Source organism: Lacerta agilis, chromosome 3 (assembly GCF_009819535.1).
Source record: "Lacerta agilis isolate rLacAgi1 chromosome 3, rLacAgi1.pri, whole genome shotgun sequence".
Classification (NCBI taxonomy): domain Eukaryota; kingdom Metazoa; phylum Chordata; class Lepidosauria; order Squamata; family Lacertidae; genus Lacerta; species Lacerta agilis.
In genome coordinates, this window is record NC_046314.1 from 85,909,714 (window position 1) to 85,969,112 (window position 59,399).

The window sequence follows — 59,399 nt, forward strand, 5'->3', positions numbered from 1 at the left end:
AAATAATGAAACAAGCGCCATTAAATGACTATTATCTAAGGGGTCAGTGTATGCATCCTCTTGCCGGTTGGATGGACAAATATTAGACTAGTGGAAATGATTGATGTGGGTTGATGTGCACTGTTAGTGCCCTGTACCATTACAAACCTTTTCTATAAGATTCAGGCTCTTCTCAGATAGCTGTTGCTCTAATCTTGTGTGGTTGCTGTTTTAGAAGCTTCTGTTGAAATGAAATCCTGAGAAATATGTTATTGTGAAAAAGATGCATTATAGAAAATTACAAAACATATCCCTCTGTCTCTTTATGAGACGGGTAGGAGAGGGAGAGAGAGAGAGAAAGAAAAGTATTTCTGCAATGGTGGCAGGAACTCCTGGGCACAAAAAAGGAGGCAATTGTCCTGCAGTAATACCAATCGATACATGTCGCTTTGTCCCACAGTAGCCTAGCAAAATGGACTTTAAATAAGCAATGCATGCAGAACTAACAATGTGATGGGTTTTTATTTATTTTTTAATCTGAAAAGTGGGTGACTCGAGCAGGCAAGTAGGAAGCTGCGCGTGCGTGTTGTTAAAATTATTAAAATTCCAACTTTCTTTTCTGAAAAGGGTCTTTACTCCTTTCCTTCTGGTAGATATCCTGAGTAATTTAATAATTGTGTAAGGGACAGAATGTGCAAACATGCTGGAAAAGCTGTACTTGTTGAGTTTCAGCTTGTGATTAGGATGTTGAATGCCAGAAGAAAGAGGTGGCAATCCTAATGTAGAAAAGCAGTTTTCTTAAGTAAAGTAAATATTTTCGTCCCTTCAGGAAGATAGACACAAAACCATACATTTCAAGTACACACAGCTCTTATGTACCACCGTCCTTTTCTGACCTGGGTGGCAGTGGTTTGGTAACAGTGTTCCTAGGCAGCTCACACAAATTGCAGTAATAAAATCACAAGCCAAAAACTAACTGCAAGATATCAAAATACAACAAAACATTAAAGCAGAAATACTGAACGTTTGATCAGAAAATTAAGAGCTTGGCAGAACAACCAAGCTTTCATGAGGTTTAGTGCCACCACAGATAAGACCTGCTTTTGTGATATCAGGAGGTGATAATCTGCCACCTGCTGTGTGGCCATCAAGGCCTCCTCTGAAGATCATTGGCACTTCTCTGTTGGTAGGATCTGAGGTCTGAGTCAGTGATAGGGAGGTATATATACATATACATATATACATACACACACACACACACACACACACACATATATATATAGTAGGTTTTGTATGAAAATGTTTATAATTTATATGATTCCCGCTCCCCGTTGTATAATGGATTTATGCTGATGTTTTTTAAATGTAAGTCACTTGAATACCTTTCAGGTAACAAGTTACTAATAAATCCATATAACAATGTATCCAGTGGTCCACACTCTTTAGCATTTTCAGGAACTGATGCTTCCTGGAAATCCGATAATGTCCTTGACTGGGGTTTCCTGTAAATGCAGAAGGCAGGAATGCTCCCTACTGTGTGCATGGCCTTGTTAAATTATTGTTAAATTATTTTTATTTTTAAAGAAATCAATACAATTTTTGTAAGGTAAAAAGCAAGGCTTCCCTCAAAAACAAAATCAGCAAGCACACCATTATCAGGCAATCAGTAGCTACCTTCCCTGGCTTCCTACACTTAAATTAAAACCTTGGGGAAGGTATCACGATGTAGCTCCTGCCATGGGACTTTTTAAGATCAGAAAGTGCAAGCAGCTCCAGAGGTTGCAGAGCAATGAAGAAATGACTTTTAAGGGGGGGGGGGGTATGAAAATGTCCCCTCGCAGTGATAAAGAAAGCTCAGACTCGTACCTACTGAAATTCTAAAGCATCTTGCAAAACAACAACAACAACAACAAAGAAACTTTTGAGAAATTGGAGGGCAGGTTTCTACACAGCACTACTCCGAACTGTTCTTGGTTCTGAGTGTCTATCAATAGCTATCTCAACTGCACTTGAGTTGCCCCTAATAACAAAAAACAAGCTTAACATGAAGCTTGCTGTATTATGATCAGCGGTACCAAATACATAGTGAAGCTAAAATTGGCATAGTTAAGGTACTCTAGTAATAACAGAAATCCAAGCATATGTTAAGTGGGCTCTGAGACACAATTAAATGAAGAATCAACAGATGAAATGAACAAGCTCTAAGCTATCAGATAAGAATGCAAGCCTAATCAGAAAAAGAATGTTGGTTCTACAATGGTGACTTAGTGAGAAAGCAGTGACACAAGAAGTTTTTGGGCAGCAGGGGAGGGGGAGTTGAGTGGTGTTAGTAGCCTGCATTTCCTTATTTGGAACTGAGGGTCCTAAGAATGATGATCCTCCCCAACTCTGTGGGATAAGAAGCATCATATAACCAACATGCTTAAATCTAATTAATGCATGAAGGGGTTAATGCCATAGAGTAAGCTGTCTTGCCAGGCTTAGCTAAGTCACTCCTTGTCACTTGGGTGGAAGGGTTATCAAGCCTTAGTTCTCCTATTCCACCATGTGAACCCTATCAGTAAGGAGGTGTGAGCTGGATGCTCCAAGCCATCTTTGTTTGTATACTAATAATTTAGAATCATTTACCACTTTGGAACCTAGGTTTTACTGCTTGCGTTTTCTTACCGCTGTGTGGAAAAGCACATGAATTTGACCTTTGAAGAGTTTGTAAGTAAACAATTTTAACTTCCCAAACATAAATTCTCTTTCTGTGCTAAGGAAGGAGGGGAACTTTGGAAGCAACTGAGAATGGAATGTTTTAAATGGCTAACAGCCTGTATTTCCATGCTTTACTTTGCTGCATATTTTGTTATTTTAAATCTCTGCTGAAGCTCTCTAATCAAAGAGTACTTGCCCCAAACCTAGATCTTGCCATCCAGAGCATTCTCTTTTTATCACATACCAGTGTATTTTTTTCCTTTAACCAAAAATACAAAAACCAACAACCTCCACTTCTTAACATTTTATCCCCAGCATCATATTAAAATGTTTTAGGCACAAGCAGATGCAAGGAAGAAAAAGCTGATTATTATTATTATTATTATTATTATTATTACTATTAGCATTTGAAATATGCTCTGTTTTGTGTGCAGTAGAAAAGAAAGGCATTATCCCTGTAATCCCCTGCTTCTCTTTGTCTTCACTAAAATCTAGGCTTTGCATGAAGCTCTGCCCTAGGAAAGCCATGAGCAAGCATGGAACAATTTGTGTTTCTTTGTTAGCTTTTCAATAACCCATTTCCATTTAGTGCCTGCCTGCCTCTCTCGCTCTCTCTGATACAAAACCATTCTAAATAACATAATGAAACCCATCAGCCCACTGCCAAAGGCTTTCCTAGGGAGATTAACAGTAATATTATAATTGTTCTTAATTGTATTATTTATAAAACTATTACAACAGCAAGAGCACAGTCTGTATCTCCTTTTCTTTAAAAAAAAATAAGTGACAAAGCTTATTTAAATTTTACTGGATTCTTTTTACACTATTGATAACAAACTGTAGGGTTTTTCTTTAATTGTAATACATAAATTATGACTCTGGGTTGTATGACAAAGTTAAGTACTTTGTGTTCCACTCAATGAAATTCATAAACAAGATATACCTTTGAGTTCAGTAGGATTTAATCCCAGAAAAGTGCAGCCTTAGAACAGCACCATAAATAAATCCCACCAGTTTCAATGATAAGATTAAACTCGCATTTGAACAGCTCACACTGAAATCACAGGGACTTAAAGGGGTTTAACTTTAGCCAGGTTATATTTAAAATTATTTGGCCCAGGACAGACAGAACAAAACAAATGACATTCTAAACACAGGCAACTGTTTCACACCACATCAGGCAACTGGAGAATCTAGCTCTGTGTTTCCAGCACCTGCTGCTACCTGATCCTTTTAACTGGAGATACCAGGGACTGGATGTGGGGGTGGAGCTAGCTTATACAGCCCTCTCACAATTGTACCTTATTTCAAAGTATGGGGGTGTAGATCATCTGAACCCCCATCCCTCCAAAGTAACTGTCTCGCCAGAGCAGTGCATGCTCTGGTTATGTCTCGTTTGGATTATTGCAATGCGCTCCATGTGGGGCTACCTTTGAAGGTGACCCAGAAACTACAACTAATCTAGAATGCGGCAGCTAGACTGGTGACTGGGTGTGGGCGCCGAGACCACATAACACCGGTCTTGAAAGACCTACATTGGCTCCCAGTAGGTTTCCGAGCACAATTCAAAGTGTTGGTGCTGACCTTTAAAGCCCTTAATGGCCTCGGTCCAGTATATCTGAAGGAGGGTCTCCACCCCCATCGATCTACCCGGACACTGAGGTCCAGCGCCGAGGGCCTTCTGGCGGTTCCCTCATTGTGAGAAGCCAAGTTACAGGGAACCAGGCAGACACCCGCCCTGTGGAATGCCCTCCCACCAGATGTCAAAGAGAACAACAACTACCAGACTTTTAGAAAACATCTGAAGGCAGCCCTGTTTAGGGAAGCTTTTAATGTTTGGTTGATTGTTGTATTTTAATATTTTGTTGGAAGCTGCCCAGAGTGGCTGGGGAAGCCCAGCCAGATGTGCGGGGTATAAATTATTTATTTATTTACTACCACACAGCCACATAACATGGCCTTTGACTTAAAAGAGGGGCAAAACGGTTTCCATGCATCACAAGATGGTAAGCGGAGACAGCTGCTGCCCATGGAACTGCCTTGAGCCCTGTGAAGACCTCTTGGTGGGACTGGTCAGAGGGAGAGGGAGAATGGAAATGTCGAGCTGGGTTCTGGGAAGAGAAATAATACTGAGAGTATCGGGAAGGGGCCCAGTAGTCTGGCAGGACTAGTACCCACCCTGATGGTGTCAAACATCTCAGAAGAGAAGGCAGAGGTCCCACCGCACCTCCTACTAGTGGGACCTAAGCAACTGGGGAGGCGTCAGGACCCGGATTGGATAATGAACTGGTTGGGCAGACCCTGCCCCTGTCTCCAAGGTTGCATCAATTTGTTTGCAGAGTTCTGTCACTCACGAACCAAATCATGCAAATGACTATGCCTGCCTCGCTCTTCAAAAGGAAGGCAAAGTGGGCATGTCAGGTGTGGAGAAGATGTTTTGGTTTGTGCCTAGTCATGTCTCCCGGAGCTCTGCTTTGAACTACTGAACCATGTGTAACCTATAACCTGATCTATGTTTACGCTGCATACTGATTTTTTTGAATAAAGCCTTTGGTAATAATTGAGCCAAGCGTCTGAGTTCTGTGCCTACAAGTTTGAGAGCCAGGAACTATGATTACCGTATGTTGGCCCTGTGTGACTGTAGTTTGGAGTGAAATAGTCAACCAGGATGTTCACTTGCAAAATTATTTATCTCCTGCTCCACAATAGTGTTGTCTTTCTGTTTTCTTCTCCATGATAATAATAATAATAATAATAATAATAATAATAATAATAATAATAATAATAATAATAATTCACACTATCTGTTTACTGCAGTTTCAGTTGCATGATTGAAATTAGCTGCCCCACAGGAGTTTCGGCTAAAGACATATTTCTTCAATATTAAATTTAGGCTAAGCGGAGGTGCTATCCTTTAATTTAGCAGACTGGAGCTCCTAATACATTTGATGAGATATAGCATGGCACTGGAGAAGATGAATACTAAGCCCCTAAGTGATATTATAACCTATAATTATGCAAGTTCTGCTAATGATGAATAATTCAAGTCTTAAGAGATTTTGGTAGTCTAGGGGGCTGTAGCTATTTTCAATTTACATTACCGTTGCTAGGTTTCATTGGCTCCCAAGTGTTGCAGCATAAAATAAATGCATGAAGTTAACAGACAGGATTCAAAATACAGAATTTATATTAAATGCAAGCAAACCCAGTGAGCACACCAAAATATAGGACCCTTGACTGATGTTGAGAAGCCTGTAAGCAACTCCTCCTCATTAATAAACATGGGGTTATTGGTCCTCCTTCTCAATAAAAAATATAAGCTATTGATCTTGGCTACAGAGCATTGTCTTTTTCAGTTATGTCTATTCAAGCCAAAGGTCACCAGAGAATCAGGCAACATAGCACTGCGATTGCTCTGTGTTTCACCCTCCCATGCTACAAACTTGAGCTGAGCTGAAATTTCTCAAAGACATTTTTCTGAGAAAAAGTCTGATATTTTTATTTTTTACCACTCTCCTCTAAGGGCCACTTTGCAGACTTTTCTCTACACAAAACATAATTAAACTTAAGAATTCACTATCGCAGGATACTGTATAGTGATAGCCATCAATCCAGCCAAAACACTTCACTCCCACCTGATTTTCTCAAATACTTTGAGAACCAAGGTTTGCATTAAAAACAAACAAACCGAACTGCAGATATGCTTGAGAAACAAAAAACAAAAAAGCCCACTATAAATACGCAGGAAGCATGAACAAATTGGACTATGACTATTGGAATATAGCTCATAGCTTCTTGGAATTATTCAAGCCCCTTCGCCGCAACAAGGCAGTGATCCATGAAGGGGTTAAAATAGGTTTCTTCAACCTCGGCCCTCCAGATGTTTTGAGACTACAATTCCCATCATCCCTGACCACTGGTCCTGCTAGCTAGGGAATCATGGGAGTTGTAGGCCAAAATCATCTGGAGGGCAGAGGTTGAGGAAGCCTGGGTTAAAATATTTAAGAACAATTAAAAACCATCTAAAACCATTTTGAACACCTAACAACATTTCAAAGCAATCGTATACCCTCACAATTACTAATTTCAAGGTTGGCATGATCAGTATCAACCAGTCATTGAATGTCTTTAAATTTCTCATGAAAGTTAATGAGGATGACAGATATACCTCATCAGGGGGGCATTTCACAAAAAAATGAACCATCACCAAAAAGGCCCTGTTATGGGGCAGTGCTAACTGGGGGATATATAGAGGTGGCACCTCCAGCACACTCTCCACAAGATGGTTGATATTGTGGGAGCCACTCCCTTAAGTACTTGGGCCCCAAACCACTTAGGGCATTGTGTGCTAGCACTAACACCTTGAATTGGACTTGGTATCATAACTCTGCACCCAGCATGCACCATCCTAAGATTATTTCCAAGTGGAATACCTTCTTTGAAGTAGAGACAGTCAATAAGGATCTGATACAGTGAGCCAATCCATGATAAATCCTCAGAGGCAGAGGCTTTTTCCTGACCTCAGAAGACCCAGAAGGAGAGGGGTCAATCTCCCCCAGTGGAGCAGGTTTGTGATAATGTCCGCCACATGGGCAGGACTGAGTTAATGGGATCTTTCACATCCAATCATTGCCCAGCCGGGAAACAGGGCAATGTATCCCATCTATGAGATCACTTCATTCACAGTCTCCAGCAATGTAGGATCTCAGTATGCGAGCCATGATATCTCTGAAGAGTCTGTGCAAATGAAGTTATGCATGCATGAAGTGTGCCATAATTGGGGCACTTTTGGATGGACAGTTTCTTGAATGTCAAATCCCCTATCTGCCACGCATTCTTCAGTGTTTTATTCTGACTATCCCTGTGTTTATCCCTGCTAGTACAGAGGACAGCAATGTGAAGATTCATGGGGGGCATTCTAAACTAGGTTGGCCTCTTAAACATTGTCAAAAGAAGAAAATATTGGCATAAAATTATATACACACAAGCAACGTATTTTTTTTAAAGGAATGGTTTAAAAGGTAAAGGTAAAGGACCCCTGACAGTTAAGTCCAATCGCGAATAACTCTGGGGTTGCAGCGCTCATCTCGCTCTATGGGCCGAGGGAGCTGCCGTTTGTCCCCAGACAGTTTTTCCGGGCCATGTGGCCAGCATGACTAAGCTGCTTCTGGCGAAACCAGAGCAGAACACGGAAATGCCGTTTACCTTCCCGCCAGAGCGGTACCTATTTATCTACTTGTATTTTGACGTCCTTTCGAACGGCTCGGTTGGCAGGAGCTGGGACAGAGCAATGGGAGCTCGCTCCGTCGCAGGGATTTGAACCGCCGAGCTTCCGATTGGCAAGCCCTAGGCTCAGTGGTTTAGACCACAGCACCACCCACGTCCCCAAAAGGAATAGTTACCATAGTTAAATAAAAATACATCCCATCACAGTGGAGGAGACTGACCAAGTGAATTGTGTCCCTGCTCGGTTTGTTGCTCAGATGCTAACTTTAAAGCCCCTGTTCTTCCTTTTTAGGGTTCTTCATTTCTGAAATAGGTTTGGACTGGGCAGCCCTTCAAACAAACAAAGAACTGTCCTCTGGCACTCCTTCTATTCAAGGAATATCATCTGCAAATCTGGACACACATGGTCACCCTAAACAGGGCCAATGAAACACATGATAATTGCTGTTTCTAGCTGAGGGTTTTTCCCCTTCCCCCAGGGCTTCCAGTTTAGATATATATCTCCCTCCAGAGAGAGCATTTGCTGTTCCTGAACTGGACTAAATGTGTTGTTCACTGGTTTTTAGGACTGCTAGACTTTTGTTTTATCACTGTTTTTAACTGTTGTATTATAACGTTTTATTGTATATTGTTTTGCAGATCGCATATTAAGTTTTACTGGGAGTCACTTCAAGAGGTTTTGGCAAAGAAACAGGATAAAAATTGAAAGAGCAAATGAGATTAATAAAAAGGCTGGGATGGGAGAATCTGCTGTCTGGATACAGCTTTGATTTGGTCTGTAAGAAACGAGGAAACAGTAGTTCTGTCTTTGCAAAATGGCCATTCCTCTCTCTCTCTCTCTCTCTCTCTCTCTCTCTCTCTCTCTCTCACTCACTCACTCATCCTATTTATTTATTTTTTTATAAGAATTTATTGACATTTTTACTTATAACAACATACAACCTTAACCACACCTACATTTATACACATACAAACCAAATACAGTACATCTAATACAAAAATTGCCATGATTTTTCTTCTTAATTAGACATCTCACAAAAAAAAATTTCTTTTTCCAATCTTGACAGTTGACTTCCCCTGCCTTTTCACCTTCGAGTTTATATCCATAATCTACTTTTTAACCTCTTCATTTAAAAAATTAAACTTAATTATATATATAAAGTAAAACATTCATCTTAATCTTCATCTTAATCTTAATCGTCTTAATCTATAAACTTAAACCACTTAAATTGACTTTATAAATCCTCACAAATCATCCTCATCAAATCTATCTCTTCTATCCTTTAAACTGCTGCTTATAACATAAAAACTTGAAATATCTCCTTTCATGTTCAAACAAATAATAAAACAAACTATTGTTGACAGTGTTCACCTTCCGATTTCAATATGCCATAACAGATTGCTTTAGATTTTACTTAATGCTTCACCCCACACCCCCTCTGTCCATTATTCTTCTCCTGATGGCATCAGCACTGAACTTCCTTGCAGCTTCCCTCTCCAAACGTCCACAGATCCGGGCACAGTCCAAAACTCTCCTTGCCACGAGCTCTGAGGTATCCATCTCTTCCTCTCTCAGCTTCTCCGGTTCTTTGTAACATTCCTTTTCTTCTTGTAAATACCTTAATTCTCTGTCCCTGGCCCCCGAGCTCACACCTCGGGGACTGGATATGACAAATCTTGACATCGCCTTGGGGCTGCCACCCCCAAAGAGCGAATTTCTTCTCCGAAGTAGCTCACTCATTTCTTTCCATCTTTCCATCCACCCTCTCAGCTCTTTGGCAAGACTTTCTTCCAAAGTGTCAAAAGTTTTGTAAGCCTCCTCTGTGGGCATTTGGTTCCATTTCAGACCCCCACACAAGACTTTGACTTTTCTACAAAGTAGTTCCACATTCAGGGCAGTGAGCCTTTGTTCATCTGTTAGTCCAGAGTTCAATACCAGTTCAAGGACGAAACCCAACATACTGGCAGAGGAGGAGGAAGTGGGTATCATATTTCTTCCCCTGTCTCTTTGTTCGTCGCCATTTTCCTAAGCTGGAGCGCAAACACTGCAACTTTATATGGAGATATTTTCCGCTAGTTAGCTTCCCAAGAAAAAAGTTTGCCAGTCTCATATATCGATTTTAAGTACTTTGTAACCAGTTCTGTGACAGCAATCCCTCAAATTGGTTAATTTCTTAGGCTCGAAGGGAGGGAGGCAGGCTGCCTTTCTCCTTCCCCCGGATCGTTCCAAAGACACGATTTCTGCCAAGATTATTTACTCACGACCACCGGGTTCCTTTAGCTCCATTCTTCACAGGTAGAACTTAGACGCTCACCGCGGGCTTTGCCGCCGCATTTACATCCCGGTTGGGGCATGTCCCCGTAAGCCCGGCTCCGTTGTCCCTTCACCCCCACTCCCCCTTTACAGGGGGGGCAAGGGAAGGGTTCGGAGCCTCCGCGGGCGCAGCCGGGGAGCCCAGGGTGCGGGACGCTCTTCCCGCACCCCAACCGGAGCCGCGCGCTGCGGTAGCGCGGCTCCTAACCCCCGGGATGGACAGGGCGCTTCGGACCCGAAGCAGCCCTCGACCACCCAGCGATTGCGTCGCCGCCGGAAGTCCCACTCATCCTATTTATATCCCACCTATCCTTCAAGGAACTCAAGGTGGCACATGCCCTGCCTCATTTTATCTTCACAACAATCCTGTGAGGTAGGTAACTGACACAAGAAATCCTAGTGAGTTTGATTGCTGAGCAGGGATTTGAACCCTGGTCTCCCAGGCCCTAGCCTGACACCCTTGGGCTCAACTGTCTGATCCTTGTGTGGCAAGCAGATACCACTGAAGCTTATCTGAAGCACATGCTTTCCCTCAAATAATTCTTTCAGGGGAAGAATGTGCATTGGATGTGCTTTAAAGGTATTTTGTGTAGACAGCCAAAGAGATCTCTCTCCTTCATTTCTCACCAGTCACCCCAAGGCAACCAGAATAATTTGTGTTTGTATGAGAAGCAGCTTTGGCTATAAAACCATCAATATGATTCTCCAAGCACACAAGTGCAATGCCATTGCATTCGCTTTAGTAGGAGTGGGGAGAAATCTGATGGGGAACAGGATCTGCTAGTGTTAATTCTTTGGACCTTCCATCTGATGTTCAGCCTGTACCATTGGTGAATTTTTTGGGCTTTCAAATATCAGCGGCACCCTGTGTGTTGCTAAAACTCAGCGCCCACCCCCCGCCTTCCATTGTTTGTCACTGTTGCAGCACCCCCTGAAGTGCTCCCCTAAATCCGCCTCTGCCTGTACATACCTGGAAATGAAACCTTGAACCACAGAAGCATCAGTGGCTGTCATCCCAAGGAAACAGAACCCAAGATACATGTTGGGACGCCTGAAGCCTCTTGCCATTGGCTATCAGAGCATGCATAATGGTATATTTACCAATGCCAAATATGAATTTACTGTAGAGACAGATGTTAGGCCACACTGGGTAGAATACATATTGTTATGAAGTATACCAGACATTTCCTAGTTTTTGTGGTTTCAGATACAAAGTTCCATTTGACATTGTAGGCTTATACACCAAGAAGTTGTCAGAGTCCTTAAACACTCCTGTATGTCAGTGGGCAGGCTGGTACAGATCCACACACAATGCACTCTGGTGTTGTTGGTGTGTGTGTGGTTTTTTAAAAAAATAAGGAGACCTTGAACTTTGCAGTTTTGTATGCTGTCAGTGCCTTCTTGCATGCAGAATTAAACAAAAGGATAGCATAACCAAATCCCCTGGGTTAAAGAACACAAAAGTGAGATAACCAGAATATGTTAGCATTCACTTACATCTCTGCAAGAGTCGAGTTATTTGATTAATTTGTTGCTTTCATGTTTGGCTTTTAAAAATCCTTTTGATTTTATTTCAAAGTGTAATTTAAAGTTTACGGAGACAGAACATGTTTGTCAGAATTAAAAACCAAAACATGGGTATAAAAATATTAGATATAGTGTCACCTACTTTATTCCAATGATTCATCTACATTCACCCCTTATCCCTCTTTTTGCGTGTTTTGTTTCAATTGTTGAATCTTAACAAAGCGTTTAATTTGCTCTATAAAAGCATAAAAAGTTATAAACGTTGTGATCTTCCAGTTTCAAAGCTTGTGGCAGTGTCACCTGCATACTAATTGATAGCCTCATTTGTTTTCAGACAAAATAGTTTTTCTTCAGTGTTTTACGAATATACATGCATTTTGCTTTTCCTAATTTTAAGCCTTACATACTGCTCTTTGACTGATTTTAGGATCAACAGCCTAAATTGCTGTGTCACAAACAGTTGATGCTCAATAGTTGCATATGCTGTAGCACTGCTGCTGTTAATCACTGTGCATCCTTGAGTAATGGACAGGTCATTTCAACATCTCTTGTTCAGTGTGATATGTACGAAAAAACTTGCCTCTTTTGACTGTAAATCGTAATTAACTAATCATGCTTGCAAATCATCTCAAAGTTTCAGATGACTTGGGTCTGTGGAGTGCTTATGTTATTAAAATGCATAATAATTCCATATTCCAATATTCATAGTCCAATTTGTTCATGCTTCCTGTGTATTCATAGTGGGCTTTTTTTTTGTTTCTCAAGCATATCTGCAGTTCGGTTTTTTTTTTTTAAATGCAAACCTTGGTTCTCAAAAGTATTTGAGAAAATCAGGTGGGAGTGAAGTGGCTAAGCTGGAAGGATATGACCAGCCCAAGGTCGCTCGGTGACCTTCAAAGTCTAAGTTGGGATTTGAACCTGGGTTTCCCTTGCCCACCCAAACCACACCACACTGGCTCTTCAGCAGTGCACCCCCCCCCTCCTTACTTGGGGAAGAAGTCATGGTATTGTTGGGCAAGAGATTGTATCATTCTCTATTAAAAACCCTCATCACACTTTAAAACAGCTTAGTTGTGGCAAATTGAGAAGTGAATGATTTTCACAAATGTTCACAACTTATCTGAGAGCTTTTCATTGTTTATGATGAGGTCTCCTGGAGAGTTTTTTATTTTATTTTTTTACATTCCTGTGAAATTAGTACTACTTGTTATGCTCAGGTAACACAGAAAAACAGAAACTGGAGAGTAGGGTTGTAACAACAAAAGTCTGACAAACAAGTGAGGCTTTGGACACTCGTGACAGAAACAAGAGGTACCATCCATTATTTTGTTAGGAACAGTGAGGCTCTAAGTTAGGTCTCAAATTTCATCATGCAGAGGTTCCACAAGGCAAACATATACACACAAGTTTAAACAAAATAGGAAATTTCCTATTTTGTTTCGACTATGGCAGACCAACACGGCTACCCACCTGTAACACAAGTTTAAGGCTTCCTGAGCGTGTCATGGTTTTTTACCTTTTACCATGGTTATTATTTCATATTTAGTCTATTCATTTCACAGGACCCTTCTTGTCCTGAGTGAAACGGTGAGCTGGTAATTAGAAAATGAAAGAACAAAGACAAGAGGGAATTAAAAACACATTAAAACTGATAATCTGTCCAGATTTTAATTTGCTCTGAACTAATTTTAAGATGTATTTTAATTAACTGATCACCTGCTTTTATGTTCTTATGTTCTTTGTATACTGTGTTAGTTTTATGATGTTAGCCGCCCTGAGCCCGGCTCTGGCCGGGGAGGGCGGGGTACAAATAAAAGTTATTTATTTTTTATTATTATTAATAAGAATAATATTTACTATTATTAATTTTTTACCATCTAACAGTTTGTGGTAGATGGCCCTGGGCTACTACAGCCAGTACTGTTTTTCTAGAGGTGCCAGAACCCACCATGAATGCCTCTCTTAGAATCCCAATGGCGCCCACCTGAGAGGTGCTAGAACAGAGTTGCAGTGAGTTTCATCTGGAAAAAAAAACCCTGACTACAATTGCTGTATCTTGTAGCTTCTGGCCTCTAACAGCAGACACAAGAGGCGCTGGAGGAATAAAGAAGCGTATAAGTCAGCCCCAGTCCTCAGATATTGATAATCAGTGTGGAATAGCTTCAAGTGATTCATGGGGTCATTTCTATGCCAACCCTTGTGATGGATAAAGAAGTAGAGAACCACGTCCTCCTTTGCTTTGTAACTTAACAGTTGTGTAGAAGATGGAACTTAATTAGGTGCAGCTTATCACGCAGAGGTGAGGAAAGCTGTGCCTTCTGAAATCCCTCCCTGCTACCCAATTATTTCAAGTCCAGAAACCCTGTCTTCTTGGTCATCCTATTAGCAGTATGCCAGCAATGTTACCGGTATATAAAAAATGGCAATGTATAGGAAGCAGCAGCAGAACTGCAATGTCCTGGTGGCCTAAGCGGTAACCTGGAACCTTTGCTTTCATCCATGACAAGCCAGGCTTAAGAGAAAGGGAAAGGATGATATTGGGAAAAAGAACAAAGATGCAGAAAGAAAATAAGGAAAAGCAGAGACAGCTGGGGGGGGGGGTGATGCTAAATTATGGTCAGATGGCCAATTGCGTCAGCAGCACTCGCAGCAAGAGAAACAGAGAGCACACAGCAACAGACCAAATATATTACAGGGGCTATTGGGGCTGGTAGAGCTGAGCTGAGCAGGGTGGGGGCAGTTCAGATTTTAGCTGCTTAACATGGAGAGCAATACTTTTGTATAAGTGAAAGCCTGCAATTCAAGGGACAAAATAAATCAACCATCTCAGGCACACCTTTCCTTAAGTATACCTTGTGATCACTGCCCCATTTCATTTTCTTCTTCAACCTGCCTCTTCCTCAGCTTAGTTTATTTGGTAGTTTTCTTGGAGAAAAGCTTGCTTGCTTATTTATTTATTTAGTAGGCAGATGATTGGCAAATAGCACCTCTGGAGATGGTCATTGCCCCTGCTGAGAGATAAAAGATGATGGTGGTGCTTTGTCCCCGTAGTCCCTGCCTCACTGCACTACTGCAGGAGCAGTCAGAAGACAGATTAAAAATGGGGCCACCGTATTCTTCCAGCCCATGACATGTGGTCATTAGGACAATACAAACATAGGAAGCCACTATCTGCACTGCAGTTTCTATTCGCCTGTTCCATGTGTGCTTTGGTTCTGCAAGGAATAATAAATCAAAATGTTTGGCCTGCAGTGGCAATAAGTGGACTGGAGCGTTTGTAGTCATAAAAAATAATGGCCATGCTTCTCATTGACTTCCCTGGTTATAACTGGAACTTATCTGAAATTGGGAGCTTATAGCCACCCAGGTTACAATCTAGTTTGCATACTTGCCAGGTATTTCCTCTGTGGAAGACACTGTTGCCACTTGTGACAAAAGAGAAGGTTGTTAAGCCAATAGCCATGGAGTACCGGTATGTGTATGGAGGACTGCATTTCCTCAGGGATAAACTGTTAGATACCACTCTGATGAAGAGTGGGAGGGAGAAAAATGTGGGCAAGGGATACCCACACTTCTCTGTTATGTTTCTGCTACTCCCTCCTCTCTCTTTCTGCCACTCCTTTCTCCCCATTTATCCCCTCCTTGTTACCTGCATGAAATAAGGCAAGAAGCTGCACCAAATTTAATTTTTAATTTTTATGCCACCTCTATCTACATTGCAGTACTCAGGATGGTTTACAACCCACAGAAATGTCAAAATATACAGAAGAAATCACATTGTCATGCTGTAACAATTCAACCAAAATTAATTAACAAAATTCAAACATTTATTTCACAAATAGCATTGCAACACAGTACCAACAAAATATCAACAAACAATAAAACAAAATGATCAATTACAAAAAAAAATTAAAGTTGTGAAACAGAATTTTATTTCTCCAATATACCATTTCATTTGGAAATATTTGTAACCCCAAATCTTGGTTATGTTTTGCAGATGACACAATCTATTCTCATTTTTTTATCTGCTTTATGCTCTGGTATCTTATTTGTATCTGTGGCTTAATCTATGGTTCTGTTGAATTATGTCTTCAATTTTATTTTTTATGGAGGAACAGTTGCACGAGCAGGAATGCACTAACTTGAAGGTTGCACCCAGTGCACACTTTACTCAGAAGTAAACCCTCCTTAAGTCAATGGCCCTTGCCATTGGTCGAGGGGGGAAAGAAACCAGGGGAAAGCAACTTGGCTGTGGCTGTGCTAAATTAAGAGCCTCACGTGACATTTCTCAGTCACAGCAGCTGAAAGGCCACTCTTGGGGCACACAGGGGGAGCAGAGGGATGGAGGGCCAAGCAGCAGTGACCTCACAGGGAGACCCACTGCACAAAAAGAACTGCCAGCCCCCCTGCTGGCTGACTGGGGAGGGGACAGGGCTCCGCAGGGCTGCTGTCACAGCCAAGGCGCTGAAAGAGATGCAATTTTTTGGGGGGGGGGCACTGTTGAGAGGGGCAAACTTATTCACCACCACATTTTGGGTGGTGGTGAAAGGGTTTAAAAACCTCACCCAGGACTGCAGCATAGATCTATAGGCTTTTGAGTGTTACCCAAAGGAACACTCAAAATGAACTTTAAAATATGTATATTCCTCCAAGTCAAGCATGAGTCTCTTGAATAAAGGGCTGCCACCTTTCTTCCCTTTTCCCTTTTCAGCAACAAGCAAGGCCAGCAACTAGAGATGACGGGAGTTGTCGTTCAGCAACACTTGGAGGGCCAAAGGTTCCCTACACCTGATTTATAGCTCAGTATTGTCTACATCTGACTAGCAGCAGCATATTCAGGATCTCTGGCATCCTATTTGGAAATGCCGGAGACGGAACTTGGGACCTTCTGCATGCAAATCATAGCCTCCACCGCTGAGCCATGGCCCTGTTCAAAGTACTCTGTTATGATAATTATATGAAATTATCTACAGAAGGTAGAAAACAATACGCACATTGACCGCAAACCCATTTCACACTTGTCGATCGTCTTCCACTCTGACAGCAGGCTGCACAAATACAGTGAACCCATGGGAACCCTAAGCAGAATTGCCAAATCCAAATTGGGGAATACCTTTATTGGTACCAACAAAACCTGTCACAAAAATAGTAAGCAAGTTTTGGAAATGCGAACTGGGAAACTCGGGACAGGGCAACACCATACATTTAAACCACATTCAATGCACGTTCAATTCCCCCAAAGGATACTGGTCTCTGTAGCCCAGGGGTCGGCAGACTTTTTTTTAGCAGGGGACCCGTCCACTGTCCCTCACACCTTGTGGGGGACTGGACTATATTTTGGAAAAAAAATAATGAACAAATTCCTATGCCCCACAAATAACTCAAGAGATGCATTTTAAATAAAAGCACACATACTAATCATGTCAAAACACGCTGATTCCCCGGACTGTCTGCAGGCCGGATTTAGAAGGCGATTGGGCCGGATGTGGCCCCCGGGCGTTAGTTTGCCTACCCATGCTGTAGCCTATTAAAGGTGATGGGAATCACGGTTCTGTTGGGGGGGGGACTACAGTTCCCAGGATTCTTTTCGGGGAAGCCGTGTTCTTTAAATGCGTGGTGTGGCCCTTGCTTATTGTTCTGTGAATTTGGGAGGGCTTCCACTCCTCCCTAACCCCTTTAGGGAGCAACAAGGCTGCCTTTCCGCGCGAACTAAAACAGTAGATGAGAAAAACAGCAGAAATGATTCTGGCCCTGTGGGGGCTTCTCTTTCCTATTATAACGCGGCGCTCGAGGAAAGCTTCACGGTGTTCCGCGCGCAGCAGGCGTAGAGGCTGCACTTTGCATTTAAGCACTAGGCCCCAGCCCGGTTACCAGGAAACACAAGCGGGGTGGAAAAGGGAATGGGAGGGGGGGAGGGGAAGATGGAAAGCGAAGAGAAAGAAAGGCAGGCAGGGTGAAGCGCGTGCGCGCCCACGTGAGCGTCCGGGCGTACGAGCTAGAGGCTTCGCGAGCCCGTCGCGCCTGCGCCCTTGTTGCCTCGGCCGGCGCCGCTCCCGCAGCCCTCTCTCACAGCCGAACCTGATACTCCCGCGCAGTTGTTGTTGGAGTATAAGCAACAGCGGCAAGAGGCGCGGGAGGAAGGATCGTGGAAAGGAAGTCGGGGCGCATGCGCGGCGGGGCCTAAGGCAGGCAGGAGGGTGGGGAGGAGAAGGAGGATTGGCAGGACTCGGTTTCGTGTCTCTCTCTCTCCCTCTTTCTTCAGCGGAGCCGGAAAGCGAGTGAGCGTTGAGGGAAGACCCCCCCTCCCTCCCTCCCCGCAACGCTGGGCCGGGCGCTTTGAGGTCCCGCGCTCGGGCGAGTTGCCTCCGGCGGCGGGAGGAGGGTCCTTGACGAGACGCTGTTGCTTTCGTTGTCGCTACCGCCTCCTCGCCGAAGCGCCGTCTCTCTCCGTCCCCGCCCGGGACTGAGTCCATTAGCTACAAAATGGCGGACGGGGAGCTGAATGTGGATAGTCTTATCACCAGGCTGCTGGAAGGTGAGCGCGCAACCCTCCTCCTCCTCGGAGGCAGCGGGGTGCGGAGGCCCGAGCGGGGAGGCCGGGGACAGGGGCATTTCTAAACCGGAGCCAGCGAAGTTTTTCCTCCTAAACGGGAGTCTTGCGGGGTTGGTGGGGCGGACTCCACGGGCGCCTGAGAAAAGGGTGTATTGGGGCTCTCCTTGGTCGTGTGAATCCCGTGCCGTGAGAACAGGCGCCTGCCTCCCTCTTCTGCCTCCCCCCCCCCCATTTCGCCTTCGCTGCCGACTAATAACATCATTAAATAAGCTGATTTAGGCGCTTGTTATCCTTGCCCTAATTGGGCGTGTGGAAGGAAGCGGTGGTAATCGCTGGGTACTTTAATTAAAGTTGGGTGCCTTTATCTTTTTCCTCCATATCCCATCCCCCACCCGTCTCCGAAGGAATAAACGCTCTCGCCGTCAGTACCTTTCGCTCCCATAACTTACTACGGCGGGTGAGGTAGAAGTACGAGGTTTCCCTTTGCAGTCTCATCCTTCCCACCTCCATCGCTTCAGTCGCTGTCAGCCTCTTAGCACTCCTCTGCCCTTCAGATTTATAAACTACTGGTTAACACAGAACCCGGGATTCTCTTTCTAAGGCTGCTTTTTGTTTAAAAATTCCACCTGACTTTACTGCTTGATGGACAAAGATAATCCGGTGTTCTACGACTGCGTTCTGTCATAGTGTTAGTATGGGTTTTTTGTGCTTTGTCAGTGCTTTGTGATATTAAATGAGGGCTTGACTCTAAACTTTTTTCTTTCTCCTGCAGCTGTTGAGGTATATTTAGAAATCAAATCCATGTGCCTTTCCTACTCTCCCCCCCAACACTCAAGCCTTACCTAGTTCTGTCCCCCCCCCCCCAAAAAAATCTTGCTTATTGTTTCTGTGGTTATAAAGATGTCTATGAAACTTGGTGGTTTCACAATGTGTGAAAGCACAAGCTTGGTTTCTGCAGGTGAGAAGGAATTGTGTGCAGGACAGTGAGCAGGCTAGTTCGGGAGGGACTCTGCCCTTCCTTGTTGCCTAGCATAGAAATGCATTAGATTGCTGCAGGGAAGAAGGAATTATCTGTCAGGCCTCACCAGTGTAGTAACTTTTGTGGGTATGTTTTCAAGACTTAACGTTATTTAAAATAGTTTTTAAAACATATAGTGAAGAAATCTGCAGACACCCAATTCATTTTGTATTTTTATGTTGTGAACCTCCCTGTGATCTTCGGATGAAAGGCAATATACAAATATAATACATAATAATAATCTGAATCCTTTTTGAAATATCTATGAATTCATTTGTACAGTAAGTCTTGTAGTTTAGTTTTAGTACAGATAAGCTGACACTATATTGTGCTGATGCTACTGATGCAGCAAAACTGAGAACTGTTGAAAATATAGTGTAACTAGGATTGTGAAATGTAATGTCACTTTTGTACAGCCAGCTTTGTCTCACATCCACTGATGGTTATCTCCATGTGAAAAGAATTTTTCACATATGTATCTACTCTAATAGTAGAGTGCTTGCTGTACAGGAGCAAAACCTTTGAAATCTGCAATGAGTCTGTTTAGCAGTGGGCAGCATCACTGTATTGGCACCACCCATATTTTTTGTTATTACAAGGGGCTCTGCTAAGAAGCCCGTCACAACTGTTTGGTGTGCAAGCAGGGGCAAGACATGCAGGGGTAAGGCTCGCTGAGGTGAGACATTTTAATAGTAATTAACTATAATGGGAAAGGGGAGTAGAGAGAGGAAGCCAGAACCGGGACTAAATCAAGGCATACCATCTTGACAACTCTTGCCTGAGAACTTAGTGGGGTTGCAAAGGGTTTCTGCTCTTCAGCTCTGTGACTATACTACCAGACAGGCAGTGTTCTGAACACTTGCAATTTTCTGGATTGATGCCAGTATACTTAAGATTTGGTTGCCAGTTGTATGTATCAGATAAACTGGAGGGTGACTATACTGACATTTCAGGTTTTGGATTTACTTGTGAACTAAAACTGCAAACTGTAGACAGTGCAGCCTTGCTTCAACATAGATACTGCTGTTTCAAAGCTTGGTTTTGATAGAACCATTTCTGAATTTTCAAAATACTGGATGGACTTCCTTTGTCTGCATTTTGTTTACTTTTCACATTTAACTTCCTGTCCCGCTGATACACTATACTGTGAGGAGCAGCCTGGATAAAGAGGATTTTTAGTTTTAAGGATTTGCTTTATGTAATTCAGACTGGTGATGGCATTTTAATTCATGTTGTTTGACAATGGTGTTATGGTGAGAGGAGCTTCAAAGTAAGACGACTATGTTGATTATTTGCTGGAAAATGCATTTTCAGTATTTCTGAGGCATGGTTTGTGGCAACCAGAACTGTAAACTACCATATACTGTATTAGAATAGCTATTGTAGAGCAGGAAATAGTGCAAGAGAATGGCCAGCCAAATCCTATAGAGAGGTTGGTTGGAGCATCATCTATGAGGAAAAACTGAAGTGGGGCTTCTTAGTTTAGGAAAACAACTGAGCAGGATATGACTTGATTCTTGACCAGCATCCAGACCTGAAACTGAATATTTCATTATATTGGAGGGGTGTATGTGTGCATGTGAGAGAAAATTTGTTATTGATTCAGTTCTAGAGCAGTGTTTTTCAACCACTGTTCCGTGGCACACTAGTGTGCCGCGAGATGTTGCCTGGTGTGCCGTGGGGAAAATTGTGTTTATTTGATTCCTATTCAAGAGAATTACTTTATATATAGTCAATATAGGCACAGAGTTAAAATTTTTAACATTTTCTAATGGTGGTGTGCCTCGTGATTTTTTTCATAAAACAAGTGTGCCCTTGCCCAAAAAAGGTTGAAAAACACTGTTCTAGAGAGTTGGAATAGGAAAATTGTTTATTCCTAGGGGAAGGGGGGAAGCTGCACAACACAGGAAGAAGAATTCTTAACCTCAAGGCAAACATTCTTCCTCCCTTCCCCCACCCAGTGATCCCTACTATAAAAGTTAGGGGAGGGCTTTTCTTTTACATATTATTTTGAGTTTTTAAACGTTTTTTTAATCGTTATATAGCCTTGTGTTTAAATAGTAGCCTGGTAGCCATAGGTGACAAAAATTCCATGCAGGTATGCAATCAAGCAGGTGAAGGAGGGATGGAACACACTGTTCTTCCTCTACACCTAATGTTGAAACCAAGGAGGCTTCCAGTGGTGGACTGCTATAGTAGCAGCGGAATTCCTTATCCATTCTCTGCCTTCCCCCCTAAAAGTTTTTGCAGCCTAGTAATTTTTGTAGGTTTATATACCTACAATTTATATACATAATTTATAGGTATATACCTAAATTCCTAGGATTTTAATATTGCTATACAAGCTTTCTTGTCATTTCTATAAAGAAACTGCTGTAGTATTTCTTCTCAAAATGAGGAGCAGAAGATAAATTATTTTAATGGTAATAATTAATAAAGAAGCATTAATAAAGCTGTTTCCCAATGTGATATTGTAATTGTTACGATTAATTACATTTTGTATACTGCCCTTCATCCAACACTGATAGAGCAGTTTACAATATAAAAACACAGAAATACACACCATAGCAAAAATCAAAAAGAATACCTCCTTACTGTTTAAAAGGCCATGATTGGCTAATTAAATAAAGGCCTGGGAGAGGAGGATCGGCATCTAAAGATATGTAAACAAAGGCACCAGGTGAGCCTCCTTGGGGGAGAACATTCCACGTGGGGAGGCACAGCTCAAAAGGCCCATTTTCCTGTTGTTGCTCTGCAGACTTCTTGCAGAGTGAGCACAGGATGCAGAGTATTGCATTCTGATAAAACTGTCACTTCATGTCAGGCACACGGAACCTTTCTTCAGGCTGAGGGCTGCATTCCCATCTGAGTAACCTTCTGGGCATCACATGCCAGTAGGCAGTGGTTTCAATGTAAATTTTATCTTTTGTACTGTAGACTAGTTTCTACACACACTTGCCAGCGTTTGAAACTCCCATTGTTCTAAGGCACCTTTTGCAACAGGGAATTTCTAAACGTGGGCAGTTTCTAAGCTCTGGGAGCAGTACTGTGCCTAAGATTTCAGATTAAAATTCCCACTGTTACTCAGAAGTAAATTCCCACCAAGTTCAATGGGACATCTTCTCAAGTAAAACGTGCATGGATTGGGTACCTGAAATTTTTTTCCTTTTAAACCCAACATGTTTTGTTTAGGTTTTAGTTGCCTTGTTTAATGTACTTTTAATGTATGATGTGCTTTTAATTCAGAAAATACTAGCCAGTTAGTTGTTATGATGGTTTTTTAAGTAGTGCATGTTAAAGTGTTATCTACCTCAGGCTCACAGTGATGCTTAAAATCAAAACAAATTTTGGAGTGGGATCATTGAAGGAGCCTTAAATCTTAGGTTTGCAAACAGGACACTCAAGCTGGGTGTCTCTGCCATCAGTTGTGTAGGCCTTTAATATGTGTTAATTGTGGTGCCAACAAAATACATTTATATGAAGGAAAGGGGGTGTAAGGAAAATCCAGGGCCTGTCTGCAGAGTGGAAGGAAAGGAGGGAGGACCTTTTTCTGCCTCTGCTTCTAACCATACTCTGAAGACTGCAGAAGGGACCCTCTTTAAGAATATGAGTGGGGCGGGCAGGGGAAGCATGGGTTTGTTTTTTGAAGTCTTCAGACTAGACCATGTGAAAAATGAACATAAGATTTTTAGTTGCAGTTCATTCATTTTCAGCTTTGTATTCTTGTTATAAAAAGTGTGCCTAGATGTTTCGATGTTGTGTGCATAACCTAGGTTTAAGATGCTATTTAGCTCCTAGCTTTCATTTCTCAGTTTGTAACACTGACACTCACACACCTATCTCTTCATCCTCCATCCAGAAAAGCCAGAGTTCATAACAGAAATATTCAGTGAGGGTGCAAAGCAGGGCCAATGAGGGGGGTGGGCTGGAGAGAATAGTGGGGTGGTAGTGAGGCCTGCAGGGCTATGTTCTGCCCATGGACTTGAGGTTCCTTACCCCTGATGCATACAAATGTGTCAAATCTATGCTGGGGATGTGGAAATATTAGAACAGCCTTCCCTAACCTGGTGTTTCCCAGAACATAGTTGTACTACAATTCCTGTCAGCCCCAATCGGCATGGGCAGCCACAAGGAATGCTGAGAGATGTAGTCCAAAATATCCAGAGTTCACCTAGTTGGGGAAGGCTGCATTAGAAGAACCATGGCTTACATTGGAATGTAGGCATCTTAAAAATGAATGGAAAATATTATTTAAAAATATTGTTGTCTTTAAGCTTCAATTGGATCATTTAATTGTACTGGAGATGTTTTGAAAGGAAAGCAAGTGAATATGACCCATTAGTAGTGGTCCATATGTTAAGAGCTCAGATGTTGGCAGAAATTTGGAGATTGGTTCAGATTCTATCATGCTAATGAATAAACATTTATTTATTTTTTAAAAAAAATGAGTCAGAAAAGTGAGGCAATAGACTTTTAGGAGAAAATGAACTAGGAATAGGAGACCTAGATAATTTGTAGTACATGCTGTTTTGAATGTGGTTTGAAATATAAAGCTGTTCAGCTTGAGGTGCCTAATTAACTGTCTTCCCTCCTACTCCCAACACCCAGTTTCCCTTTTTTCCTGAATTAAGTACCTTGACATTCTCTGTTTTAGTGTTTTTAACACACATGGTTGTGTTAATCTAAGTTCTACTTAGAGGAAACCAAAGTTTGACATACTCATCAACTTCAGTTGGTCTACTCTGAGCATGGCTAACATCGGATACCACTTTTTCCTTTTAATTTAGCACTTTATGTGCATCTGCATCCCTAGAAGCCCCCACTGATGTAGAAGCTACTACCTTATTTCTGGTAGCTCCAAAATACTTTACAGCCTGATTTTTGTTACTAGAGGGAATGATCTTAAAGTTGTACCAAGTAAAATATCCAGAGCATTTTTTTTTAGTTTGAAATCACAGATGTTTCCTTTACCATAGTGACATTTCTCTCCCTCCCTCTCTGTGAGCTGAACTATAACTCATACTCAGTTTTCAAGTTGTGTAGTTATTTTTACCCTCTTACAAGTATCTATTTTACCCTCTTACAAGTATCTATGATGCAGCAAGTAGCCACTTGCCTATACAATACTCATATACATTGGATCCCCACATTCTGAGTTGCAGTAACATGGTTTAATAATCATACTGGATTCTTAAAAGTGTAACAGTGTTGACAAATAACAGAGTGAATCGCTTCTAGGACGTGCTTATAACTTTAACTACTTTCTTTTAGTAAAGTCTTCCTGTTAAAACATTATCTGAAGTCATTGAAAACAGACATTGTTGACCAATTTACAGTACAATACTTACAGCACAATTAAGTATACTGAAGTATACCATGCATACACACACTCATTGGGACTTTCTCCTATGGGTTAGGATTACCGGTACACTCTCTTTTCAAGCAACTTTTCCTAGCTGTCCTTCCTGCTGCTATGTCAGACTTGTTATCCTTAAGAAGTTGTAAAGCTGTCCTTACCAGTATTCACTCCATAAATTGTATCCTCCAACAGAACTGTGACAGTCTCTGTGGTAGATAAATGAACAGGGGGCAGAACTCCTGAAGACAAAAACAAGTTCAAGGTTCTAACATTGAATGCTTTTCTTTAAGAATTTAAAAGTTCTGCTGTCACTTCTGAGTATCCTTTCCTAGAAATCTTAGCTGTACAAAAGAATAAGTTTCTTTCCTCAACCCAAGTTGGAAGCTAGCAGAGGTTATGCCCAAGAGCTAGTACAGACTAGCAGCCGCTGGATGCAGAGCTGTGAACCAGGAATCACCTGTTCACATGTTGCCTCTCCAGTAACTCTTGGCAAGCCACTCCTTTACCAGTTCATGGCCATTTGTTTATATTGAAGTATGTACAGTGGTACCTCTGGTTGTGAACTGGATCCGTTCCAGAGGCCTGTTCGCAACATGAGCAGAGCACAACCTCAAGTGCTGCGTCTGCGCATTGCACGGTGCGATTCGGCACTTCTGTGCATGCTCATGATGTCATTTTGTGCTTTTGTGCATGCGCGAAGCGTCGAACCTGGAAGTAACCCGTTCCGGTACTCTCTATCTCAGTCTGTCTTTACTTTCTGCTTGCGTACCAGAGTCAGCCTAGAAAGGTTCATGGAGTTAAAAGAGGAAGTGAGCACTTCACCTCTATGCACACTTCCAGGCAGTGATTGCGAGCTCTGGGGAGTCTTCTTGGGTGCAGTTGCATCTACAAACACCACATTGTGAATACCAAGGATGTAGCAATATGAAGAGAGGAAGTAGTTATGGAGTGGGAGGGAATTCTTTGCACATGTGAAAGTATGCCATACCTGTGTCAGTTATTGACCTTCTGTGGTTAGGAAAGACATGGCTCTCTTGAACATTTGAGGGAGGTCTTGTTTGATGGTTCCATAATATGATATTATATTTTTCTGCTGAGCGGTGCTCTGTTTGCTTGGGTTTTTTGGGGTTTTTTTAAGTGGATTGTTTGTTGTATTGGGGTTTTCTTACAGACCAAATTATGAGGTACAGCTTTTTAAAAAAATGCCTAAAGTACTGCTTTAGTTCCATCTGTCATAAATTATCTGTGTCATAATAAATTATCAAACATCTAGCCTGTGAATCAGCAGCCATACTTGAGATGGTTCATTCAAGATGTGTGGTCACTTTTGTAAAGCCAGTTATTCAAGATTGGGATCTACACAGTTTTATCTGACTTGGCTCTGACAAAATCTTCAGTTTTGAGGAAATGTTTTAGAACTGCTACAAGTGAGAAATTTTTGGTTTTCATGAAGGAATCATTTTTTTTTCAAAGAGAAACTCCATTGTGAAACTGCCGAATCACAACATATCAAAAAGTTACATTTGGAGTTCATTTGGGGGCTCTGAATAGAGATGGGACAGTGGTGGTTCACTGAGGCCAGCGGTCATCAACATGCTGCCATTGGGTGCTGTGGTGCTCTTGAGGTCATCACCTGGTGCCCACAAATCCTCTTGAGCCCCGCCCCCTCTGCCCTTTCGGTCATGAGAAGATAAGGGTAGTTACCTTTTTCTTCCTTGAAAATACATAGAGCTGAAGGATGGAGTTGGAAGATGCTTTCCCACTTCTTCTTTCAGCTCCATGAGCTTTTCAAAGTCAGATTACTTTCTCTGGATTTGACTTTTACCCAGATTGTGTGTGCATGAATCTCTGTGTCTGTAAGAAAGAAGGGAGTGGCGCCCATGACACTTTCTGGAAAATCCAAATGTGCCCACAGGCTTAAAATGTTAGTAACCTCTCCCAAGACAATTACTGGAGTTTTGAAGTATCATTTTACATATTTTAAGTTGTCATTGTATTGTCGGTGTACTGTTGTATACAATTGCCATTTAACTTCAACCTTGATATTTTCCCCCTTTACCTCATAACTGAGAATCCCGCTCCTTGTACCTGATGAAAATTTCAATTCTATAAAAGACATAGAAAGCTTATGCCATAATAAATGTTGATACATGTGAAGATGTTACAAGATACTTTGTGTTATTTACTGCAGGGCAGGGGGAAACCCAGATACTCGTTTTGAAGTTGGTTTTTGTGCTTGTTGTTCAGAATCTGTCCTTTTCCTTTATTTTTTGCTAACATTTATATGAGCATGGATCTTAGAGGTGAATGGATGAGCTCCTGTTAGAGAAGAAGACAGAGAAGCTCTACAGCAGGGGTCAGCAAACGTTTTCAGCAGGGGGCTGGTCCACTGTCCCTCAGACCTTGGGGGGGGCCAGACTATATTTTGAAAAAAAAAATGAACGAATTCCTATGCCCCACAAATAACCCAGAGATGCATTTTAAATAAAAGCACACATTCTACTCATGTAAAAACATGCTGATTCCCAGACCATCTGTGGGCCGCATTTAGAAGGTGATTGGGCACATCCGGCTTCCCCTGTTTTTGCTTCATCAGAGCATGTCTATAGAGGGGCAGAAGCAACACTGAGACTATCTTGTCTATACTTTGGGAAGTTGGCAAAGATAGCAAAAACTCAAGCATAGTTTTCTTCTGACCTGAGGTAGTAGAAATTAAATACATTAATGCATGTAGAGTGCATGTAGGCAGAATGCATGTTGCAGAACTCTGTGTTTAGTCTTTAGTAGAAGAAAGGCATCACATTTTTTGAGCTGCTTGGGATACAGGTTGAGGATCTAAAATAGTGTTCCTTAACTTGATGACCTTTAGATGTTTTAGTCTATAACCAGTGATGTAGGGTGGAAATTTTTCTGTACAGTATCTTCCATTTCTTAAGTTAGAATCATAGAATCATAGAGTTGGAAGAGACCACAAGGGCCATCCAATCCAACCCCCTGCCAAGCAGGAATTCATAGTTAATTCATAGTAATGAATGAACGCCAGTTAAATATCAGTCAAGCATGGCAGCTTCAAAGTTTTTTGCTTTGTTTACTAAATACAAGTAAAATGCTAAACTAGAGCATCAGAAAACTTTCTGGTGCAAACTGAACATTTTCTGAAGTGAATTAACTCCTATGCAAATTACCCTGATTTGCATAGGAACATTTTCCAATTCTGAATGTTCTGGAAAACCCACATCACTATCTACAACTCTGTCAGCTTTGGCTAGCATGGCCATCTTAGTAAAAAGTAACTTGAAGGCACCAAGTTGGGAGAGCCTAGATTGGGTTTCCACACTCACTTGAGCTGCCTGAGAGGGCTGAAGGCAGATAATTGCCTTCCTGGATGAGCTCCTGTGTCAGATTCTAGATTTACCTGGGAACAGGCTAGGCATCTTGGGCTTTAGAAGCAAGTAGCTCAGAAAATGCCCTCCAAGGGCCATAATCTAGCTCCTCCCATTTGCTTATAAAAGAGGATTTGCTAGGGCATTCATTTGCTAAGGGCATCTTGAAAAGCGATCATGACATGTGCTGTTTCTGTTTCCTGATTTCCCTAAGGATGTTGTAGATTAGTGATGTGGAATTAAGAGAGCAAAAAGCCCTGGCCAAAGAGAAATTTGAGAATATTATTACAAGCGCCCCATGGTGTTACACATTGAAGATGGGGTTGCCAATCTGGTACTTTCTTTTAACATTTCTGGGCATGGGCCCCAGACTCTTAGGTAACATTCATTCATTCTAGGAAGTTGTGAAGCAAAATGTACCTGTAGCTTTCTAAGCTATTTCCGTGAAATAAGCTAGCCTGCCTTCTCCCACCTGTCAATGTGAAGTAAAGTGAGTAAAGTTAAAGCTGTGATTGAAATGTGAGATGCTTGGACACAAAGCAATGGGAATCCCTGAGGATCCTAAAGACTTCTATTTTCCTTTTTCGCTTTAGTGTACTTTCCCAGCTTCTGGCTTATTTCCCAGTCCTTTGTCTGGATCTTTATTTGCCCTTCTCCTCCCAGGGTTCAAGATGCATCCTCTCTGTGGTGGGGTCCTCTGAGAACAAGTAGTCAGTACAGTCATGCCCATGTTACGGCCGCTGCAGGTTGCAAACGCGCCAAACCTGGAAGTACCGGAACGGGTTACTTCTGGGTTTGGTGGTTCCCGCATGCGCAGACACGCAAAATGATGTCATGCGCAGAAGCACCGAATTGTGTCGCGCACATGTGCAGACGTGACTCTTCATGGTGCGTTCTGCTCATGATGCGAGCTGGGCTCCAGAATGGATCCCATTTGCATCCAGAGGTACCACTGTAGAGGTTATTTTTTGCAAATGCTGCTAAATGATAAGTGTAGGTGGATGTAACTAATCCCCCTGCTACCACAAAAGGCAAATAGGAAAACTTGGCAAAGAGGCTTAGGCATGTTTTTTTGCTGTGCCAGAGCTAAAAACCAGTGACTTATTAAGAACTCACTGTATAGTTAACTTATACAATGTTACACATGTCTACTCAGAAGTAAGTCTTTATTTTAATGAACTTTGGTACAGTATACGGTTTGTATTGGGGGGAAACATAATTATTGTGCCTCTAATGATCATATGTAAGTCAGAAATTCAACAAACTGTGCTTTTTTGCATTGCTGCTGTGCTCGACGTTAAAAAGACAGGAGGGTATGTGTTTTGACAATAAATTTTAGATTTTTCGTTCTGTTCCCCTGTGTTGTTGAATGTTTTCCCATGCTATTTCTCTTAGTACAGGCATAGGCAACCTCGGCCCGCCAGATGTTTTGGGACTACAACTCCCATGATCCCTAGCTAACAGGACTAGTGGTCAGGGATGGTGGGAATTGTAGTCCCAAAACATCTGGCGGGCTGAGGTTGCCTATGCCTGTCCTAGTACCTGCAGTACCTTCTAAACTTATTAGTGTGCTGCTATTTCATATTCTTGTCCTGGGCTAGTAGAGGAGAGAGAGTTTTGCACTGCCTTTAGGCCACTGCATAGCTTTGCTATGGAAGTAGGACCTGCTAGTAGCTGGGGCTCAAATGAGTATGAGAGCCTTTATGCTGTATTAAAACAGGGCAATATTAGAGCAATCTGTGTAACTGCTGTTATGTCAGTGGCAATAGAGATGATCCTCATCATCACAAGTCAGGTGAGCGATGTTTTACAAATTTAGAATATAGTTTGGGAATGAGAAGCTGATTCATTTGTGAGATTCCTATGATGGTTCATAGTAGAGTGAACAAACTGGCAAGTTTTGCCAAGACAGCAGTTTTCAGTAAGTACAGGGGGAGGTTCATACAGAATCTGGAGGAAATTATGGTAATTCACAGAAACAAAAATGTAGTATGTGGAGATGTTTGTATTAGTTTCTTTTGATCAACGTATAGACTAAACAGTATTGTTTTCTATGGGTTATTTTTATGAGACCTTTTAAATGGGTTCATTTTGTTAAGGAAACAGAATATAATTTGCTTAAAATTGTGTTTCTGTACCCACTTTTTCCAGGTAAGTCCCACTGAATTCACTGGAGTTTACTGTTCAGAAGGATTTCACTGTAGATACTAGATTCATAGAACTGTAGAGTTGGAAAGACACCAAGGGTCATCTAGTCCACCTCTTCAATGCAGAAATCTTAACTAAAGCATCCATGACAGATGGCCATCCAACCTATGCTTCAAAATCTCCAAGGAAGGAGATTCCACCACCTCATTGGAATCTGTTCCACTGTCAGGCAGATCATTTATTGGGAATTAAATAGTGGCCCTGAATGGCATGTTTTTTGTAGTTGGTTAGTATTTTTTTCCCCAAATTCAGATTTTAAACTTTTGAACAAATGACATGCCCTCCAACTTTCAGCGTGACTTTGTACTCAATGTGAAATGCTTTGGTTCAGTTTATTGGGCTCTTGATAGATCTTAGAAAATCGTGATAGATCACATATGGAACTACAATGTGCTTACCAGGTTGCCATTGGCTAGTGATGGGGGATAGAAAATTTTCTGTTGGTACATTTTCTGATGGAAAACTTAAGACTTTCTAAAAATGCATATAATAAGTTACTGTAGTGCTAGTCAAAATGAATAGTTGCATGGTTGTAATAAGTTTTGGAGGGTGTGTATCCATATACGTGTAATGAGTGCGCTCAAAATGTCATACTTGCATTTTCAGTGTCTCTATTCTTCCCTAAAATATAAACGGTGTAAGGAAACGTAAGCTATTGATTTGACATATCTTAAAATATTTGCATTAAAATACTGTATTACAACAATGGTTTTCCAGTTGAGTCTTTGATTTTGAAGATAACATTTAAACCACATAATATGTTATTCCCCCTGCCATGAAATATTTCAGTTTAAATACCTCAGGGTATCGGAAACCTCTTGAGTTATTGAGGAAGTCAAATTAATATGGAATACTTCTTAAAATTTTGTTTACCAAATAAAATGTAACCATGACCATACAGGTCCCAATCAACTTAGGAATTTAGAAAATGTAAATCAAAACTTTCTGGAAAACCCACACCATTGCTAGTAGTAACTGCATACTGTGTTCTGGCAAGTGCCTGCCATTCTCACAGAGAGATGGGTGGGACTCTTCATTTCAGTTGTTTTGCTGGGCTACTGTGACATTTGGGAGCACTGGTGTGGACTAGGGAAGCAACTTAGGTTGAATTGCTTACAATAGTTCACATCGGAAAATGTTCTGATGCCCTAGATTGATTTGACTTAGCATGTTCATTTTATATATGTTTAGTAAATTAAGCTAAAAACTTTGAAGCAGCCGAATTTGTTTCAAGTGGCATCCGTTTATTGTGAAATAATGGTAGACTGAACCTGGGTCCATGCGGCTCTTTTTCTTTTTCCCCAGTGCTGATCTGTGGTTCATCGGAATTTATTGTTACTAACAAACTTACAAAACCGACAATTTTCTAGAGAAAATTTTCTGCCTCACATCACTGCTTGGAAGCAGTAAGAATTTCTTAAGAGGCCCCTGCTTGTGGGTGCCTATTTAGAGGGATTGAATTTCATTTCAAACTCACAGCCTGAAAGAACAGTTTATTTACTGTTTTGTAGCTATAGCCACCAAAGCTTTTGGTAACAGCCATCTCAAAAAAAAAAATCTGATTAATTATAAATACATAGTGGTAAAGGGGGGAGACTGCTGAACAACACACTACGGTAATGCTCCTTAAGAAAAGTCATTTTTTTTCTACAAAAGCTGCAATTTCAGGGTCTGTGGATATGGCTGTGTAAACCCTTACCTTCCATTCTTTTGTGCAATTTTTCATGCCTATCACATCCATTATTCCCTAGTCAGCTGCGGCTGCTGCTTTAGGGGGTTGGGATGAGGGAATATATTGTAGTTGTCCAGGCAACCAGGCTGAAGCTCCTTGCCGCACTGGAAATTTCATTAACTGACATTGCCAGGTGGCAAGTTTTTTTGCCCTGTTCAGCAATGAACACATATAGTTACACGTGATTAGTTGGAGCTGGGTAGGGATTGGGGTGTCACAGTGTTACTATGAATGAGATATGCTTTCCCATCTATGTTCTGCTGTATATAGTGAGTTTTACAGAACAGCATCCAACTTGTTCCATCAGTGCAATGATTTTTCCTTGCACAATGCAACAATACCACCCCAGCAAAATAATAATAATAAAAAATATCCATACTCTGGTTTCTGTCACCCCTCTGAAGCATTTTTGCAGTGAGGAGAAAGGAGGAAGTTCTGTTGTGCAAGTGGAAATCCTTGTGCTGATGGAATGCCTACATTCTTTTGGGAAGGCGTGTGCATGATTTCTGCCAGGTGCAAAAAGTGCACCACACTTCCACTCTAGTCTTTACAGACAGAAAAAAAGCCATGACGTTATACTGTAAAACCCAGCTAGTTTTCTGTGTTGAGCTTTCACAAAAATAAATAAATAAATTCCTTCCAGTAGCACCTTAGAGACCAACTAAGTTTGTTCTTGGTATGAAATTAAAAATTGTTTTGTGAAGTTTTTTTTGTTCCACATAAACTAGTAAACAGTTCAGGAGATTGTTGCTCCATTTGTTACAAATACAAATAAATATTATTTGTAATAATATTTTTAATATGCTAGTTGTGATTATTTTATGCCCATTAAAATTGCCCCTAGTTATATCTTATGTTTCTAAAGTAACAGAATGACTTTCAATCTGAAAAAGAAAAAAGAAGTGCTAGGTTTTCCGAGCTTATAAATTTCTGGAAATTTTACATCTCTACCCAATTCATTCCCTTTTGGTGGGCAGGGGGTGTAGGTGTGATTGTAGTTTTGTTTTTATGTTTAATCACCCGTGTGTGTTTTTTGAGCTGATTCACCCTATCTCTTTTGTTTCGGGTGTCATTTATTTCTATCATCCATATGACTTCATGTGGATTATGTTTTATTAGAATTTTTAGCATCATTGTTATAATTTGGGTTGTTTCTTGACTAGGTGAGAACTGTTGGCAAATAAATGTAGTATTCAGAAGACAAAATGAGGTAGTTATTTCAGTAAAATTATAATCTCATGCAGGGCAGTCTGGTAGTGGTGCTGCTTGCCAGCATTGTCAAATATGTGAAGCAGTTATCAATAAGTTATCACTTAAGTTCGCTTTGTATGACTGAACTGCTGTATTTCAGATGATAAGGACAGGAATCTTGAATTGTGCCAGCTTTGAAGTGCTTATGATACAAACAGAAATAGAATTTTAAAACTGCCTTTGTGATAGACAATTGGATTATTTTAACAGTTGAGATTACAGTATATCGGTTAAGTTAGCTATTCATTTAGGTTGGGGACAGGTTTAACATGTATATGGTTTTTTTTTGGTGGGGGGCGTTATTGATCTTCCCCATCAATGATTTTTAATTTGAGATGCCATCTCACTGGGCCATGTCAAAGAGAGCATGTGATGCTAGGATATTGAAGGTTAGGTGACCTAACATTTCTGGTTTGATGGTAGTTTTTGGAGTTAATGTGACAAGCTTCCTTTACTATACAGTTGTTTCCCTTATCTTGCCTCTGTCTCCTCCTCAGAATATGCTGTGGGTAGTTTCCTAAGATTTTTGGCTAGCCAAATGAACATTTGTGGTAGCCAGGACCCTATTCCTCCCCTGCAATGCAATCCTTTTAACATTTGCTATGCTGAGATGCAGTTTTAGCATAGGATTTGGTTCTTGCTCCCAATGTGATGGATAATTCTCCCTCTCCTCTTCAGATTTGAAGCTGCAATAGTTGATAACATCTTTACAGTTGGGCTTGGCATTTGAGAACCTTGGAAGCCAGCACAACTATGGGTTTCAAGTTTGTGCAGAGCTTGTCTGAGGCCCAGGGTTGGGAGTCTTCTTAGAATAAAGTTACAAGCTTGAACAACATAAGTCGGGCAGGCCCCTGGCAGGGACCCCCAGCCAGCTTGGCCCTCCAAGGCCTGGAGTAAGTATATCCAGCTGCTCCCTGCCCAACATGGGCCTAGTGGACATGACTCTTACCTCCCTGCCAGTTCCAGACATGGAGCTTTTGTGGGGTGGGGGGTGGGGAGCAGGGACTTGTTTTAATTGTAGGCAATGTATCTGCTGCCCATTTCCCAAATGGCTAGCTACACCTTACTTTCCAGCTTGGTCCTGCAGAAGTAAATAGATGTATACAAAGAGGAACTTACTATTTTCATTCCTCCCTCCACCATCCCCACCCCAGATTTCTTTCCGACATTGGCAAGTGAAATAATGGTACACAGAATATGTGTCCATGTGGCTCCATTTCATTTTTTCTGCTTCACAGATATACGCAAGTAAACCAGCTGTCAGTTTTTGCTTGATGGCAGTAATTCTCTCCAATAGGCGGCCAATTCACTATCAGTTTAAAAGTGAAAAAGAGCCATCCAAAAGTAGTAGTTTCTACATAGGTGTTAAATATGTAGAAGAATATAACTTTGCAGATACTTAAAAAACAAACAAAAAACAAAATAGTCATGACAGGGACCTGTAAACTTCTTCCAGCATATCCAGGAAGGGGAAAGAAGGTTAGTAAAGAGGAAACTTAGGATAGAATAGAAGAATTGTCTCCTAACAACTCTTAGTAAGTATTCAAGGGAAGGGACTGAACCTATGGTTGAGGGTGGATGCATGCCATGAAGTTTAAACAACAACAACAACTTCACCACCACTACATTTCCACCCTGCACTATACAGAGATGTTTTAGTAGGAATGAAAGGGGGGGAGATAATCCCCCCTCCAGTGCCTCCCCCCAATTTTTCTGGATTACAGCTATTAAATACTCTGATTTGGGAGTGACAGCCCCCAAGTTAAGCTTTTATCACTATAGAATGAGGACTAGTGGCTCTTAGGTCTTGTCCAGAGAGTTGTCTGCTATCAGATCACTTTTAACATATCGGGAGGAGGACTTGGGTGTTCTTTCCCTCCTGAATAATACACATAGGATTTACCAGTTCTTTTTTTCAAGCTGTCTGAAGTCCTGAGCTGGAAAGCTTGTCTTTGGAACTGGCAGTATACTGCCTACAGAAGAGAAATGTTTACACTTGCAACCATTAGTCCTAAAATAGCCTATACTTCAAAAGTATTTTTCCTGATTTCAATGGTATTTCAAAGTGAGTGTGCTCCAGAGCACCCTAGTAAACCTGTGAGTTTAAAGGATAGGTATACAATTTCTAAAAAGTCTTGAAGCCAGAGTACAATTTTTTTTTTACTCCTGTTGCAAAAAACAGAAATATGTACAATGCTTAAAGTTTATTTAAGAATATATGATGTAGAACTTAAATTGTTAGTATTAAAGTTAAAAGTCTAAGTGTATCTGTTTTAAGTATAATGTTAGAGATAATGCTGCAAGCTGCAGTAGCTGTAAGGTACCCAAGAGTTTTGCCACTTGGAGAAATGGAAAAACCACTCTTTGATCAATTAGGAATGCCTTAATTAAATTTAATTAACATATATCTAACCTGTCCTTCATCAAAATCAATGTTATGCAACTTAATACCATAAATATATAAAGTTCTGTACTCAATTTAAGTGCTGAAAGCACTTGCTACCTGCAGTTTTATCTTAGAGCATTTGACCTTCAGGAATGTGCCTTCCAAAATAGTAGCTACAGCAACATGTACATACTAAAAACATAGTATACTTCTCTCCAGAAATATTGTTATATGCAAATCTATACAGATTCAAAACTTGAGATTTTCTGTTTAGTTCTTTGAACTATATGATGCTATAGGTAAAGGTAAAGAGACCCATGACCATTAGGTCCAGGACAGATAACTCTGGGGTTGCGGCGCTCATCTCGCTCTATAGGCCGAGGGAGCCGGCGTTTGTCCGCAGACAACTTCTGGGTCATGTGGCCAGCATGACTAAGCCGCTTCTGGGGAACCAGAGCAGCGCACGGAAATGCCATTTACCTTCCCGGCGGAGCGGTACCTATTTATCTATTTGCACTTTGACGTGCTTTCGAACTGTTAGGTTGGCAGGAATATGATGCTATAGGGAGCAATTACTTCATCAAAGTCATTCATACTCATTTGTTAGTTAAATCCTGCTTTTCCATTTTTTTAAAAAAGCAACCAGTTGAAAACATAATTAAGTTTTCAGATTAAAATAAAGAGTTGGCAATAGGACCCCCAAAATCTGTTACAAATAAGACATCATGATTCAAATCCAGGATTGAAAACAGTGTAAACATTATGCAGCCACCTAAGAAGAACCATACTGAATTGGATCAAAGGCCCATTTAGTCCATTGCTCTGTTCTCACAGTGGTTAACCAAGATGACTGTGAGAAGCCCATAAGCAGGATATGAACAGTCGGTGTTCAGAGGCATCCTGCCATTGATTCTGGAGGGTTGTACATTTTCATCATGACTAGCATCCATTGATAGCCTTCTCCTATATGAATGTGTATATCTGTTGAGTCTGTGCGATGTGGTGGACATTGCTACATCTGGTGGTAGCAAATTCTGTGGCTCATCTATGTGCCATGCAAAGAAGTACTTATTTTGTCACCCGCAAACTCATTTACCTTACTGCTCACCATTAAGTCCAGATCATTTATGGACAAATTTAAAATGCTGACCACAATACAGGCCTTGAAGGGACCCCGCTTCTTGTATCCCTCCATTGTTATTGCTGCCTTCTACAGCTTGCTCCTTAACCAGTTTCTAATCCTGAAGAGAATCTTTTCTCATATCCCAAGATTTTTAAACCTACTCAGCATTCTTTGGTGAAGTTCTAACTATACAATGTCTACTGGATCACCCCTATCCACATGCTCATTGGCATCTGAGGGCTGAGGAGCCCCCACTGATGTCATCTGTTGAAGTGATGAACAGGATTCTTTCACACTCCTTCAGATGTTGGTCCTGGTATTTCCTCAACAAGCAAATTACTTCCACATTTATGAGTAGATAGGTTCTCTGGTGGGAGACTCCTTAGCCTCCTTGCTCCATGAAGAAGATGATTTTTTTGGTCAAGTAAGTACCTGTAGCACTTACTTGACACAAAAATTATGGATCCCCTAAAGCAGCCTTTCTCAACCTTGCATCCCAGATGTTTTTGGCCTACAACTCCCATCATCCCTATGTAGCAGGACCAGTGGTCAGGGATGATGGGAGTTGTAGTCCAACAACATCTGAGGACCCAAGGTTGAGAAAGGCTGCCCTAAAGCATTTGGGCCAACAAGGAGGGGTAGTATCAGCAGTTGGAGCTATGCAGAAAGGCCCTTTCTCCATGTGAAATAAAGGTGGCTCAAACAGATATTTCCTGTTTCATCGCTCTCAATCTTTGCTTGCAGTGTTCTGATGGGGTTGCCAAAATGAAACCAGGGAAGCTTATTAGTATAACAGTTTTCAAACCAGTAAGGTCATATGACAGATCTGTACTCTTAAAGCTTATTCTCTTTTATTTGGACACCCAGTAAGTTCTTGATGGCAAACATTGTACATTGAGCACATTTTTATACCCTCTGCAGATAATAACAGAATGATGAACCATAATGTGCATTAAATGTTAATGCCTACTTTATTATGACTCTATCGATCAATGGATATAGCCCAATTCAGACAAATCATTTTACTATAAGCTTAATAACTGGATAAATGTTAACCTGGGAAAGGTGCAGAAAGAAGAAATGGCGTGGTGCATCTGAAACAGCACAACCGGACGCCTTCATCTGCCCCAGCTGCAACAAGATATGTCTCTCCCATATCAGTCTTTACAGCTACAACAGGCACTGTAACCTTTGAACAGTTTGACTTCACCCCCAAAGGCACACTCCTCCATTGCCTTCCAAGGCAGACGAATGCCAACCATATGCTTAAGCACATTTTGGTTTAATATGCTTTATCAATGCTGAGGAAGGCAAGGGCTTATTATCTGAAACGTACTGTTTTCCTTTACAAATTTTCAAAGACCTGAATTTATCAATTTGTCTTTCAGTGCGAGGATGTCGTCCAGGAAAGATTGTGCAGATGACAGAGGCTGAGGTTCGGGGCTTGTGTATAAAATCACGAGAAATCTTTCTTAGCCAGCCCATACTTCTGGAGCTAGAGGCACCGCTGAAGATCTGTGGTATGTGGTGATTAATGTTGTATACTAAAGAAGGAAAGCTTTTAGCCTGCAAAATAATATTTGCCAAATGTTGCTATGTATTCAAAATACGTAAACAGTAAAGAGAAGCAAAACCATTTAACATGAAAAGATAGCCTGCTTACCCTACTAAAATGTAATTTGGTACACTTTTACCACATTGAGTGATTTATGTCCTAAATACTTCTGCCAAGTCTTAAGCTAATTCAAAACCTGCTGTACAAAGAAATACTGTATTTAATATATAGTAAATACTAACCTTGGGTTTAATTTAGTTCCTATATTATTAAAGTAATTTAGGAGACAAGACTAAGTGCTAAAACACTTCATATTTTCACAGTTATTTTTCAGCCTACTTGTGCATTCTTTTTTGGGTAAGACCCAGAAAGGGAGTGTCTTGCCTTTTGATCTGAAGTTCAAGAATGCTTGCTAAACAACTTTAGGGTTTGGGAGGTATGGCAACATGCCACTGCAGTTGCACACTGAATGCCTTCGTTTACCTGAATCAGCATTCAACAGGAAGAGTTCTGCCATCACCAGCTGAGCTTCAGCTCTTTGAGAGGCTAGAAGATTTCAGAGAGACAGTACAGACTAGAAAAGCAAATGCAGTTGCATCTGGGCTTAGTTTAGTTTAATAGTACTTTATTAGCAGGTTTAAAAGCATTTGAGTGTTTCTAAGTGCATTCAAATGATAGGTTAAAAACATCTCTTTTTAACCTATCATTTGAATGCACTTAGAAACACTCACAAACTGATTTGTAATTGAAGTATTTTTTACTATTACTTGATTTTTTTATCCTGCCCTTCCTCCCCAAAAGAGCTCATCAAAATAATAACACAACATAATTAAACATTACAATTAAGCTGCTAAAACACTTTTTAAAGAATATGTACAATTCCTAGCTCCTCAATGCATTTCAGACCAGTGATATGTTTACTGTAGAGATAAGTCCTAGAAAAAGGCACTGCCATTTATTTTAAGGCACCAGCATGCTGCTCCTATTTCATTTATTTTAGTTGCTTATGATGATGTTCGGTGGAGTATAAATCTATTTTTGTATTTGATTTTTTAAATATGTAATGCTTTTATGTTTAAGAGAACATTTTGTTCTTCTGTTAATTATGCTGTTTTGAATGCGTACTTGGTATTAGATCTTAATTTGTAATATTTTATTTTGTAATGTTTTGGTTGATGCTTTTAAGTTACTGGTAGATTGTAGCGCACTTAGCAATGTAAAATATATATATCAAGTGGTATAAAAATGATTTAAAATAATAATAAAGCTCTATTCTTTGCAAAATCTGGGTAATATTGAAGCCTGCAATATTGCAATAACTTTTTGTGTGCAGCATGATAAAAACTAGTTAGCATGCAAAGATGTAGAAGCAACAACAGCTGTCCACATGGAGATTACAAGATAGTAGGAAGGCAGTACAATTTCCTGACTGTTAGTAGTGGTATAGGAATGTGTTAGAGGTACTATTATAAAAAGTGTCTACAACAAAGCATATGAAAAATGTAGCATGCCTTGAGGCCAAGAACGTATCCGTGATTTATTTAAATACTTCAGGTTGTATCCAACTAACTTCTACTTAGAATAGACCCATTGGAATTGATGGTCCTAAATTTGTTGTTGTTGTTCAGTTGTTCAGTCGTGTCTGACTCTTCGTGACCCCATGGACCAGAGCACACCAGGCACGCCTATCTTTCACTGCCCCCCGCAGTTTGGCCAAACTCATGCTAGTCACTTCGAGAACACTGTCCAACCATCTCATCCTCTGTCGTCCCCTTCTCCTTGTGCCCTCCATCTTTCCCAACACCAGGGTCTTTTCTAGGGAGTCTTCTCTTCTCATGAGGTGGCCAAAATACTGGAGCCTCAACTTAAGGATCTGGTCCTAAATTAGTCAAGTCCATTAATTTCAATGGGCCTCCTCTGAGTAGGCTATCCTTGGATACAATTGTTAAACTTCTTAAAGGGTGCAGCAGTATAAAAGCCCCCACTTTCACGGTGAAAAGTAAACTAGGAGAATGCTTGCCACTGCCCAAAAAAGGTGGCAGCAAGCCTGTTAAATGGTACATCTTTAATAACTGTATCACACTGATCCTATAGGATCTGAACTAGCTTCCTGTACATATCTGGTTGGATTTCAGAGTGTTAATAATATCTTGCAAAGCCCTAAAAGCTTGGGGCGAGGGTATGTGAGAGAATGTTTTCCCCATTTTGTCCTGACTGATCATTAAAATCTACCTAGAAGTGTGTGTTGGTGTCCATCCTCCCTGTCTCCCCTTTGGAAGCTGGTAGGGGGATGTTGGAGAGGCCTTTTTCATTGCAGCACCCTAGTTATTGAACAGCTTCCCCTCAGAGGCTTGGAAGGTAATCGTGGTGGGATCTTTTTGATGACCAGTTAAAACCTGACTGTTTACATAGGTTTTTGGCTCATACTAATTTTAGCTTGCAGTGGGATCTGCCTGGTGGTTTACTTCATTGTTGATGGTGATTTTATGATATATTATATTGTATTAAAAGGTTTGTGTAATATATACTCTGCCCTAAGAACATATAATAGAGGGTGGAAGGGAAATATTTTAATAAACTTAGGTTGTATCAAATGTTAGTCACATACAGAGTAAGCCTATTGAAAGTAATGGACATAACAAAGTGGAATTGAGGAGGAAACAATCCCCTTAGTATTTTACCACCAAAGCAGAATATTTGTTTTGGTTCTTACTACCAGCTGTTCAAAATGATTTTCTTTTAATAATAATTTCTTCTAATAATTGTTTCATAAATATATCTGCAATCTTAATTTTCATAGGTGACATCCACGGTCAATATACAGATTTGCTTCGATTGTTTGAGTATGGGGGATTTCCACCTGAAGCCAACTATCTATTTCTGGGGGATTATGTGGATAGAGGCAAACAGTCCTTGGAAACTATCTGCTTATTACTTGCATATAAAATCAAATATCCAGAGAATTTTTTCCTCCTGAGGGGAAACCATGAGTGTGCTAGTATTAATCGCATCTATGGATTCTATGATGAATGTAAGTAAAGCTTTATATAAATGTTTCTAGTAGTTACCCTTTTTATGACATGCTTTGAAACTTGTAGAAAAATTCACCTAACAGTATTGAATTAATACTATTTTATGTTTGTCTTTAAACTTGTGAAATAACCTCTGAATTACCTTTGCATTCAGCAGTTACTTAAATAAAGATGGCACTCTTTTTGAATGGTCAGACTACCATATGTAATGTGATAAATAAATTGCTGCTCTTCTAATCCCATCAGGTAAACGGCGGTTTAATATCAAGCTCTGGAAGACATTTACAGACTGTTTTAATTGCCTGCCTATTGCAGCCATTGTAGATGAGAAGATTTTCTGCTGCCATGGAGGTAAGCAGAACACACCTTTCATAACAGTTAAATTACTTGTTTCTTCAAAGTTCGGACAAAAGTCCAACCAATGAGTTTTCTTGTCCCTTACCTCTTAACTAATATCAAACAAAGTGGATTTGAAATGCATTATAAAGCCACCTTGTAGAATATCATTGGTTTCCAATAATCTAGCCAGAGAAATCTTGATGAATGAGCATATACAGCTTGCCAGCAGGGTATAGCAGTTTGATTAATTTTTTATAGGCCTGAAGAAGGCAGAGGTTATAGATTTGAAGTGATGGGTATGCTGACCTCTGGGTCTTTTGACTGATTTTAATTTAGTGTGCAATTTTAAATACTGGTCCTTTATCATTTGGCCTATCCTCATTCTTCAGGCTCATTACAAAGATTGTGGTGATCATTTTCAAGGCAACAGAGCATACATCCGTACCTCTTGGCTATCATTAAGGATATCGGCATAGGAAAATAGCCTACAGAGGAATTGATGAAGGATGTGAGAAGCCTCAAGGAAGCAAAACTTCCTGCTGAGCAGGAATTTTAAGTTACCGTATATACTCGAGTATAAGTCGACCCAAATATAAGCCGAGGCACCTAATTTCCCTACAAAAATGTGGGAAAGCTTATTGACTCAAGTATAAGCCGGTTCACCTTTGCCACTGTGGTAGAGGAGGAACGAGCAGCCCAAAGCAGCCCTTTGGGCTGCTCCTTCCTCTTCCTCCTTTGCTGCTGTGGAGCTCACCCCGTCGCAGGGTTTCGAACCGCCATTCTTCTGATCAGCAAGCCCTAGGGCTCTGTGGTTTAACTCACAGTGCAATGTTCCCTTGTGTTATACAGAGAAGGCTGGGATCCAGTCCTGTTTAAGCAGGAGCCAGGGAAAGTGAGCACCTGTGGCGTTTTAATACTTCCTTAACTGATAGGCTTTCTGCCTTCTGGGGTCTAAAGTTTGCATTTATGTGAGCAGTTCAGGAATGGAACAAGCTGCCTGTTCTTGTACCACCGTTCTTGTACACTTCTTAAGGAATGGTTGACTTGAGTATAAGCCGAGGGCAGCTTTTAAAGCACAAAAAGTGTGCTGAAAAACTAGGCTTATACTCAAGTATATACGGTACTTAATTCCATCTCAGGGATTTGCAGCACCCACATGACCACATCACTAAATGGTCCTGTCCTTTAAGATGGAAGTGCATTTACTAGCCCAGCTCAACCCTATTGGAGCCTACTATGGGTAGTACCTCTGGTCATCTTCATGGGTCCTCAGGATTCTCAACCATTGGACAGAATGCAACAGCCATCTCTGAAAGAGAAACAGTATCCCTATTTCAGTCTGTTAACCACAAAAATAGAACCATATCCTCAAGAGATCATGCTTCTATTATTCTAGGTGGAAAGGTGCATCTCTTTGAGCCAATAATATATTGGTATGAACAATCAGGAAGCCAGCTGGCTCAAAGGGAAACGAACTTTGGAGAGTAAACCATAGCCCAATATTTCATTCAGAGTTTGAGCATTTGGTCTCTGGTCAGGCCTCCACATTTGGCCCACCAGGCCATTTTCAGAAAGCCAAACCCACATGAGCATTGGGCAAGGGTAGGACTCCAAAGGAACAAATCAGGAGCTTAAAGGTCCTAGTTGTTCTTTGGATCTAGCATGGCATGCTTCCACCCACCCATCAGCTGCAATGGGCAGATCATAATGCACCTTCAGCCCCCTCACTCGTGGTTCACTTGCTTTGAAATCCCAAGAATCGGGGCTTTAAAGGGAACCTTCACCTGATATCACTATGACATCAGGTGATAGACAGGTGGGTGGCCTTGCCCACCTATCAACTTTGACCCACCAGGCATGGGGAAGGTAAAGTGCTGGCCCTCTGGCCAGAAAAGATTCCCAGCCCTTTCTTCCTGAAAAGAGTGTTGATCAAGATGGGATAAATTGTGATATTCTTTGAATAAATTGCTGAAGTGTTGAAGAAGCCAAATTCGAAGAAATTATCAGGACTCCCATCCTAGAAATAATCACAATGTGGATAAATCGAAACACTCAGCCATTATTGAAGCGTCTCACAAATACTTGGTTTGCTTCCTAATACATTTGCAAAACACATGTCTCACATGGTTGTTTCTGTTCTGTCTTTTTTAAATAGTTGTACTAGCTTAAAGTCGTAAAAGAAAATAACCTTTTTAGTTTATGTGTTATGATGATACAGATAGACTGTTTGCAGGGGTGTGCCTGACTTTGTGCCCTCTGGATCCTTTCCCATTACAGCTGGTGAAATTGAGCCTGGGGAGAGGGTTATTTCCTGGTTGTGGGCGACAGCGTCATTATGTAAAGGAATGGTGCCTGCCACTTTGGTGGTGCAATCATTATGGGGGGCAGGGGAGCCAGCCTGGTCACTAATACTCTCCATTGGAGGAAAGTGTTTGAGAGGGTCATGCTAGAATAACTACAGATACTTTTGGATAAGACTGATTTATCTGGATCGATACTAGTCTAGATTCAGAAACAAATTAGTATTGGACATCATGATGACCTTTATGGCAGTAGGAGCAGTGGAAGTGCAAGCCCACTCCTGCTGCTGTATCTCTTAGTGGTCTTTGATATTATTAGTAATAGTAATTATGTGTCCTTCACCAGCAGGTCCCGGGTCAGGTTAAAATAGTTATATTATTAAAATAGTTATTTATTCCTGCCCTGTGGAACTCCTTACCAGTAGAAGTTCAGCAGGAGTCACCCCTGCTTGCTTTCACATAACTTTTGAAACAAAATAAGAAATAAAAAAATTCCTTCTAGTAGCACCTTAGAGACCAACTAAGTTTGTTCTTGGTATGAGCTTTCGTGTGCATGCACACTTTTTCAGATACGGTATCTGAAGGTATCTGAAGAAGTGTGCATGCACACGAAAGCTCATACCAAGAACAAACTTAGTTGGTCTCTAAGGTGCTACTGGAAGGAATTTTTTAAATTTTGTTTTGACTATGGCAGACCAACACGGCTACCTACCTGTAACTATAACTTTTGAAAACACTGTTGTTCAGGCCTTTGTAACATGACTCTTGCTACCAGCCAGTTTTCATTGATATGTTGATGTTTTTGCTGTTATTGTAATATTGTGTTTTTATGTTTGCACACTGCCTATGAAAGTGTGGTTTGAAAATATTTCAACAAACTTGGCTCAGATATTTTCTCCATCATAGCTTAAGCTGGAGAATCACCCCTTAAAAATAATTGGTTTAGTAAACTTTTACAACTTTGTATAGAATAAAAATATTTTTTTAACCTATATTGACAGAGGGAAATATCCAAGTAGAAGTATTGAGGCAGGTGTCTCAGTATGCCTGCTACTTGAATTCAATTCTTTTTAGTGAAATAGTTGTCTTGTCCTCAGATGTAAATTATTTTGCATTTGTTTAACAATGAAATTATTCCAAGTAAGGATCACTTAATTTAAAATTAATGTTTCTTCATTATGAAGAATAAATGTTCCTTAGGCATCTTGTACACCTTGAACAATTTTATAAAAAGAAACAAACCCCACAGTAGTGAAATGGAGAGCTCTTTATGCTTCCAATAAAGAATGGGTGTTTTGTGCAGTTTATTCTTAAATGTTTAGAACACAATTGCGTGCCCTCTGTCAGCAAATTTTTGTGATAAAAATTAGGTTTATATCCATTTGCAAAATCTTAGAGATGGCCCTGTCTCAGTGTAATAGCTATTGAGCCATGAGGTGGGGTATGAGCATAAAAAAAATCAAATGGATATGTCTACCAATTGGATGGCATTACATTGGAAAATAGAGGTCTAGTATTGTCTAAATTCTTTTCATTGACCATTTCTATGAACAATGAAAATGAGTTTTCTCATTTATGTTGTCAGGACTGTCACCAGATCTGCAATCAATGGAACAGATTCGAAGAATTATGAGACCCACAGATGTTCCTGACACAGGTAAGGCCCACCTGCATAAATTGCTGCTCACTGTAAATTACCGTATTTTTCGCTCCATAAGACACACCTGAACATAAGACGCTCCAAGTTTTTAGAGGAGGAAAGGGGCAAAGCCCTGTTTTTTTCAGGATCAGCTCAAAGTTGTGAAGCAAAAGCAAAGGGGGGAAAAGCCTAGTTTGGGGGGGATCAGCTCACAGTTGTGCAGCTTCTTTTGCAAAGAGAAAAAGCCCAGTTTTTATGGGGTTCAACTCACAGTTCTGCAGCTTCTTTAGGAAAGGAAAGGGAGCCGTTTCTACAGCTTCCAGACAGATAATCTAATCAGCCAGTCACATGTCGCTGGGGAAACAAACAGCCTCCTCTGCAGAACATTCAACAATGGAGGCCTGGGCAAGGGGGCAGGGCAGAAAGGGAGCCTTATCTCTCTCCCAGTCGCTTGCTGATCAGCTGTTCAGTGGCTTCCTTTCAACACCCCCTTCTCTCTTTGTAAAAAAAAAAAAAAGCACGATCTGCTTTTGGCCCCTGCGCAATTCGGCTCCAGGGACCACCATTCGCTCCATAAGACGCACAGACATTTCCCCTTACTTTTTGGGAGGAAAAAAGTGTGTCTTATGGAGCGGAAAATACGGTATTTTAAAATTTTATTGTGGCATATATAAGTAGTGTGTTCAAAAAGGTAGTGAATCTTCCCATCTGAAGGGTTTTGAGGAGCCCTATTATACTTGTGCTGCTTAGAAGCTAAAAGTCCTTGTTTTCATCATTTGAGGTACAGATTGAAAAGGGCCATGTGGAAGTTACCTACTTTTGAACATAAGGGATTAGATCCAGACTTAGTTGCACTATTATTCCCTTGATTTCACCCAAAGCTATATTAAATTGATTTTTGGATGCTGAAGAAGGTAGAGGGTGTGGGTGGGTGTAATAGAGAAGCAGCATAGCTTGTTAATTAGAACTTTTAAGTTCTCTCTTTTTAAATCCATATTACATTCTAGAGTGTGACTTGAAACAATTTGGTTGTAAGACAATAGTTGTAGGTAGTGGCCTTGGAAACTAAACTTAGTAAAGTAAAAATAAACATGTGTATCTGTATAGTACATTATAGAAGCAGAGATTCAAATAGAGGATTTCCTGATTTGAAGTTCAACCTGAGTCCCTACTAAGGTGGCTGAAATTTTGGCATATAGGAAAACCTTTGTCTTCTGTTGCAGCTCTAATGCTACTCCAGCATTAAACAGGAAACAGTAATTTTTGGAGAGCGAGGCACATACTGAATCCATCAACATGAGGCATGCCTGAGCTACGATTTCAGGATTTTTTGGATCTATAGACATTCGTTGATTAGTTTTCATTCTAAACAACTTGATTTTTCATGCTGGAAGAAAGTTAAAGATACTGGCTCAGATTGCACATCATGTAAATCCATAGTTTAAAACAAGCTATGGTTTAATGTGATGTGCACATCAGACCACGGACCATAGAAAAAGTTTGCATTGTTGTCTCCAGTAGGAGTGCATTGCAAATCTATAACTGTTACACTTGTATATCCTCATGTGTACAAAGTATGTCTACCAAAATCTCATTCATGATAGGAAAATATTTTGTACCAAAAAAGGACACATTAGGGTGCTGTTTCTGAGACTTGTGCTCTTACTTTCAAGGCTTGCTCTGTGACCTGCTGTGGTCTGATCCAGACAAGGATGTGCAGGGCTGGGGTGAAAATGATCGTGGTGTCTCCTTCACTTTTGGAGCTGATGTGGTCAGCAAGTTCTTGAATCGTCATGATTTGGATTTGATTTGTCGAGCTCATCAGGTATGAATTTGATGCTTTCTAATTTGGGATCTTTATCTTCTAGCTTCCAGGGCTCTGTCATTTACACATACAAATATGGTCACAAGTAGGTGAGCTAGTGCAGATCAGGCTACAAATTTAGCTATATATAGTCTCTAGAACCGCCCTGAGATCTACAGGTATAGGGCAGTATACAGATTTAATAAATAATCTTAAATAATATTGAACACAAAACTGCCCAAGCTGTCACATCCTCTCTGCACACATATTTCTGGATTTTGAGTCCTTTATTTCAAAAACGTTGCAGAAAAACTGGAGGTCTTTGTGTAACTAGTCTACAGCACGAAGAATAATTCGCTTAAACTTATTTGTATTCTATACCTTCTGATTTCTGTACTTCAGATTACCTTTTTTACCTACTCCAAATTAGCTTCCTTCCCACCATGGAGCAGTCTTCCATTGGTGCAGTTTACCTTGGTGCTCCTCTTGGAGCCCTCTATATGCCCCTAAAATTGCTTTTGGGGAGGCAGTGGGGAGCTGAGAAGAAAGGGAATTGCCATTGTGTTTGGAGAAGTCAACTTGCATGATAATGGATCTTGCATGGAATCTTAAGTTGTGTTGCATTCATTTTGCTATGTGTTCTCTGAAAACTTAGACTGCCGGTTATGGGATAAACATTTTGACTCATATTACAGAAATATTTTAAGTTACATCAATATTGGTTATGTGTTTTTTCCACTGACAGGTAGTTGAAGATGGCTATGAATTCTTTGCTAAACGACAGCTGGTTACCCTATTTTCTGCTCCTAATTACTGTGGAGAATTTGACAATGCTGGTGGCATGATGAGTGTGGATGAAACTTTGATGTGTTCTTTTCAGGTATGGTAAACATGGATTATAACCTATATTGAGAGGATAGGTCAAAAAGTTACTAGCATTTTATAGCTTGAATAAAACTAGAGTTAGCCGGGGCAACCCAGCCAATTAAGTGGGGTATAAATAATAAAATTATTTATTTATTTATTAAACTTTTGAGGTGCATGGTTGCTTGTATCTCCTTGGTTGAAGGCTAGCATTCTCAGCAAATGTTACAATCTTCCTTTAGTTCAAAACTAATTTTCTAATACCTTGTTGCCATAGTATTACTAAGCTAAAGTGAATATTTGCCTGAATAAAATGGGATCAAGCCACTCTGTTGATGGTGTCTCTTGAAAAATAATATATAAAGTGGATTGCTCTGAACTGGCTAGGGATGTCTGGTTCTCTGAGACTGCCTTATAAGGAGTCAGACCATTGGTTCATCCAGCCCAGTATTTTCTACTGCAGCTGGTTAAAGTCTTCCCTAGATCTTTTAACTGGAAGTTGCTGGGGATTACTGTATTTACGTGAATCTAATGTGCCATTGAATCTAATGCGCACCCTAATTTTTGCGGTTATTTGGCCAAGGAAGGTGCACATTACATTTGAGTAAATACGGTAAATATGGGACCATTTGTATGCAAAGTATTATGCTCTGACAGTTTCTGTCATCACTACCTGGTTGGATGAGTCCACAGAATGGGTAGCCCTAGCTGTTAAATAATTATTTTTGTACTTTGCAAATGCATATTCAACAGTTGACGTTTTGGTCTGTGACCGTTTAATAAAATTTGATTTGATTTGATATTCAACAGTTGTTGTAAATAGGAAGCCACCTCATATATAGACAGCAAGTTATGCATTCATTGTAAGGCTGGTTTAATGGATATGTTGTGTTGGTTTGAATAGAAGTTTATTCATCTTCTTAATTCATCCTCTTAAGATTCTGAAACCATCTGAGAAGAAAGCAAAGTACCAGTATGGTGGACTGAACTCTGGACGTCCAGTCACTCCACCTCGCACAGCTAATCCTCCGAAGAAGAGGTGAAGAAAGGAATATCATAGAAAAACCATCAGATCTATTAAGGACAAAACTCCATATATACAGTATATAATAAGTGTGCACTGTAAAACCATCCAGCCATTTGACACCCTTTATGATGTCACATCTTTAACTTAAAGAGACGGGTAAAGGATCTTTAATATTTTCTAGTTGACAGATGTGCAACACTGTATTGTAACAAGTATACTCCAAGCTCTAATAACCAACATAGAGTAAAATCAGATCTAAACAAATTATTTTGGTTGCATATTCACATCACAGTTTTAAAGTTGACCAACATCCCAATTTAAGCTTGATGTAATAGTTAAATCAGATGAGAGCATGATGTTTCATTTGTGTAATGTGGTCTTACTGTTGCTTGATTGCTTTTATTTCTCTTATTTTGTAGCTAGAATGATGGCAAAGTATCTAGTCATGTTCCCTGGCTGAAAATGATTTGTGGAAGGGATTTTTGGGGCAGCTGCTGTTCTCCCTCTTCCCAGTATTCTTGCTAACTAAATGTGTGCCCCTATAATAGGAGTTTAAAGACACAAACCAATCTCAAGCTTGTGACTTCAGTAATGCTCCTTATCCAGACAACCCAGCAGTCAGTATTTCTCATGACAAAAAAACTTATTATTTTTATCTTAGATTGCCACAGAATGACTTTGTTCACAGCACCATTTTAAACTAACATTACACTCACAATGACACTTCATTTAACTTAAATAGGGCAAGAATGGTATTACTTATTAGTCGATAACTTGATTATGTGGTACCTTGCATTAGATTTTATTAGCATGAAACACCTTTTGGCATGCTTAGCTTCCTGATAATGTCATATTTGCATTAAAGTGCATTCTGCATAGCTCACCAAACATGAGGATCCTTCTCTGATAAGCCTGGAAAAGCTACCGGTAGCTCTCTTCTTCCTCTCCTCTTCCCCGCCCAACTGTGCACTCTGCCCCACCCTCCAGGAGGGTATATTTAAATGGATGTTGATCATTGAGCAGTAGGTTGACTATGGCTAGTGGTGGTTGGACTGTCTAATATTGCCATGTGAATGTTCTACATGATTGTAAGGCTTATGTCACTAAAGATTTATATCCTCTGGATTTTCATGATCAAGGTTCATATACTATTGTAGAAACTTCTGCTTTGTAGTGTACTATAGTAGCAATAATTTCTGTACATGATCAAGAGTTGATGCAGTATTTCTTTTCCTGTTTTCCTTAAAGGGTTCATATTGACAAATGGCAAAGTGTAAAGAAATGTGCAAAGATTGTAAACTGATAAAAATTGAAAGGCAGCGATTTGATTGGAAATTAATACAATGTTTTTTATTGAACACTCAAATGTGCAAAGATTGTAAACAGACAAAAATTGAAAGGCAGAGACTTGATTGGATATTAATACAATTTTTTTTATTGAACGCAGTCAAATTTATAAGATTACTTAGTAGGGAAGCTTCCAATTTAAATTATTCTAAATGTGCAACAATGTAGAACTCTTTAATATTGTCTTTGCAAATGTTAAATCGAGAACTGTAGCAACTTGCATTTAATGAACTGACATGTATTATGCAAGGGATTTCTGGCAAAGTGAAAAGTTCTTACATGGATTTAAGTCTCTTTTCTAATTCCATTTTGTTTTAAAACACATATTAAATGTAGGATTTTTCATTTAGTAAAGTTGTTTAATTGATTTGAAGTCTGACTGATTATTCCAATCTTTATTATGAAATAATTTGCCCGTGATGGCATACATTAAATGAGATGCAGACAAAAGCTTAATATTTACACTAATATAGATTTGTGTTGGTGGATATTTAAAAATACAGCAGCTCTGTAAATGTCACCTGTAGATCAATGGATAACCAACCATTGTTGCTCCCTAGTGCTGTGGTGTCTACCTTATTATCTGACGATGAAATGATGAACTTCTTGGGTCATTACTGTATGAAAAAAATCACCTCAAAGAAGGTAAATGGAATGTGACAAGATGGAAGCAAAGCTTTGCCATATCCAGCTCTCTCTCTCTCTTTCTTTTTGTAAAGTGGGTAACTTTATCATTTTTACACTGTAGGAGCACCTTCATTTCAGATAATATAAAGGAGCCCAAAATGTGTTTAAGGGCAGTAGTTTAATATGTAGAATTGGGTTTAACAACTTATTTTGGGAAATTGCTTTTACAACATTGCCCATGTATGCAGGTGTGCATGTGAAGCCATCTTGAAAGACAGAAACATTTACTTGCACTGTAATTTGTATTCTTTTTCTGTCCTCCACCTCACTTGTCACTACTTAATGTCTGATAACATACTGCAAATTTGCAAATACCAATGAAACCAACAAAGAATGTAATGGCTAAAACCACTAGTTATTAGATTTACCTGTAAACAATTTTTCTGGAAGCTACCAGTACTTAAGACTTCTCATGATCAGTTTTTAGATCCTGCCCATGAATACAAATACTGGTCTCTGTAGGCTTGAGGGTGAGCTCTAGCCCATACTAACAGATGCCACTGGGGAATCAAGTGAGATGTGTCATTTTCTTGGCTTTGCAATTTGTGTTAAATATTTTGGCCAGGGGTGTGTAGCCTTTCTGTGTAACCAGAATGGAACTAGTGATGTATTTCAGCATGGTTCTAACTATTACTTTACTGTCCTCTCCCCTTTTTCTCTTTCCTTAATAAAAGGAAACAGACACCTTTTACTGGCCCCCCTAAAGCTTCTATGTCTTTTTTTTGTAGCATTCTCCTATAATTTACTTGTAAGTAACCTTTATTTACCATAGTAACCTTTCGTTCCTACCATTGTTCCATCAGAATGTGTCATGTAAGCAGCTTATTCAAAAACAACCTTGTGCAAATGAGTCTAGGCTGCTGGATTCCTAAATAAAATTAGTTCACATGATAGTTTTTGAACAATTTTACAATTGACCTGCTTTTTTCACATGTGTGACTGCACATAAATTGTTTGAAACCCATCGTGTGGTTGCAAAACATTACATCTGAGTTGGTTGTGTCTTGCTGGCTTGGAAGGAAATTTGAGTTTTAGGAATAAACTTTACTAAACATCTTGATTCTGTATTCAAGTCTTGTTTTGCACACTGTAGCTGACTCAATCTCAGACCACCACATTATTTTATAGACTGTTTCCCCAGTCATGATCCCCAAACGGTTGCATGTACCATTTAAATCCATTATAGATTTCATGTTTCAAAACTGAAGGTTTCAATGCTGTTGATTTCATTAGGACTTCATTGAGACATATTAAAACCATTTGAAGTAGTACCTGGGGATGTGGAGAAGAGTTAGATAATGAAATGAGGGCAGGGACCCTGTGTTATCATTTAGGAGGAGATGCAAAAGTGCAACAGAACCTTAAAGAGATATGCAAATGGTACTGTTGCTCTAGGAACTTGCAAGATGGTGCTAATGAAAAGAGATTATGTGTAGAGGTGTTCCTCCCCTGGAGATGAAAAATCCCTCTTGGAACCAAAACAACAAACATACATGAAAAAAGATACCCCCCCAGATTTAGGAAATAGTAGGACTCTGTTACAGATTGATATTGAGGTCCCCATTTGCGTATTGATAAAAATTTGTTGGCACATTTCATTTTTTGATCTCTTTCCCACCCAACAGTACTAATGGATGAACTGTACAGTAACTGGTTGTTGTTTGAAGTACTAAACTTTACTTGATTATGCTGGGGAATCTTTTATGTAGCATCATCATGGTACATGGCCTTGGTTGCATTTAGCTAATCTACTTTCAGTTCTCTCTGTGGAGCTAGTGGAAAAATCAATACGTTGCTCAAAGGTTAACAAATTCTGTGACCAACCAGTTGAATGCTGTAATTTGTCTAAATTATGCAAATTTGCTTGCATAATTTAAGTGCTTTCTTGTTTTGCACAGTCTTGCTTTTGCTTGTCAACACCTCTTTGTCTCCTTTTCCTTTCTCCACTGGCCTCCTGTTAAGTATCTGTTTTCAGCCTTCTGTTATTCTCTCGCTACATACTGTAGCTGGGTGACCTTATCAGATCCCATGGCTTTAATGCCATTTATATGTTGATGACAACCAGCCCTACCTCTCTATTACCAGAACATATTCCTTTCTCCAATCTTGCATGTACCTGATATTTCTGCCCTGCCTGATCAGATCCAGCATCCTGTTTTTCACAATGGCCAACCACACATCTTCATGCTCTGCTTTTAGGACTTCTAGAGGCAACAGTCTTCTACTGTATCAGGTTACAAGCCATTGCTTGTACTGTATCAGGTTACAAGCCTTTGCTTGCTTTTGTTTTGTTTTGTTGAAGTACTTCTTACAAGTTGTGAAACTACTGCCAATCACTGTCATTGGGTGACCCATCCAGTGGTATGAAAAAAGAAAAACACTTCTACACATGATGCATAATTTAATAAACATGCTATGACTTCTTTTGTGAACGACCCTGAAATCTGCAGATGAAGGACTCCATACATTTTTTTAATATATTTATTGAAAAATAAAAAGTACAAAATTACAAGTGCACAGAGTAAGATAAGACACGAAAAGAAGAAACAAGAAATAGTACCCATTAAGAAAACAAAACACAAAAAGACATTGTGTACATTATAAAAATTTGTAGTTAGCCAGACCACCTAATATGGTATTTATAAAAAAAATATTCCAAATATCTTTAAATTTGTCTATTGCAAGTCTATGTTTGTACACAACTCGTTCATGTGTAGTGAGTATGTACATATCTTCAATCATAGGGCACCACTTTTTATTTTTCCAGTTCATCAATAGCAGTCGTCATCATCATTACTAAAGGAAAAAACAACAAAATGCTGTGGCCTTTCCATTGCCTTTTCTCCCTTGTTCTACTCTCAAATTCTGATAGGTTGCTGCCTATGATTTTCTTCTACCTCTGCCACCTTCAGATGTCATCCTCCTTTAAACAATTGAATTATTGCTGTCATTTAAAACTTAAAACTCCTCCTTAGAACGACTGCTTGGTGGTGACTGCATCTTCAAATCCCTTCTCAAACAGACGGCTTCTAAGGTTTTTAAGTCAAATGCTGTATAGATCTCATTCTCCAAATTCAGAGGTTTTCAACCTTTTTGGGTCCACAGCTCCCTTGACCAACTACATTCTTTCTGCGGCACCCCTGGGGGGTTCAGGAGCCCAGTTATGTCACGTGCAGACCTGGTAGCCCCTCACACCTTTTCGAACACCCTCCCTTTCAAAGTGTTCCCTCAGCCTCCTCTCCCCTCTCCTTGGGAGTCCTCTGGGCAGCTGCAGCTGCCATCCCTGGTCTCTAGCTGTCCCCCTGCTCCAAAGAGAGGTGCCTCCTCACACTGCCCCACAGGGGCCTGGGAAACACTCCCTGGCCAGCCCCAGAGGCACCATTCTCCTGGGGAGCCTGTAGTAAGGGCTGCTGCAACAAACAGCTGCAAGCCTTTGGGACGCAGAAATGTTAAGAGGGCATCCAAGGAGGGAGCGAAGGAAAGAGGGACAGAGGCCAGTGTTCTCCACAGCACCCCTGACCATTCAAGGCACCCCAGGGTGCCATGGCACACTGGTTGAAAACCACTGCCCTAATGAAACAGTCACACTCTTCCTCAAAGCCTTGTCCTGATTTTTCCTCACAACGAAACTTTGATTGTTTGCTTCTCAAGGCAGAGACCCATAAGGTGCAACTCACCTTGATGGTGCTATTAGAATAACAAAGTTAAAGCCTGCTACATGGACCACTGACACAGCTATCATTTTACTATGCCTTCATTTTGAAACTTGTCTTCAAGTGGGAGAAACATGAGCCAGACCTATAAAAAAATTACGTGGAGTATATTAGGGGAGGCAGGCACCCACTTACTCCTTTAGGAATCATGCTATTTAAATATTAACACTTCTTAAAGAAGGGACTTCCTGCCTTCTAATAATTAGCTTACCAGGTTCCACCCATCTCACCTTGGAAAGCATTTCCACCGCTAGGGTGCTATGTACAGACCTGCTCCTTCAGTAGTGTTATAAAAGTACCTCTTCCAAGTTTTCTGAGCTGTTCAGTCAGTTTTTAATGTTCCTAACCATAGACAGACAGATTGTCTTAGATTGACTGTTAAAACCTGCTCAGTTTTGAACAGGAGTTGTAGCCATGTTGCGGGCTCATTCCAAGTTAAGACGTGTGCAAAAGAATCCCCATTAAGCTATTGGGTACATCACCATTTACTTTTCTCTTTAACCTGCTACTGAATTAGTGCAAGTAACAGTGTAGTCCAGGCATGGCCAAACTTAGCCCTCCAGATGTTTTGGGACTACAACTCCCATCATCCCTAGCTAACAGGACCAGTGGTTAGATATGATGGGAATTGTAGTCCCAAAACATCTGGAGGGCCAAGTTTTGCCATGCCTTTCTGCTTCTACTCAGGTGCTCCATGTATGTAAGGTTGCAGCACCTGAGATATATGAGGGCTCAGTCCATCTCTGTTGCAGTCCATGTTGACAACTATGGGATTGGAAGAAATGGCCAAAGTGCACTAGGGGTCAGCAAACCTTTTCAGCGGGGAGCCGGTCCACTGTCCCTCGGACCTTGTGGGGGGCCAGACTATATTTTGAAAAAAAAATATGAACAAATTCCTATGTCCCACAAATAACCCAGAGATGCATTTTAAATAAAAGGACATATTCTACTCATGTAAAAACACACTGATTCCCAGACCGTCCACGGGCCGCATTTAGAAGGCGATTGGGCCGCATCCGACCCCCAGGCCTTAGTTTGGGGACCCCTGCTCTACTGGAAACCTGGGTTGGCAATTGCCTGTGCTTCACAAAGAATCGTGTGTTTGGAGTCAGACTGCCCTTTTAAAAATATTCTCCCCCACAATGTTCTTCCAACACTTGACTTGCCAGTTTGCTTCTGGCATGAAAAGCTGATTAAGGGTTGTCTTGTCCTAGTGCTGGTTAGATGCACTTGAAAATTGTGATGGAATAAGCATTCTAAAGCTTAGGTGCCCCATAGGGACATGCTCCTATCCTGCATCTACAACTTGGAAGAAAGGTGGGAGCTAGTCCCTTTGATTGTGCTGAGCCTTGAAGGTAGACAGACCCTTCCTCCCTGTGCTTCTTATTACCCCCAGAGCTTAGCAAGATGTCAGACAAGAGCCTTCCTTTTCCTGATCAGGGTCAGAGACAACTACGTGCTTTGACAGTGCTAAGGCCAGACAAACACTGAGGACCCCTGTTCTTTGCAGAAGCAAGTGGACACCAGCAGTGGTACTTGGTAATAAATATTTCCAAGATACTGTATCTCATGGCTACAAACATGGGCAAAGATCCAAGGAGCTCCATGAATGTACACCAAATATCTTTTGTGCAAAGGACGTTTTGCTTCTGGCTGTATGCTGTATCTGATTCCAGTTAGAAATGTTTAAGGGTTTTTTAGTCAAAGGCCTTGGCAAAATGTGCAATGCAGAAAAAATTGCAAAATATGAAGTTGTCCTGTGGGCAAACAAATAAATAAATATCTTTTCATTGTTTTCTTAGCAGTAGTAATAAAGAACTACACACTAAGTCATATATTTATCCATATCTATTGGCAACTCAGAGGTGCCAAAAACAGCTCCTTTAGTATTCTTCTACAAGTCACATTGTTAAACAATAAGGTCCTTATGGTAAGAGCAATCCCAAGCAGTATTGTGAATAGTCCTGTTCAACACAACATCCATTTTTTGTGCTTGGTACTATCCCTTGAAAATGTCTCAAGTGACTTTCAGGTAGACCACCACACCCTATTTAGATCATATACAGCCCTACTATTTTCAATGGACTTGCCCAACATCATTTTATAGATGTAGGAACTAAGCCTTGGTAATATTGCCTTGTCTGTTAGAATCCAGCAAATCCCTTTCTTCGCTGTAATATTACCGGTACTCTATTTCCAGGATCACATATATTTTCAAATTATTCTTTATCCCTTAAGTAAATAGAAAAATGTTTAATGCGTTAAAACAGTAAACATTGCTTATGGCATAAAAATCAGCCTCTGTCTATAAATGCAGAATGCTTAAAAGGGATAGAAAGCACAAATATCTGATCAGAGACAGAAGAATAAAAGTAATGCTAAAGCATCATGTTGGCAGTGCAAGCTAGCCATGCATTCTTTTTGTCCTGATAATGGGCATGATTGTGGGTGCTGTTCCTACAGGGGAAAACATCTGTGAGGTCAACAGATAGTTAAGGCACCAAATTCCCCCTATATTTCACCTATTTTTACAGTTTATATGCCATTTAATTACGATGATAGATAGATAGATAGATAGATAGATAGATAGATAGATAGATAGATAGATAGATAGATAGATAGATACAGACAGAGACTGAGACAGACAGAGATAGATAGCCTGGAAGTGTCCTTGGTTTGTTTGGAAACCAAGGGCCTCAATACACTTACGTTAAAGGGAAATGGAGTTACCGGTAAGTTTCAATCCATCTAGTTTGATCTGTGAAAATAGCTGAATTATCAAGGCTTGCCTTCAATGTTGACTGTGGTCTAATAGTGCCCCCTGGCGTACAGCTAACTGTCTAAAGTTCACCGCTAAGATCTTTATTTCTATTTATTTAGTCTATTGAATTCTACAAAGTAGATAGAAATGCACATTCAGTAACAGATCAGTTTGGGACAAACTACACATTACATATATAAGTGCATTAAAATGATGCCAGCTGTCCCCCCCCCCTAAGTAATAGCAGCTTGGGAGGTACTTTAAACAGAGAAGTGACCATGTAGAGTGAAAAGAGTGCTTAACCCATGTCAGTGGAGAGGGGAATCTGCAAAATCCCAATCCTGCAGGGATACCACTCCAGGCACCATAAGTTTGAACCCTTGGGCTTTTTCTATCACTGCAAACCCTTCTCATATCTCTCCTTCCTCTCTCTCATTGCACCTTCTATCTATCTATCTATCTATCTATCTATCTATCTATCTATCTATCTATCTATCTATCTATCTTTATTATGATCAGAGATTAGCCACAAAACACAGCTTCTCTATTTTTACATTTTAAAATATGAGAGTGTAGCTGCTGTGGAAGATATATTTTACATACTATGCTACTTTTGTGGTCAAATTCCTACATTCCAAACTATGTCTCACACAATCAGCTTTGGAATCGCTCCCCATTCTCCATATACACAACAACCCTTCTTTTGCTTTAGAGCCAGTTAGTTCCTTGCTAGACTTCATCAGTCCAGGAAAACCAAGGAACAGATACATTCACTGCCTTTATGAGTCTATGGACCAAGCGAAGCATGCAATAGGCAGAAGGAAGGGTTTTGTTTTGTTTTTCAGTTGATGAACAAGCTTTCTTAAATTTCCTTTGCACTCATCCTCTTCCTGTGTATGAAACGTCAGATAATATTTGAGTTGCCATACGTCCAGAATTTCCTGGACATAGCCAGGATTCAGTTGTTGGAAACCGTGTATGGGCAGAAATTGCTGAAATGTCCGGGAAAATCCGGACGTATGGCAGCCCATGTCAGAAGTGTAGATTTTTGAGAATTTAATTAAAAATAGCTCAAAAACATCATTTTTTTCCTTTAAGATTTTGCAAGAAAAGCTCAACAATTTTTGTGTCCGGATCTTCACTTTTTGAAAAATCGCAACCCTCGATAATCTAGTATTATTTTATCTGCAATCATTTTTTCTACTGTGTTTTTTCCCCTGTATTGTCATTAGGCTACTGGTGTGGATTATTTATTTACATATTAAACTTATTAGTCGCTTGTCAACTAACATTCAGGCAGGTAGCTGTGTTGGTCTGACGCAGTCGAAATAAATAAAAAAATTAAAAAATTGTCCAGTAGCGCCTTAGAGACCAACTAAGTTTGTTCTGGGTATAAGCTTTCGTGTGCATGCGTATCTGAAGAAGTGTGCATGCACACAAAAGCTTATACCCAGAACAAACTTAGTTGGCCTCTAAGGTGCTACTGGACAATTTATTAATTTTTTTATTTATTGTCAACTAACGGGTCTTACCAAATGACATTGTGGTTCTTGGAATTCTATTCTTAATGTT

The 59,399-nt window shown here is 40.4% G+C and overlaps 1 protein-coding gene across 3 annotated transcripts; it reads left to right on the forward strand.

Annotated features, from left to right (window-relative positions):
- The first annotated feature begins 18,044 nt into the window (after positions 1 to 18,044).
- PPP1CB (protein phosphatase 1 catalytic subunit beta) lies at positions 18,045 to 52,047 on the forward strand. Of its 3 annotated transcripts, none has more exons than XM_033144614.1 (8): positions 18,045 to 18,281; positions 38,148 to 38,279; positions 41,115 to 41,345; positions 41,593 to 41,697; positions 45,571 to 45,642; positions 47,298 to 47,449; positions 48,174 to 48,308; positions 49,231 to 52,047. In XM_033144614.1, exons 1-8 carry the CDS (start codon positions 18,230 to 18,232, stop codon positions 49,333 to 49,335), a joined length of 984 nt encoding a protein of 327 aa, XP_033000505.1. In that variant the 5' UTR covers positions 18,045 to 18,229; the 3' UTR covers positions 49,336 to 52,047. The 3 variants fall into 3 exon arrangements, with proteins under 3 accessions (XP_033000505.1, XP_033000504.1, XP_033000506.1); XM_033144613.1 differs by lacking the exon at positions 18,045 to 18,281 and adding an exon at positions 37,793 to 37,943 and having other exon boundaries at positions 38,121 to 38,279; XM_033144615.1 differs by lacking the exons at positions 18,045 to 18,281; positions 48,174 to 48,308 and adding an exon at positions 37,793 to 37,943 and having other exon boundaries at positions 38,121 to 38,279.
- Positions 52,048 to 59,399: the final 7,352 nt, after the last annotated feature.

Excerpts from the sequence above, each read along its gene's own strand:
- PPP1CB (XM_033144613.1), top strand. The coding sequence starts at position 37,808 with ATGTTAACCTGGGAAAGGTGCAGAAAGAAGAAATGGCGTGGTGCATCT. Across the intron at positions 41,346-41,592 it reads CTATGGATTCTATGATGAAT|GTAAACGGCGGTTTAATATC; the intron begins GTAAGTAAAGCT and ends TAATCCCATCAG. Across the intron at positions 48,309-49,230 it reads CTTTGATGTGTTCTTTTCAG|ATTCTGAAACCATCTGAGAA; the intron begins GTATGGTAAACA and ends CATCCTCTTAAG.